Source organism: Mustela putorius, unplaced genomic scaffold, assembly GCF_011764305.1.
Source record: "Mustela putorius furo isolate JIRA1106 unplaced genomic scaffold, ASM1176430v1.1 tig00000868_pilon_pilon_pilon, whole genome shotgun sequence".
In the NCBI taxonomy this organism is placed as follows: Eukaryota; Metazoa; Chordata; class Mammalia; order Carnivora; family Mustelidae; genus Mustela; species Mustela putorius.
Window position 1 is genome coordinate 3,871,449 of NW_025421502.1, and position 72,089 is coordinate 3,943,537.

Below are 72,089 nucleotides of genomic sequence, written 5' to 3' on the forward strand. Positions count from 1 at the left end.
GGCAGAATCAGTTTTATAGTCTTTAGGATGTATTGCTTTAGTTGTCTAGCACCTCAATTTAGACATTATTCTTAGACTTTGGGGCCATTGATGAAACTTTAAGACAAAAGAGCCCCACTGTAATATCTGGCTATCTTACAGCCAAGTTGGATCAAGGAAAAATGCCACTTCTCCCATACTGGTGTTTAATAAATCTTAAAAATGATTGGTCAGGCTTGCCCAAGTCCAGAGGAAGAATTTTTAGGGGTATTTCAAAGCCAACAAAGGTTGCGTGGCATTTTGAGAGAAGTTGTGTGAAGTTGTGTGAAGAAACTTGTGAAGGGAACAGTCAGTGAGATTTCAAGAGCCCGGAGTTCTCTTTGTAATCCAAATCCTTGCCTTGTCTCCTCAAACCTACCCCTTACATTGTGGCGAATGGATGATTCTAAAATGAAATCCTAATTGCATAATTCCCTTTTAATATTTTCTATACCTCATTTAAAAGAAAAAGTCCAGGTTCTTTAGTTTGACATAGAGGATTCTTTAGGATCTAGTCCTTGCAACTTTTTAGTCCCTACTTCTTTCTCACCAATGCATTAGAGTAAAAAGGAAGCCAGGCATGGGACAGGAGGAGTGGATGAGCGGAAATTGCCCTCTCTTTCCCAAATCGTTGAGGCCAAATATGGCAGGTGCCAGGAGGGAAAGAAAACAATACAGAACTGGATTGAAATTGAAGTCTTAAAATTTGGATTAGGCTAGGTTAGACATTAAAACTGAATGTGACTGGAATTTCATGTTTGTACTGCACTAATTTTAGACCATTTGATAAATAATTTAAAGGACGTCGGCATCATGTAGCAGAGGGAGGGTTTACGGGAGATTGTGGAATATGACAGGTTGGAACACAGGCTTATTTACATAATTTTAATGGAAACTTAAATTTAAATTCACACTGTAAATTTTATGGCAGTATTTTTTTTGAATTGACTTTCTGGATTAAAAAAATTGAATTCAAAGAAGTTATATGAGGTTAAGTCCTTATGATAGGATTCTCCCCATTGTTCACTAAGTTCAACCATTTTCGACTTTCCCAGTTTTTTCATGTGGCAAGTTCTTCGTTGTCCTAGGGACTTTGCATGTGCTCTGCTTAGAACAGTCACACACAACCCTCCGCCCCCAAATCGTCACCTAGCTAATCCCCTGTGGAATACCACAGGTCTGAAATTACATATTCTGTTTTAGAGAGGTCTTTTCTGATCCCTTGGCATCAGTTGGGTGCCTCCTTGTTGAAATGACATATGCAATGACATATGCTTTCCTTTTTTTCTTTCTTCTTTTTTTTTCTCATTACAATTTGCAATTATACACACACACACACACACACACACACACATATATATATATATATTTTGTTTTGTTTTGTTTGTTTGTTTGCTTGTTTGTTTATTTGTCTCATATCTGATTCTTCCACTTACTGGTAAGTCTTATGAGGGTGATGTAGTAACTTTTATTTGTCACTATATAAGCAGCAACTAGCACAATGCCTGAGGTAGAGGGTCTTCAACTGGTATGTTTTTGAATCAATGAAGAGATCAAGGTGTTTGCTTGATTATGCTAAAACTTTCATAGTACTTCTGTGACTAGACTACTAATAGTGAGCGAGAGAATGAATAATTTAGAAAACAGATATCCAGGCAACTTCAATTTAGGTGTTATGTAGCACAAATTAAAGGATAGAAGCACAGGCTTGAGGCAAAGCATTTTTAAAAATTCTCCAACTAGTCCCAGTGAATATGAGCTGGATAAAAATTGTGGAACAGACTTCATTTCTTATGCTATTTGATTCTTCATCTCTGAGAGACCTTGAAGAATGTGTATGAAATGACTTATTCTTTTTAAGAAAGAGGAATGATATTGTGCAGATAGGGATTTTTCTATTTTGCTTGAAACAAATTGTTTATGGTGGAAAACCTGTAGAACTAAAATTATGGGAGATAACTCTATTCTTCACAATGATTTGAATCAAGTATTGACTAAGTGTGCTTTATAAATAATAGTATAGTAATTCACTGTGAAGTAAGAAGTGGTCTGTGAAAGGAAATAAAGGCCAAATTTTGACATTAAGGGGTTACTTATTATTTCAGTACAGAGCATGTTTCCACCATTATTGTTAAATTCTATCATGGAAAAAATATTCACCATCAACAGAATAATATGTGTCCTTGTTATTTAAGATCGTACCTCAAAAGTGCCACAGGGCTTACAGAAGGCAGTTATTTTATACATTTTTGGGAAGTGGGGATTAGGTAAAGAAGAGAGTTAGAATAACCCTACATATTTATATAGGGTTGCAGGGAGGAAGATTGATTGATTTCTTCTTTTTTATTTTACTTTATTTTTTTTATAATTTTATTTTATTTTATTTTCAGTGTCCCAAGATTCATTGTTTATGCATCACACCCAGTGCTCCATGCAATACGTGCCCTCCATAATGCCCACCACCAGGCTCACCCAGCCCCCCAACCATCTCCCCTCCCAAAACCTCAGTTTGTTTCTCAGAGTCCACAGTCTCTCATGGCTTGTCTCCCTCTCCGATTTCCCCCAACTCCCTTCTCTCCTCCCAATGTCCTCCGAGTTATTCCTTATGCTCCACAAGTAAGTGAAACCATATAATAATTGACTCTCTCTGCTTGACTTATTTCACTCAGCATAATCTCCTCTCGTCCTGCCCATGTTGTTACAAAAGTTGGGTTTTCATCCTTTCTGATGGAGGCATAATATTCCATTGTATATATGGACCATATATATCTTCTTTATCTGTTGAAGGGCATCTTGGCTCTTTCCACAGTTTGGCGACTGTGGCCCTTGTTGCTATGAACATTGGGGTACAGATGGCCCTTCATTTCACTATATCTGTATCTTTGGGGTAAATACCCAGTAGTGCAATTGCAGGGTCATAGGGTATCTCTATTTTTAATTTCTTAAGGAACGTCTACACTGTTTTCCAAAGTGGCTATACCAACTTGCATTCCCACCAACAGTGTAAGAGGGTTCCCCTTTTTCCACATCCTCTCCAACACTTGTTGTCTACTGTATTGTTAATTTTGGCCATTCTAACTGGTATAAGGTGGTGGAAGATTGATTTATTTCTGCCCACAAGTTGAGCCAATTCCTAGATGACCAATTGCTAGCCAGATTCCAGAGGAAATGGCTGCTGACCTTTATTTCTTGTTCACTGCTGTTGAACCTCTGTGATTCAAAAACAAATGTATAACTCCCAGGTTGTTTTTGGCTGAGGCACTAGGGGATGCTTTTCTGCCCCAACTCTTTCTATGTGGTACACGGGACCTCAGCAATCCTTAACAAACATATCTTGAAGTGTTATTCCTAGAATAACAAATAACTTTGAACTTATTCTGTGCTAGGTGCTATGAGCTAAGAGCTTTATATGAATGATATCACTGAATCCTTATTAGATATTTCTGATGTATTATTATCATCATCTCCATTTGATGGGTAACAAATAACTAATAAGCAGCAGAGACCAGGTCTGAAGCCAGGCAATTTGATTGTAAACTGTATTCTGCTACTCTTAATGGTTGGTGGTGAGGGAATTTGCTCTCCACGATGGCTGTAGTGCAAGCTTAATGGACAGAATGGAAGAGAAGTGCCAAATGCTGTGTGACATGCATTAGATTGACAGAAGTGAGAGTGGAGGTGCCATAGGTCAGGGTTGTTTGGAGATGCATGAACAATCCATATTGTTTCTTCTCCCTGTGTCGGTACTCGCTAGGAATCCTACACCCACCCAGTTTCCCCAGATCTCATGATCAGACTTGGGGGTTGGAACTGGAGGGCTGCCTCTAAATTGATTTTGTGGTGTTGTTCCCCTGGCCTCTCAAAGAGCAGACTCTGGTGGACAGACAATAGTCCTTCCTTTTCTACCTCTCACGGGGTAATATGGCAGGGAGAACGGGTAACAATCTCTCAGGAAAATAAGGGGATACTATGGGTTACTTTCACCACCGTTTCTTTGGGACCTTGTGCAAGACTAAAATCCCCTGAGAATCACTCCTCAATAAAAGGCTATACTCCTTCAAGTTGCTTTTTTTTTTTTTTGAATCATTTATATAGCAGGTTCTGGGAAGTCCTCCCCTATACAGGTACTTCTGTGCCAAAGGTTTTTAAGTTAAGTATAAATAATTATTTGTTTTGGAATTTGAATAAATTCCAACTTGATATTAGCTTGTTATTTTTAAAGCAGGAAATCCAGAAATCCACTATTTCCACTTCTAAGATTTTTTCTTCTTTGGATAGGTCTAACTTCTTGAAAAAGGTTATGGAGAGAATTAGTTATATAGATGAATACTTTTCCCCCCCATAATCTCTATGAAGTGTGAACATTAAAAGAAAATTAGGGTTAAAAAAAAGCAAATCATGCCATTCCAATTTGAATGAAGAATTTTTTTGTTTGCCCATACAGAAAGTTTTTGATGAGTTATTTTAACAGGTAAAATATGAAGGACAAATTGAAAACGAAAATAGTCTCCACCAAATTGTACTTGAAGTCTAACAGAAAATTGTGAGAGATTGGCTCAGTTAAAGGAAATTCCACAGCAAGGATGGTGGTCAAAGGCGCCAGTCCAGTAGGAGAGTGGCTCTATACTCCTGACTGTGATCCCTGCTCCTGGATACCCCATACTGCTTCACCGTGCTGTGTTGTTTCTCAGAATGTCTTAGAATGGCTCTCCTTGCTTCCCCGGGAATCCAGTTACTAGGCTCTTCTTTCCAGGTCTCTGACTCTTAAGATTTTGAATTATGTTTAAAGTTGCTATTATTGTGCAAGGTAGAACCTTACTGAAAACTGTAGACTCTTAAATATTACAGTCATAAACTTCCTTTTTCAGAATTAGATCCTGAGAAAAAGAACAGTACCTCTCTTCTGCTTTTCCATCCTTCGCCCCTTTACAAAAGAGAAACCTAGATCTCTCAAAATAATATTTTCTCATAAATTGGTTCTACTTCCTGTTGCAACTGCACATGACCCATGTCTTGTGTGCACACTGAGCCGTGCTTCCCTCAATAATGAATTCTTGAGAGTTTTAGATTCATTGCAATTGAAACTTATGCTCAACTAATGAATCAGCTAAGAAATTTTGTTTTTCTTATTTTTCCCTGATGGGAAGTAATTTAAAACATTTCTTGAAATACTTGAATGTAATTTTAAGATAACTCATAAAGCTTTAAAGGAATTTTATGTTTGCAGTGGTCAGTGTGGGCTACTTTGTTTTCTCACCTTTGTTCTCTCCCCCTGGTTTTACTCTCCAAGTTTCGTTTCTTAGGATAAATTAAAGTAGGCAGGGTGGACTTATCCATTAGGCATAACAGACACAGTGTATAGGACATCTGACACTTTTAGTGACCTACAAAAGTATTTTGTTTTAAATTTGGAGGAAAATGTGAGTATAATAATAATACTTAATAATTAATCCAGTTCGGGGGTGCCTGACTGGCTCAGTTGGTGGAGCATGCTACTTTTGATCACAGGGTCATGAGTTCAAGCCCCACGTTGGGTGTGGAGCCTACTTGAAAAAAATTATTAATCCAGTTTGGAACATATTTGTCTTTATTTTACAAATAATATAAATATAATGGAGGAAGGGGCCCATAAAAGTAAAAGTGCCTAAAGCCCACAAATGATAACACACACTGAAAGTAGCTAGCTGCTTTATAGCAAATACACGTTAAAAAAAATTTTTTTATTAACATATAATGTGCAGGGGTACAGGTGTGTGAATCACCAGGTTTACACTGCACAGCACCCACCATAGCACATACCTTCCCCAATGTCCATAACCCAACCACCCTCCCACTACCTACTGCCCCCAGCCCTTGGTTTGTTTTGTGAAATTAAGAGTCTGTTTTGGTTTGTCTCCCTCCCGATCCCATCTTGTTTCATTTATTCCTCTGCAAATACATATTTCTTAAGTGACATTTATTCCTTTGCAAATACTCATTTCTTAAGTGACAACTACTTTCAACATTCTTCAGAGTTTTTATGTTTGTGGCTTTCATTTTCTGTTTCAGTTCTGCTAGTTTATGCAATTTTTTGGTCATAAGTTAAAACTAGAGTAGTGTAAAAATCGGAGTAATATAAGTCTTGGACAAGAAAGAAGTCTTCGGATATCGATCTGGTTTTTCCTTATTTGGTTTTAGTCTTTCTTTAACACAACTTTTTCTTTTTTAAAACAAGGTATTGAATTTACAGTCATTGTTGTTACCGTTATTCTTTGCCAAAATTCTGGCACCATCTACTGGTAGTTTTAAGAACAGTTCTAGATAATTGAAGGGAAACTGAGTTGAATCTTAAGCCTATGTAATTTATAAAACTATCAGCAAGAGCACGCTACCTTTTTTCTTTTGAGGATTCAGTGTCTCTCTCTATTCTGTTGATTAAAAGTCAGGTTCCTATTGAATCAAAATCTCCACAAACTGCTATCCAGATTTTTTTTTTCTTAGATTTGTCTTTTTAACTTCTGATATGAACCATATATTTTTTCATCATCAGCTAAGGATGCTGTTAAACCATCTCTGCGGACAGTACCTTGTACAGTTCAGGAAGTTCACCTCTACTTCCTCTCTCATAGGACACTTATCTGTCTCACATTGTCTTTATTCTAGAAACTGCCTTCTGTGTCCACATCTTCTGCTTTTTTTTTTTTAGTCCAACTCATTTATCTAACTCTCCTCTTTATAATATAGCCTTTACTCTATGGAAATTTTTTGACTGCCTTATTTTTGGCTTTGGAACTTCTTCTTGACTATATTTTGCTTTGCTGGCTGGATGTTTCCTGATATCAGTTCTCAAATGCTATATTCTCTTAAGGACCTAGAGTCTCAGTTTGGACAAGCCTTTGGTTTACCAGTAGTTCCCATACTGTCTGCTGATCAGAGTGCCTGGGGGCCTTTCTTGTAAGTCCACATATCCAGATCTCTCCTCAAGGGTTTTGATCCAGTGGGTCTGCTGGAGGCCCTGGGAATCTACATTTTTATAAAAACATTAGGAGATTCCAGGTGCAGCTGTTGTGTTTGGGAACCACAAACCTGTGGGGTACACTTCTCCTCTGAGGACACCAGGCTCTGTATACAGAAGCCTAAGCTCATCTATAGTTTTATATTTTGCCATATCTACCTGCCATTTTTCTGCATATATTTTCCTTCTTCATCTTTGTGTTTCTCTTCTTGTCCCTTTCCAGTAAAATTTCTCCTCATCTTTTAAATCTCTAATCAAATATCATCTACTTTCGGAGAGTATTTCTCTTACCCACTTCCTGCCTTCCCTTTTCATTGAGCAAAATTTTACTGTGCCACTATATTTTATTATGTAGATAGTAAGTAAATAGATTCATACCCTAATCTAGATATTCATGACGTAAGAAAGATTTTCAAAACATGGTCCATGGAGCTCTTACCTCAGAGTTATCAAGGGTATGTGATCACTGAAAGATTCCCACACCAAATCTGTTGAATCCTAATCTCTGGGGGTACAGTCTGAAGCCAGTAAAACAAATACTGTAGATAAGTCTCTTCTGTCCTTTAAAAATGAGAACCATTGCTTTATCAGTTGCAGAAATTCCAGCCATTATCTAAAATGGCAATTTCTTCATGAACAGCGTTAATCCACAAGATATTTGCCAGAAGGTGAGAGCACTCATAGCTTTAGCAAGATCAAGGGGCTGGCTTCAGTTATTGGTGGTGTAGTTAATGGTAGTGGTACCAGAGCTTTCTTTTAACATTTAAAAAAAGATTTATTTATTTATTTGAGAGAGAAAGAGGGGGGAGGGGCAGAGGGAGTGAGAGAATGCTTACGCAGATTCCATGTTGAGTGTGGAGCCTGACACAGGACTTGATCCCAATACTCTGAGATCATGACCTGAGTTGAAATCAAGAGTCAGGCCCTTAACTAACTGAGCCGCCCAGGTGCCCCCAAAGCTTACTTTTTAAAAAATTGATCTTCTTTTAATCAGGTTTCTCAATTAGAAAAAAAAAAGCTAGGTAAAAGAAAATAACCTTGAGAAAGGCAACTTATTTATTTATTAAACGCTAGGTCTCTTCCAAAAACCTTAAATCTCCCTGGGTTTATGGTGTCAGAATCTTAAGTTTAAGAAAATGATCTATGGGGGCACCTGGGTGGCTCAGTGGGTTGAAGCCTCTGCCTTCGGCCCGGGTCATGATCCTGGGGTCCTGGGATCGAGCCCTGCATTGGGCTCTCTGCTCAGCAGGGAGTCTGCTTCTTCCTCTCTATCTGCCTGCCTCTCTGCCTACTTGTGATCTGTCTGACAAATAAATAAATCAAGTCTTTAAAAAGAGAGAAAATGATCTATGTAATAGTTATTACTGTCTTCATTTTCCCTTGTGCTTTTTTTGACAACAAGGACTGCCTCTTATCCCCCATCAGTCTTTTTAATGTGAAGTTTCCATGTATGTTGTAAAAGAACATTCTCATTTTTTATCTTGGTGAACTTTAGTAGAGAAATAGGATTAAATATCTCCTTATGGGAATTTTGTAAACAATACTGGGATCATTGTATATTCTCTCTCCTAGACCAGTGCCCTACTGAACTCATTTTCCCATTTACTTTTATAACCATGCAAACAATAAAACCTTGTCAAATAAACCTTGTCAAATATTTGAAGAAGATAAAAAATAATAAAACCAGCAAAACTGGATTTGACAATTCAATTAAAGCCTGTACTATTTTTTAAATACCTACTATGTGCCAAGAGAATCACAAAGACCAGCCATAGACCCTGTGTTTGAGAACTTGCAAACTACATGGTGAAAAACATATTCACATATAACCATTATACAAGTGGAGATGAAAAACTTCTTCGTGATACCTACTTTTAAGCCTACTACTATAGGATTAGAGCAGATACTGGTAGTTAGCTTTACTTCTTTCATCAATTCCCTCTTTAGTTTTATATAGTTCAGGTCCTTACTTCCTCTCAGTTTGACCAATATAATGGTCTCCTAACTAGTATTTTGGTACCCAATCTGTGTTGTAGTCTGTTGCCATTATTTTTTTAAAACATGGCTTTTATCATGTAATTCCCTGTTAAAAGCTGTGCTTCAGTTTCATCTCATTGCTTATTGTAAGGGCTAAGTTTCATTGTCCCTCATGGCATTTTGGGTCCTCTGAAGTCTGCTGACAACCTATTTTTTTGACATGGATTCAACTCTTCCTCTATGTGCATTTTATGCTCCAGATATATGACACATTTCCATCTTCCTCCTCATCCTTTAGGGTCCAGCAAGCCTAAGTCAGTACCACTCTCCTTACCCCTAACATCATATTGCTTTATACTTCTCTGCTTTAGCAACTTCATTTCCTTTTGTCTGGAAAGCCCTATGCTGCCATCTTCTCACAGCCAACTCCTAGTCCTGTTCCTTTCAGGGAGCAGTTCAGGTGTTGGCTTCTGACAATCTCCATGCCAGTCCCCATGGATAGAGGCTCTCTCCTGGACCCTCCTAGCTCACTGTGAGAATGGCTCTGCTGTTAAAACTGCCACTTCATATGGAGAGAGCCTTTTAGTGTTCACCTTCCCCCAGTCAATTAGAGTTAATAACTTGAGGGTAGAGAATTTGTGTTATTCATCATTGTGTTTAGCATGTAATAGTGATCATTCATTGATTGTGTTTTTAACTGATCCAAACTAAGATCTTCTCTAGGAAGTTCATTCCAGCCTGAACCTCCATCTCCAAACTCCCCAATCAATTATCTTGTGTTTTATTACTTAATATTCCTTTGCTAACTCCTGTGTATGGACTCTTTCTGTTGGAGGTGATTGAAAATCCAACTCATCTTAGTGTAAATAATAAAGGAAATATGTTGGATTATTAATCTAGAAGTCTAAATTGTAGAGTGATCTTCAGGAGTAACCGATTTTAGGAACTCACCTGATGTTAGCAGAACCTGGCTTTTATTCTTGATTTGGGCTGCCTTCCTCTTACAGACTTACAGGCTCATATCCTCCCCCGTTCAAGTCCAGTGGGAAAGAGCAGTGTTGTTTCCCTCTTCCCTATTTCCCTGCTCCTAGCTTGGGGATTAGCTCTTATTGGGCCATGTACCTCTTTGGCCTAATAAGGCAGAGAAATAAAACATTATCCTTATTAGTGGGGAAAGATAATTTAGAGGATTATTCTAGTACGATGGTAAAATGGGTTTGATAACTGAACTTGAAGGTGTTGCAGATTAACTATCAGGTCATGGCAATTGTAGAGTGGCCCAGACCTTTCCAGCAGCTGTTTTTTTCCACTGTAAGAGCTCACTCAACCTGTCCCTGTGGGAGCAAAGCAGATTCTATGTTCTCACAGAACTGTCTCTTCAGAGAATCCCTGAAGTTGTTGAGGTGAGCATGCGCTGTGTTCTTTTCTCAACTGTAACAATCCGATAAATCTCTGCATCTCTACTTAGGTGGAGTGAGGGAAGGGGAAAACGAGGACTGGTTACAATATTTGAATGTCCTCAAAACATAAGGGAAAGATCAAGAGTGAGGAAGAAGTTATTCCGTTCTATCCCTGAAGCATTCTCTGTGACCAGAAGATAGCAGAATGACCCATGTTGTGGCACTCAGACACCCCCCAAAGTAATGTGGAGTCCATACTACCTTCATTCCATGGATTAACAAGAAAAACTTGCTACAAAACAAAGTCTAGGCTAAACATCACTAGCAGGGAGAAATTGAGCCTGAGGGCAGAAACAACAATTTGTTGGTTACTTTCATAAGTTTAGTTTACTCATTTGTGAAATGAGCAGAATAATAATATCTACTCAAATGTTATGAGTATTCAGTGACATAATGTATGTACAAGCACTATAATGGTTCCATGGGGCATAGGTTGAGATGAGTCCTTTGATCCTAGTTCTTATAAAATTATAATGTATTGAGAAAAATGAAAAGAACACATTCTCTGGAAAACCCCACCCAAAACAGAAAACAAATCGGGAGATGTTAGGCTGGGTATTCTCAGTGAACATTGCTTCCCAGCTCAAACTTCCTCACTCAAGTGTGTGAGTTTTTGGCCATGTGCATCCAGGAGGTGGTCTGGCCAGGTTAGGGGAATAACAGAAGGACCCTACTAAGTCTCTTATATTCTGAACACAATCTTTTTCAAACCCTTGCATAATTGTTTTGGATGGTTGTAAACATTGCTTTTAGAAAGACATTTCACTGGACAGAGGACATGAACAGACATTTCTGCAAAGAAGGCATACAGATGGCCAAAAGATACATGAAAAAGTGCTCCGTATCACTCGGCATCAGGGAAATACAAATCAAACCCACAAAGAAATACCACCTCACACCAGTCAGAATGACTAAAATTAACAAGTCAGGAAATGACAAGATGCTGGTGAGGATGCGGAGAAAGGGGAACCCTCCTACACTGTTGGTGGGAATGCAAGCTGGTGCAACCACTCTGGAAAACAGCATGGAGGTTCTTCAAAAAGTTGAAAATAGAGCTACCTTAAGACCCAGCAATTGTACTACTGGGTATTGACCCTAAAGATACAAACGTAGTGATCCGAAGGGGCACGTGCACCCAAATGTTTATAGCAGCAATGTCCGCAATAGCCAAACTCTGGAAAGAACCTAGATGTCCATCAACAGATGAATGGATAAAGAAGATGTGGTATATATAGATATATCTCTATATATCTGTATATCTATATATACAATGGAATACTATGCAGCCATCATAAGAAATGAAATCTTGCCATTTGCGGCAATGTGGATGGAACTAGAGGGTATTATGCTTAGTGAAATAAGTCAGTCGGAGTAAGACAACTATCATATGATCTCCCTGATATGAGGAAGTGGAGATGCAATGGAGAGGGTTTGAGGGGGTAGGAAAAGAATAAATGAAACAAGATGGGATTGGGAGGTAACAAACCATAAGAGACTCTTAATGTAACAAAACAAACTGAGGGGGGCTGGAGAGAGGGGTGTAGGGAAAGGGTGATGGGGTTATGGACATTGGGGAGGGTATGTGCTATGGTGAGTGCTGTGAAGTGTGTAAACCTGGTGATTCACATACCTGTACCCCTGGGGCTAATAATATATTGCATGTTTATAAAAAAATTAAAAAAGTAAAAAAAAAGAAAGACATTTCACCTGAATTTGACATTGTATATTCTTTTTTTTCTCCGTCAGTTCTTTGAAAAGTTGTGCAAATAAAAAAAATATGAAAACAGTGTGTTATCAGTCTTTTTAAGTGAGTCTCATAACAATAGCACTTTTTGCCTTGAATTGATGGGAAAAGCCAGGCTAAATCCACTTGCTGAAACGTAGCATCTTGCAAGTAATATATTTTTCTCCTGTTTCTTCCTTTTCTTTCAACAGCCAAACAAACAAACAAAAAAGTTTCTTTTATAAATTTTGATAAATTAAAATATTTATGATTATTAAAATGATTTCTAGAGCCACATCACTCTTCAGGTATCCACCCCACATACTTGTCTAGGATGTATCTCCCATGGCTGTTATGTTGCTTCCTCCATAAGTAACTTCCTGCCTCTGGAGGGTGCTCTCTTCCAGAGCCGGGGCGACCGGGGCAGCTAATCCGCTGGCACTGCAGCCCTCAGACCACAGCTCCCCACAGTAGGTACTTGTCTGAGGGCACTGGCCAAAGAAACAGCTGTCTGTGCCTGTTGACTCAATTCATGCACGCTGATAAAGGGTCTGCACACTCTTCCGTGAAAGCATCTTACCTTTAGACAGTATTGGGTGAAAAATACTTGCCAATAATCATGTAACATAAGTGATACTACTGAAGCTGAATCACAGGAAGAAAAATAAACAGATTGCCGGTCAGCAGTGGCGGTTCAAGGAGCATGACAGTATGTTCCTGTGTCTTTGCTGGAGATGCACAGTTCCCTTGTTTTCCAGCACGTGGGTCATTTGGTGATGGAAGCTGAGGTGAAGGAACACTAGTGTCCTGTGTGGCTGCAACAGGAAGACTGTTTCTCAGTCTCTGTTGGTGTCCTTAGTGGTGAAGGCCTGCAGGCTTCCCATCTGGTTCAGGCCGTTCTGAATGTTTGAAATATGGATTTCTACATTATTCTGAAAGCAACTGATATTAGAAGCATCTATTGTATTCTTGATATCATTTAATGAATCTGTAAGTGATTTGAACTCAAAGGAATTCAGCTCTCCTTGTTCTGCCAGACACTTAATTTGTAATAAAACAGGAATGAGCTGCGGATTAAGTCTGTCAGATTTTCATTCTCAACACGGGGCCATCCAGTGGAGGCGCTGGCTGCCAGTCAAGCTCCTGGGCTTCCTCCTCACACCATCATCTCCTATCTCTGGGCTGGTCCACAGCCTGCCCACCCTGGTGTGAGAAGTATTGCTGCACTTCATGCAAAATGTTGTTGAGGTCCTTGTTGAGTTGCTCAAGCTCCAGAAGGATGGTTGCATATCTCTGATGAAATTCAGTGCTGGTGGGCATGGGATAGGATTTCAATTTTTCTGCTTCTGTGTTCATCGCTCTTAATTTTTTGATATGTTCCTTTTTAATCATGAGAATTTTTGACAACTTGGTCACTTGGATAAGGAGTTGTACTGGAAAACCAACTAACATTTCAGTGTTGGAGGTGACTGCTAGTACAGGATCATCATCCATAATTGGTGACTGGAGAGGAGGAGTATAATGTAACAGTGGTGGAGTCATAAAGAATCAGGAAGGTCCCTGTTTTTGTCCAAAGGCAGCAACTTGCATTGTCTCATGAGGCTCATTACTAAGAACTTCATAGTCAGGGATGGCATGGGTGCCAAGCCCTGCCCTATCAAAAGTTACTCTATACGTGGCATTAGAAGTATCCACAGCAACTATTTGTCCAGTGAAGAGACCGTCATGAACACCACATAATCAAGCTGTAACTTTGGTTCCAATAATCAGGGGCAAAGGAATTTCATCTGGGAGATCTTCCAACTGGGAAACATCTGCACTTTTGTTTGTTGTGAGAGTCTTATTTTCTGCCATTTCTGTTTTAATGCTGCTCTCTCTTCCTCAAAAAATGCACAAGAACATCTCTTTGGTTTTCCCATAACTCGCCTGATTTTTCTATTCTTGTTAACTTTCATGTTGTTAAATTAGGCAAGTACTCCTCCTGACAGACACAGAAGTCATCATCGCCTTCAAACAGGTACTTATCTATATTTGAGTAGAACCATTCATATATGCACCATTTATGTGCTTTGTGAAGCTTGGGTAGGTTATGTAATTGGAAACCAAGCTTCTGTGAGGCTTTCTTATCTGATGAGGATGTCGTTGCCATCAATTTCAGTGGGGCCATTGTATATTCTATGACATTCTATGTATTCATTCATTGTGTATTCTATGATAATTCTATGACATTGTATATTCTAATAACATTTATTTTTTTTCTAATAAAATTTCTTTTAACCCCTAGTGCTTATTCTAGAAGTAATAAATAATAATAAATAATGTTATTTATTATAAATACTTATGAAATATGTAATAAATAATAAATAATAAAAATAAGCACATGCTTATATGCTTTTAGGAAGTTAAGTGACTTGGATTTAACATCAGATATCCTGGTAAAATTTGTACTAAAATACTAATGCTTTGTCCATAGATTCTATGTAATACTAACTAGACATCCTATACAGTATATATTTTTTCCAACACTACCAAGCAATTAACTCGATTCTGATACTATTTGCCTGGAGATAGTATCAGACACCACAGGTTAAGAGCTCAGTCCTACAAGACTCCCTCTTCTCTGACCCTTCAGATGCCAGTCGCAATTCCAGGTTGTCACCTATGCTTCTGACTGACAAGCTGTAGATCAGAGGTTCCCATGATACTTTCCTTGGGTTCAATTAACTTGATAGAGAGGCTAAAGAAATAAAAGAAGCACTTAACTTGCTACAACCAGTTTGTTATAACACGATATGACTCAGGAACAGCTGGGTAGAAGAGATGCATGGGGCAAGGTATCTGAAAAGGGGTATGGAGGGGCGCCTGGGTGGCTCAGTGGGTTAAGCCGCTGCCTTCGGCTCGGGTCATGATCTCAGAGTCCTGGGATCGAGCCCCGCATTGGGCTCTCTGCTCAGCGAGGAGCCTGCTTCCCCCTCTCTCTCTGCCTGCCTCCCTGCCTACTTGTGATCTGTCTCTCCAATGAATAAATAAAATCTTTAAAAAAAAAAATGAAAAGGGGTAGGGAGATTCCATGCTCTCTGGGTGTGCAACTCTTTCAGAAGCCCCACCTGTTCACTAATTCAGAAGTTCTCTGAACCCTGTTCTTTTGGGTTTTTATGGAGGTTTTATTGCACAGTCATGACTGAGTAAATCAACAACCATTGGCAAGTGATTCAACTTCCCAGCTCTTCTCCCCTGTCTCCAGAGATCTGGAGGTATGACTAAAAGTTCCAACCCTCTAATCACATGGTTGGTTCCCCTGGCAACCAGCCCTCATCCTGATGTGCCTTCTAAAAGTCACCTCAGGTGACTTAATATAAACTCAGGTGTGGTTAAAAGGGGTTTGTTATGAATATCAACACCTGTGTAGCTCTTATCATTCAGGAAATTTCAAAGGTCTTAAAAGGAACTTTGTGCCAGAAACAGGGATGAAGATCAAATACATATTTATCATAAATCACAATATTACACATCTCATATGCTCAGTTGCATTCATGCAAGAATGTGAAGGTAGTCCAAAGATGTACACTGATGGGAAGAGAACTCTGATTGGCATCCAGGAGGTGCCATGCTATTATCTCAACATTGTTTTCCCTGAAGTATGACTATGATGACGAATGGGGAAGGTAATGCAGGACTTACATCTCTCCAGATGTAATGCTGAATAAATGCCAATTTAAATCATAGCTCCTGAGAATACATAGTGTTGGCTACTCTCTCATACTGCTAGTAGAAGCATAACTTGATTTAAGTATTCTGGAGGACAATTTTGCGATATATATCAAAATGTGTAACTATCATATCTTTGAGACAGAAATTCCACTTCTATGAACTTATTCTAAGGATGTGTAGACACATAGTTTGTGGTACTTCCCAGCCCATGTCCTCCTTCTCTAGACCCGGGGGGAAGACCCCCATGTTAGAATGTTATAGGTGGAGAGAAAGTCAATAGGTACAAGGAAGAGAAGCGTTAAGTGGGGGGACTTCCAGGCTATGATACATCTTCTCTGCATCAAAGATCAATGATAGATAATTTTTAAAGGAGATATCTGAAAGAACACGACTAACTCAAAAACAAGACAGACACCTTCATGGACCACAAAAAGAATAGAAAAACCAAAGTAGTGAAAAAGGATGAAGTCAAATGCTTGCTCGGTTCAAGATCCCAGTATGGCTACAAGGGTAGGAAAGGTGAAGGATTATAGAGAAGATACAGATCCCTGTCCCTTCTCCACCCCTTATACTCAAGAAGCTTCCTTTTGCAGACAGAATGTAGTAAGCATTCTCGAAGGATAGAGCACTCAAGTGAGAAAGATAGAGTGCATGCATGTATTAAGTAGCCATTTTTGTAATTTATAAACTTTGAATGAGTAGGACTGAAGGTGGTCCCAAAGTTAGTTTCCCATTGTAAACACATGGAATAAGAATATATGTGAGAAAAAGAGACCCAAAAAGTATAGGACATAGGACTTGTAAGGAAAGTAGCCTGGTCATTAGCTATAGGACATCTAGCAATTTCTTAGAAGGAATGGAGTAGAACCTGCTGTATATCTTTTGTAGTTTATGTAATATTAATATTAATAGTAAATTCTCTCATATGTGCATATAGAGATAGAGATATGTGACAATGGGTGTCCTTGGGAAGAAGCACTGAGATGCAGTTGCTGGTGATTTTACAGCTCCCCTGTTTCTCAGGCTGATTACACGAGGTTATGGTTTTGTGCAGTAATCCTGGATCCTTATGTTAAATTGCACTTCTTAACAGATTTGAGTGGATTTTTATTCATTACAAATGAACCTAAGCAGATTTGAGTGGATTTTTGTTCATTACAAGAAAAGCGGCCTTGACTAAGTCAGGAAATAATGGATTGGAACCCAAATTTTATGTAAGAGGATATTTACTGAAGAACTATGTGTAATAGTGGGGAACTGGAAACAATCTAAGCACACCAAATGGGGCAAAGTTAAGAAAATGGTGTGGTCATACACTGGAATGGCATTCAGCCATTAGAAAGCATATTTTTAGGGACATGAAAGATTGAGCAAATGTATATGACATGTTATGTAGGAGGGAAGAACCTTATGTTCCTCTGATGTCCTGCTTCCTCAGAGACTGTAATTTCTATTTCATCTTACATCTTGCCATTTCTGTTAATTTTCTTAAAATACAACTCAAATATGCATTCATGTAGGTGAGACTTTTTTAAACTTCCAGGGGTCTAACGGGGTTATATTCTGGGGTAGAAAGGGGTTTGCAGCCTAGGCTAGCAAGACACAACGGGGCAACAATGTAAGCGTGAATAGTAGACATTCTTGTTCTTCAGTGTGTCTTGGGAATTCCCAATGCTGGGAACTTCTCAGGGGTATTGCTGTTCCAGGTCCTGGTGTTATCCTATCCAGACGGAAACTTTCCCTTTCTCATCAGCCTCCTTTTATTCTCTCTTGCTCCTGGATCCTTCACTCCTCTCTTAAGCTGCTACATTGCCCAGGGAATCTCAGAATTCTTTTACTTATTATGCAAAGGAATAAAATTTTTCATTTTTCTGCTTTCCGTACTATAAACTGGGGGGTCATCACTTCACAGTGAAATAATCCATTAAGGAGCAAAAATAGTTCTCTTCTCTAAGAAAACCTCTACTTCCATCTTTCAAATAAGATCTCTGGTCTCTTTACTATATCCACACCTGTCATCCCCCTGGACCCCTCAGAAAAAAAACTGAAGATGTAAACAAAAATAAAATAGGGTTTATCTTTGAATGGTGAGGATTATTTCTCTTCTTTATTCCTTTTCTGTCTCTAAATTTCCATAGTGTGTGTGTGTGTGTGTGTGTGTATCTCTTTTAAAAATTCAGGAACAAAAGTATGAAAATTACAATTCTGAAAGTGCATCGAGTGGGCAAGTTGATGAACAAAAGCTTCAAATAAGAGTTTAAAGATATATAAAAGCATGTCTTGCTCTCACAGTGGTTCTACTTGGGTATATCTGGTCTCCTCCATGTGGTGACTTAGGAACCTATCTCGTGGCTCTGCCATTTTCTAGGGTCTTGGATTCCTGTACTGAATCTAGCCAGAAGAGAGGAGAAGTAAGTGGTAGAAAATTTTTAGGGACCAGGCCCTAAAGTGTCACATTTCACTTCTACTTACGTATTGTTGGGAAATGAAGTCTAGCTGTAGGGTCAAGAAGCTGAAAAAAAAAATGAGGTTTATTGAACAGATAAACAGCATATTGAAGGGGAATTATCTTAGGCTTTAGACACAGACCTAAGTCTGAGTCTCAGCTCCTTTAGTAAGGTAATAGATTACATTTTAGAGTTTGGAATTAAATAATCAACATTGAAGAAAAACTAACTGGGGAACTGTTAGTACATGACACTCACTGTTTTACGTGCAGTTAACACAGAGGTGAAAAAAATTTTCTCCCTGAAAGAAGAGTGGTGGTGTAGTAAGTAGAAGAGCACATATTTCTCTCCTCTGAATGTGAAAATATTGCAGTACAGTGGAGTAAGTGAACAATAGATGCCTGTGTCAAGACACATTGATACGTGTGACCAATCCGGTGAAAGAGGCACCTGGGTGGCTCAGATGATTAAGCGTCTGCCTTTGGCTCAGGTCATGATCTCCAGGTCCTGGGATTCAGCCCCATGTCGGGGTCCCAGCTCAGTGAGGGATCTGCTTCTCTCTCTCCCTCTGCTCCTCCTCATGCCTGCGCTTTCTCTGTCTCTTTCAAATGAATAAGTAAAATGTTAAAAAGGAAATCCAATGACCCTGAAAACTTCTCAGAGGAGGTTTCTTATTAACTTGGACTTGAAGGACACATGGGTGCTCATCAAGGAAGTGGTGTTTGAGGAAGAGCATTTCTTCCTAAGGAAAAGCATGTGAGTCATGGGAGGTGAAAAAGATTATGATCAGGAACCTCTGAATAAAACAAATCAAAGGAAGAGAAACAAAACATTCCATTGTATGTGTGAGCCAGCCAAATCTCAAATAATAAATACCCTGAAAAGTTCATCTTTGAGGGGATGAATCATTTCTCCTTTGGGGTCATGGGGATGATAAGCATTCAGGGAAGGAGGAAACAGTCACAAATGAGGTCAAGGATCACTGAAAGAGTGCACATTCCCTTTCTGGATAAGTTACTATTGTATTCTCTTATACCTTAAGAATGTTGGGGGCCTTACCAAGAAATGTCACCATGATATTTTGTTTGTTTTTGAGAGGGGTGGGTTTTTTTTAAGTAACAAATTACTTAGTCTTTCTCTGGGATATGAAATATAAAAAGGGGCATCTGGGTGGCTCAGTTGGTTAAGCGTCTGCCTTCAGCTCAGGTCATGATCTCAGGGTCCTGGGATGGAGCCCTGAATTGGACTCCCTGCTCAGTGGGGAGTTTGCTTCTCCCTCTGCCTCGCCTCACCGCCCCCCCCCCCGATAAATAAATAAAATCTTAAAAAAAGAGAGAGAGAAATGTGAATGGGATTATCCACACAACAAAAAACAGGTTGGGTGAGTTTGTGAGGTAAGTAATGCGGTGTGTTTACTTAAAAAACCTACACTCTTTTTTTGACCATGTGGGTAATAAAAACAATACTCTTTTTTTTTTTTAAAGATTTTATTTATTTATTTGACAGAGAGAGAGAGAGAGAGAGAGAACAAGCAGGGGGAGGAGCAGAGGGACAGGGAGAAGAAGACTCCCCACTGAGCAGGGAGCCAGATGCCGGACTTTATCCCAGGTCACTCAGCTGAGTGATTCAGGCACCCTAAAAACATATTCTTAATAAATCTCAACTTTGGTGCATTCATAGAGTGTGTATTTATATTTATTTAAAATTCAAGCCATGTTGAATTTCCAGGGCCCTGTCCTAGATCAAGTAGATTTTTCCTCTTGTTCCAGTGAGTCCACATGAGGTATTGAGTCAGGGCCATGGCTCATGTTTAGTGTGTCAATCAATTTCCCTTTCAACACCAAAGATTAACTTTGAAGCTTTTGAGAAACCATCTGATAATGAGTAATCAATATGTATAGGGAAAAAAGAGATGAAAACACAAAGCAGTAATAATCATGTTGGACTCAAATGTACATCATTTCTGGTACTCATATACCTACTAAAGCTCTGATGTCATTCTACTTATCCTCTCAACAACCTTTCTGTCTGCTAATTATTAAAGTGCTAAAGCCTTGTGTTGTCTGTATCTATTCAGCAAGATTCTAATTTTGAAACACATTGATTACCATGGATGTGGATAGATTTAGTTTGTTTAGGACTCAACTTTTTTTAAAAGATATATTTATTTATTTTAGAGAGTGAGAGAGCTTGGGCACATGCAAGTGTGGGAGGGGCAGAGGAAGAGAATCTCAAGTGGACTCTGTGCTGAGTGTAGAGTCTGTATGGGGCTTGATCTCTTGACCCTGAGATCATGACCTGAGCGGAAGTCAAGAGTCTGATGCTTAACCCACTGAACTACCCAGGTACTCTTCAATTACCTTTTTTGCAGGTAGGATAAAATATTCATGCAACAGATATTTTTTGTTAATGAATATTAGCTAAGAGTCAAGTTGTATTTTGAATTCTATGAAGTTGGAGGAAGCTCTTCAGATGTTCTGGGATTCTGTTTCTGTTTTTCATATGTAAAAGATGCATTTTAAGATCCATTTCAACTTGGTTTTGCTTAAACTGTTCTACTTTTTCCTTAAGGGGTGTGAATAGTCATGTCACATTCAGCATAATCGTTAATATTAGGGTCCCCCCCATAATGTTAACAGTACTTATATGAAATTGGTAAAATTATAAGAACTTTTTGCTTATCTGAATTTTCTAAGTGGTATATGCCTAACATCTATTTTATGAGATTTAAAAAATGGCAAAATATATACAACATACAATTTACCATTTAATCATTTTTCAGTGTACTATTCAGTGACATTAAGTACACTCATATTGTTGTGCAACCATCACCATCATCCATCCCCAGAACTTTCTTATCTTCCAAATTGAAACTTTGTATCCATTAAACAACAGCTCCTTCTCCTCTCCCCTTCCCTAGCATCTGTTATTCTATTCCCTGTTTCTGTGAATCTGCCTACTCTAGATACCTCATATAAATGGAATCATTTATCTTTGTCCCTTTGCAACCAACTTATTTCACTTACCACTTCTTTAAATTTCATCCATGTTGTAGCATGTCTCATAATTTCATTCCTTTTTAAGGGGGAATGATATTCCATTGAATGAATGTGTCCCTTTTTTAAAATCTATGCATTTGTTGATGGGTATTTGGGTCTTTCTATCTTTCAGCTATTGTGAATAATGTCATTTGAGTAATGCTGTACATTGGTGTGTAAATATCTTTGAGTTTTTGTTTTCAATTATTTTCTATATACCCAATTTTAGAATTGGAATTCCTGAACTATATGGTAATTTTATGTTTAACTTATTTTTGAGGAATCACCATACAGTATTAGTTTTGCACATCAACATATACTGTCTGGTTTCACTCTTCAAAGAAGACTCTTGTTTGACATAAGCTAGGAGTTTCAAGGCAAGTTGAGGTGGTACCTTTGTTAGTAAGTTAATGGTCTATAGCTATCACTAGAAGGGGTGTGCTCCAGTGCTCTGAGCTTATTTTGATGTTGGCTTCACCACAATGTGTCTTTAAAGACACATCCATGCATACACCATAATTTAAATCCACATTTTGGGCTTATGTGCTAACTATGAGAAACATTAATAGTTCCTACTTCATTTTCCTTTCCTTGGCTATGCATCCCTTTGTGTTAATAACCACTTACAAACTCTTTAATTCCCTAAATGTTTATAAGCCAAATATTTTGCTGAGGTATGTCTCTTTCTTACAGTTAGCATTGTTGCTAAATATCATCAGGAAGCCTTAGTAAATATCAGTCCTTTGGACACAAAACTTAACAAGAATTTAACACAATGAGGACTTAACCTATGAGGACTTAAAAAGAGGACTCTATTTTGCTTAGTAGCATTACTTTTAATATAGTAACACATAATTGAACTCTTTATCTATAGGCCAGCTACATATGTTTAGCTAAATGTTTTCCTTAGGGTTTATATTATTATTAGTTTAGACATCTGTCTACGTGATCATGTCTGTAGAACTAGAAATACCAGCTAAAACTTATCTCAGGAATTTAACTTAAATTTATTCTATGGTAGAACTCTTGGAGGACCAACTAAGCCTACTACTTTGTATTCATGTAAGAAAATAAATAAATAATAAAGAGAGGACGAGGAATACATTTTCTCTGATAGCAGTTTTATTTTGGTAAATTCATAATACAACATTTTTAAAGATTATTTTTTCATCCTTTATTTTAGACAAATCCAAGGCAGATACTTTGATGGTCATTGCATTATAGGAATAGAAGAGTATTGAAAAAGACAAAATTTAAACCTCTATGGGAAAGAACCAAAATCATATCTTCTGGAAAAAAAGCACATGTAAAATCAATGAAAAATTAATTATTTATAGATTATTAAAATTTCTCACTAAAAATAGACAATCTATTATCATATTTTTATACCACATTCTTCACCTTTTCATTAGGGGACTTAAATGGTATCAAAGTCCTAACTTTAATGTGAAATTGAAGTTGGGCTGGCTAATCTTCCTTCTGTCAAAGAAAACTTTTTCTCTGGCATATTGAAGTAGTCATATTCAGGAATGAAGATCACTGTGGATGTATGATCTATTACACAGTATATTGCCTTGAAACAAATCAGTAGGCCAAATTAACATTTGTCACATAGGCATTTAATAAATGGGAGAGATTTCAAAATATTTGTAGATATATAAAACAAAAAACAAATTTTAAGATTTTATTTTATTTATTTGATAGAGAGAGACACAGTGAGAGAGGGAATATAAGCAGTGGGAGTGGGAGAGGGAGAAACAGGCTTCCTGCTGAGCAGGGAGCCCAGTTTGGGACTTGATCCCTGGACCTGGATCTTCAGGGATCATGACCTGAGCTGAAGGCAAACACTTAACGACTGAGCCACCCAGGCGCCCAAAGCAAAAATTTTCAAAGTTTTCCTTTAGAAATAGTCAATTAATGACTTTAGTGGGCAATAATATGAAAGTGAAATGGTTCAGAGGAAGAAAGAAACTTCAAAAACTTCATTTCCCACAATGGCAGAGAATTGGCTTACCATTTCCCAAGCCAATGACTTTTTTTTTCTCTACATATGCTCTGTCTTTTTTAGCATTGCCAATATGAAGAAAAAACTAGGTGTTTTGTTTTAACTGAAAGACTCATATTAGTTTTTCTGGATTAAGGAGCTATGATATGCTTTTAAAAGAGGGATGTATGAGAAATAGTCAATGAACTTATCCATTCCTTTATAAACATTTATTGAACGCCAAATACATTCTAGGTTCTATGTAATATATTGGAGGGACAATGTTTATCAAAATTATGAATGATGGAATACTACATCAAAAACTGATGATGTACTGTATAGTGACTAATATATAAAAAAAGAAAAACAAAAAAATAAATTTTTACTGGAAACAAAAATATTATAATGTAAAAATAATAAATTCTTATGTAGAAAAAGACAAACAAAAAAACAGACACATGCCTGTTCTCCCAAAGTTTTGAGAGTGGTAAGGAGGAAAATTTATAAATGAATCATGCTAAATTATATATAATTATGAATTGTGTGAAGGGAACACAGTTTATTGAAAGTGTTTGACAAAGGAAATGATCAGTCTTGGGCAGCAAGAATGATTTCTCTTAAGAAATTTATACATGCACTGTAATTTGGATTTAATGAGGTGAAGATAAGTAAGATGCATTAGGTAGGAAAAAGTGTCATGACTATGGGATCAGGAGAAGACGTTTTTTGTTGAATTGTTTAAGAAAATGGCTGAAAGTTGGGCATACTATAATCTGAAAAAAAAAAAAAAAAAGACCTAGTAGAGAGAAAGAGGATGAACATTCAGGAGAGATACATAGAAATAGTTGGAGCAAGGTCTACAAAGAAGTGGAAATTTGGGGAGGCAGGAGGTGATGATTAGGGTAGAGAATTAACCATGCCCTTTCTCTGAGCATGAAGCAAAGGAGGAAGATGATTCAGACTTAACTTATGCAGTGGCATATAAGGCAAGACCATCTGTGGAAAATGAGGAGGTTAGGGTGAGAGTAGAAGCACAGGTGAATGTTAAGTATATACATGAAGGAGAAAACAAAGGACTAGTAAAAAATTTATAAATTGTGTTGAAGTTCTTATGAAATTAGACACAAAATCTAGGGAGTTAAACTAGGTGGAGAGAAATGGTCATCAAGAGATAAACCACAGGGTTCAATTTAGATAGGGAAGGATATGAGGCCAGCAGGGTCAATGGACAAGTCAAGGGCACGTAGTCTAAGACTAAAAGTGGGGGAGCAATGAGAGAGCTGGTATGATAGAAACCTGTAGTCAGAGGTATTTTGGAGTTAAGCATTAGCATTGGTTGAAGACAAATTTCAATGTGGGGCCATGGAAGAGGTTTGTTCAAGTGTGTGGAAGCCTCTGGAATCGAGGAGGTCAGAATTACTAAAGTATACTAAAGTATACTGAAGCCCTGAAGACCTATCAAAGCTCTTTGAAGCTAGGATTTGAAAGGAATTTTCCCCCCCAAAATAGCAAAGAAACAGTGGCAGAGAGTCACATAATCATATACTAATTAGATTAAGCATATTGATAAGATAATCCTCCAAAGTAGTAGACAGCAAAATTTTCCCTTTTATGTTCATTTAATGTTAGTTTTCTTATTATTGGAATAGTCACAAAACCATTTGTGTATTGTAAACATTCAGATATTAAAATTAAAGCCATTGACATTATGGAAGGGAATTTTAAAATAATAAACAGACCATGAAATAAAATTGAATGTTTTCACAATGATTTATTTCTTATAAAATTAATATACTTTTTTGTTTCTCTAGTATCCTTATTGCTACAACCTGAGCCAGTGACCAACACATGCTATAGCCTGATACATAAGTATCAGAATACCATAGAAAATACCATAGAAACCATAATAACCTCAATTTTGACATTACAAAATAAATAGAGCATTAAATTCAAATCATATGAATCAAGGTCATAGTCAGATACGCTTCCTATTAAACATACTAAAATAATGTTGTGGAGAAAAGAGAAAATGTGGTGAAGTTCAGAGATATTTGAAATGTAATGTGTATAGATGGAAAGAGAAAAGAGGTGAGACGAAGAAAGAAAAAGAATTCTCTCTGCTCCTTACCAGCCCTTGTTTAATTAAGAAGTAAAGCTGAGCCTCTTCATTAAGCTGTAGGTTGTTTATTTTAAGATTTTTTAATTAATTATTTTTATTAACATATAATGTATTATTTGCCCCATGGGTACATGTCTGTCCCAACACTCACCATAGCACATACCCTCCCCAATGTCCATAACCCAATTAATATTTGTTTTTTGATGATCATCAGAAAACTTTGACCAATATGACTTGATAACTTATAATAAAACATACTATATCATGATTCTGGTCACCAATTACAGTGTGGGATGGTTGGCTGGGTGTGGGATTTCCTACACCACCAAGCAGCTGGATGTCCAACAGAACTCAGTTCTGACACCGTCTGTCCAGAGATTTGATCAGATCCCACAGATTAGTGGCTCAATTCCACAAGACTGTCCTCTACCTCAGATGCCAATTACAAGCCCAGATTGTTACCCTATAAATCAGGGATTCCCATTACCTTCTCCTGGGGTTTGATTAACTTGCTAGAGTGACTCACAGAACTCAGGAAACCAGTTTACTTGCTAGATTACTAGTTTATTACATAGGGTGGCAAAGGACATGAATTAATAGCCAGGTAAAGAGATAAATAGGGTGAGGTTCTAAACAAAGGAACTTCTGTTTTCATGGAGTTTGGGACCTAGCAAGGTGGCATGTGGAAAGTCCGTTTCTTTAACCTGGAAGTGCTTTGAACCTTGTCCTTCTGGGTTTTTATGGAGGCTTCATTACATAGGCACAATTGACTAAATCATTGGCCATTGGTATTTAACTCAATCTCCAGCTTTCCTTCCCTTCCCAGAGATCTGGGGATAGAACTGAAAGTTTCAAGCTCTAATCACATGGTTGGTTCTCTCCACAGTCAGCCCCCAGCCTTAGGCCCTTTCCAAAGGTCACTTCATTAACATGTACTCAGGTGTGGTGGGAAAGGGTTTGTTATGAATACTGAGACAACTTTATCATTGTTATCATGTAGAAAATTCCAAGGACTTAAGGCACCCTCTGGGGGGCAGGGAGATGGAATGTGGAGGACCGTTTTCTCTTCTCACACTTGAAAAAAATATGCATTTATATTCTCTTTTCTACCAAATTCAGTTAAAAGTGAAGAGCAGTAATCACATCCGAATGAATACAAATGTGCTTGTGAAATCCTTGCTTTTATTGAGATACCATTGAAGTGGCTGTTGTCTATGTGTTTAGCATTATTGTTGCTATTTTAGCCTACTAATGATTTAATTGCTTTCCTCAAAAAGTTTCAATTTCTTAGAGCATATGCTTTTCCTAACTACAGTGCTTGGTGATACAGAACTTATTGTTGTTGTTGTTTTTATTATTATTATTCTGTTTTTGGTAAAAAGCTGGCAGCTACCTCTATGGCTAGGTGGATAGAGGAAATCACCTTCCTTGAAACAGATTTTCCTAGAGACATGAGTACCTCTGTACACTACTAGTTTATGATACATAAAGAGTAGGCTCCCATGGCCCTAGAGGGAAAGTGTAACAAACTTTTTGTGGCTTGACAAAGATACTTCTCTTCAAATTCCATGGTCTGCTGGCAGAGAGCTGGCTTCACCGGTGTGGGAACAGTGCAATCATACATCTCCTGCTCAGAAGTGCCCCACATTTGGGGCCTGATGCTCTGTAGCTATTATGAAATTCTTAATAATTTTCTCTTAGAATTTGTATTTTGTACATGAGTATGATGGCACAAAGGCGTATGTGTTGGGGAACTGGAGTCCCAGCTTACTCCTGGTCCCTTCTATCCCTTCCCCAGCTTGGGTTCATAGCTATGGGCTCCCCAGTCCTTGACACCCTGGCCACGCTCAGCCTTCTGCCCCTGTCTGCATTTCCTGACAGCTGTAGCCCTCTGCAAGGTGGCAACCAGCTTGGCTTGGCGAAGAGGAGGTTGGGGGGATGCTGTAGGTAGCATTCTATTGTCCCTTTTTGGCCTCAGTAGTGGCATTTGAGCAAACATGGGAACTTCATGGTCAGCTTATGCCTCATACCATCTGGAAGCAGGACAAAGTGGTAGACCTCCTTTCCCTGGGCTGGCAACTCCATGGTATATTTGGTGGGTGAACTGCTGGGGGAGAGTCTTTTGCCCAGTTCATCCAAGTACCAAATGCATTATGGCATGGATGTTATAGGTCCCTGATGGTTGCCTATCCACCACGGACTGGGACAGCAGGGCCACGAGAAGGGGAGATGTCTTCCATGCCCAAGGCTGTGGCAGGCACCTGGCAGCTACAGGGAGAGGAATCCTGTTGTTGGTGGGCCATATGCAGAGAATCACAGGTGGGATCCTTGGATACCAATGAGGGTCTGCACTTGTACTGTAAGTATTCCCATGTCTGAGGGAACATGCCAGTAAATAGCACATAAAAGCCACCATGGCACTGTGAGAGAAGGACAGTAGAACAAAAGAAAATGTTTTATAGTGTAGTATTTTTATTGTCATTTTCCCCCCCTGCCTTTTGAACAAGAGGTCCCGCATTTTCCTTCTGCACTGAGCTTTAGCAAATTATTTAGCTGGCCTTGTCTTCAGTTTGCTGCTGGATGTTTGAGTGGGGGAGTCAATGAGTCTTGTGGGAGGAAGAGCCTTGGAGACTTCTCTGATGGGAAAATGTGGCACTGACTGACATTGATAATACTATCCATCTTGGATAAACACCAGGGCCTAAAACAGGCATCATAAATTCAGTGGCAGGTAACAGCCAGTATCAAAGAATGAATTTGGAGTGGATAAGACTGTAGTGAAGTGTGTGCCTTGTGTAATCTGGCATGGAGGAGTTGGAAAGCGGTACCTGCAACTCATCTCTAGAAAGTTGCCCCTGTGTCAGGTAAGAGCTCAATATTGCAATATTATTAAAGAGACACTGGAAATCCTGCTCTCTTTTTTCTTTCTTTCTTTCTTTCTTTCTTTCTTTCTTTCTTTCTTTCTTTCTTTCTTTCTTTTTTCTTCCTTCCTTCCTTCCTTCCTTCCTTCCTTCCTTCCTTCCTTCCTTCCTTCCTTCCTTCCTTCTTTCTTTCTTCTTATTTAAAAAAAAAATATTTATTTATTTGAGAGAGAGAGAGAGAGAGGGAGCACAAGCAGGGGGAGGACGGAGGGAGAGGGAGAAGCAGGCTTCCTGCTGAGCTGGGAGCCCGATGTGGAGCTCGATTCCAGGACCCCAGGAACATGACCTGAGCTGAAGGTAGAGGCCTAACCGACTGAACCACCCAGGCCCCCCACATCCTGCTCATTTGTGTGAAAAACCTTCTGTGATTTTTCAAAGAATGTGGATTAACAAAACGTATCCAGGAGACGTATTTTAACTGGAGGCACCTGATTTGCCGGTCACAAGCTGGCTAGTTGTGACATTGTATGTAGTTGAGACTGTAAATCCCTTAGACTCAGCCACTCTGGCTTCACTGTCATAACTTGGGGGGAAAAATCGAGCACCTGAATAGGATATTAAAGAGCTGTGAATTTATATTCAAGTGTGGATTTATTCAGGGACTAGGATTGTAAGGGTTTTGTGACAGGTTAGAGAAGACATGTATCCCTCAGATTGGGAAGACCTGGTTTTCAACAGTGACATCTTGTGGCAGTGACAGAAACAACAGGTGTGTTGGGTTAAGGAAGCTTGTTTTCTGCGGGCATTTAGAATGAGTAAGCCTCTGGCAAAGTGGGAAAGGTAGCTCTCAAGAGAGAGTTAATTGGCCTTCAATTAATGAAGGCAGGTGGTGGGAAAGCTATTCAGTGGAAAATACAAGATGTGACCAAATATAACATTCCAAGCCAGTGATATGGGCCATAATGGTTTCATTGCTATAGAATTTTTATTAAATGGCACAGATATTAAAACAGAGAACTTACTTTTAAATTTTCTTCTTATTTATGGAAATTCAGTATTTCAGGAGAGATTAAGAATAGTTTCAACTTACAGTAAATGTTTCACGACCGTATGGCCAACTATTGACTCATAATAATATTGTTCAATATTTATTAAGCAATAAATATTTATGGAGTCTGACACTGTCCTGGGCTAACTATGTATGTCAGCTGTCTTATTTGGCATCTACATTCATCATAAAATTTCTTAAGTTTTAACTTAAGGGAATAAATACATAAAACTCCACTCATTCCTTCCTTCATTTATTATGTACCATGTACCAGGCTAGATGCTGGGATACAGTAGCAAATCAGACATTAATGCTTGTTGTTTTCATGGTGCTTACAGTTTAGTAGATGCAAGAAGTATTAGATAAACACTTGCACAGATAGTCAACTTCAATTTTGCTAAGTGCTATGAAGGAGAAGCATAGAGTGCTGTGAGACAATAATGTGAAGCTATAAGGGAAGGGTAAGAGGCATGCAAGAAAGAATAGGGGATAGAAAGGGACAGGGTGGAAAATACTTCTGACAGGGGAACGGTCTGCTGATGGTTGAATACAAAGAACTGGAAGCATGTTGGGAGCGAAGCCTCAGTGATCAAAGGGCACAAGGTGGTCAGCATTGAGGCCAGAAAGGAGGTTCCTCAACAATGCACATCTACTAAGAGACCTATTTGAAGTATATGAATATATAATGATACTGATACATATAGTATGTATAAAAATTCAGTTTTAAATATATATTCCTTTATATAACTTCCAAAGAAATAAAATTCTATGTTAATTTTGTTACTTTAATTTCTTTTTGGAAATAATACCACAGAGATATTATTTAATGTCTCCTACTTTCTCTTAAAAAATTCTATTGTGAATTATGGCATACATTCAGAATTATACATAAAACAAATGCATGGCTTAATAAACTATCTTAAAGCAAACATGATGACCACCACCCAAATCAAGAAAGAAAACACAGCCAGATCCCTCAAACCCCCTGTGTGCCCCTTTTCAATTACTATCCTCACCAGAGTTGCTTAGTGGCTGCTTGACTTTTTAAAATAACGTTTAAAAAATTGAGATTTATTTCATACAGCATAGAGTTCACCACTTTAAAGCATACACTTTGGTTGTCTTTAGTGTATTTACTATGCTTTGCAACCATCAACATGATCTATTTCTGGAACTTCTCTATCCCCCTCCCCTAAATCCGGTATTTAGTAGCCGTTAGTTCCAATTCCTTCTTTTTAACTTTTTCTGGAAACTGCTAATCTATTATCTGTCCCTATGGATTTTCCTATTCTGTACATTTCATACAAATGTTATCAAACAACATTTGGTCTTCTATGTTTGGCTTCTTTCACCTAGCATAATGTTTTTAAGATTCATCTATGTTGTGTAGCTTATGTCAACACATTCCTTTTTATGGCTGAATAAGTATTTTATCGCATGAAGTAGTTTAGCAATTCAACCCATTTTGTTTGGCCATTCATTAGATGATGGTCATTTGGGTTCTTTCCACTTTTTGGCTGTTATGAACAATAACACTATGAACAAATTTTTATATAAGTGTATGTTTTTTATTCTCTCAGCAATTGCTGGGCTTCCCCCCCACCCCATTTCCACTGTGGTTAGTAGAGTCTGGGACATAGGAGGTATCAATAAATGTTTCAAATGAATTAAAGTAGGTGCTGTCATGAGCTCGGCTAGGTTTGGAGGAAGTCATCAAGAGGCTGTGACTACCAGCTGACCCACAAGCAGGACCCAGGCAATCAGAGGCATCTTACTCCCTCCCTTGTCCTTGGAATGTATGTTCTATCTACGATTCCCATACTAGCTCAAAGGATGCATCCTTGAGAGAGTAATGTATTGTTAAACCATCTGGACTATATTTTTGCCTGAACCCTGTTAAGCCTTCTAATAATATAAGCTTTTAAGATTCTGGCACACTGGTGCAGAGGGCTGTTCCCTTGCTGCAACTTGCCATCCACCAAACTGGAGTGCCCCGCCTCTTTCTTTAATCTCTCCCTGCCTTCTGTATATGGGGGCCAGTTTTAAATTTCACCTAAGCAACCCCCAGGGTTGAGAACCAGTACCAGCTCTGCTCACAGAAACACTCTGTGAGAGAATAATTGGAAGATTCTTATATTCTACAACAAAAGTACAGGTGTGAAAATGTTGCAGAACCTAGGGCACCGGAAAGGGAGGTTGTACAACTACTGGTGCAGGAAAGATTTCAGGGCCCAGAGCCTGGTACTCTCTTGGTTTCAAGGCATTTTGAGCAACAGAATTATTGCCTTGTGGGGAAGTGTCTGGGCACGGACTTGACCTTCGCCAAGATGGGGGTAAAATCCCAGGAGTGCATTCTTTAGGGTCCTTGGATCTGGTGAATCTCATTCTTCTCAGGCTGTAGATTATTCAGATCATTTTGGACACATCCCAGTGAAGAATGTGTGTGTGTGTGTGTGTGTGTGTGTGTGTTTCAGTGGGGTGGGGGACAAACATAGAATGAATGTTCTATAAATCTATCAGATTAATCTTTTTTTCTCTGTTCCATTTTTTTGGTGTTCAGTATGACTTTCAAATAGAACCAGTTTTTCTCCATTAATATTTTTAAAGATTTATGTATTCGTTTGAGTGAGCGAGAGAGAGGTGGAGGTAGAGGGAGAGAGAAACTTTAGCATTTTCCGTGCTCTATACAGAACCAGACTCTGGGCTCCATCTCACAACTCTGAGATCACGATCTGAGTTGAAACCAAGAGCCGGTCGCTTAACTACTATGCTACACAGGCACCCCAATTTCCCCATTAATTTTAATTTCATCACCAGCAAGTCCAGCAAGTCCAGCTCTTCTCAGACCAGGATCTGAGACAATTAATCATTGAAGCAATGCAGGCAAAAATAATGCATTCAATAGATCATCTCAATTTCCCAATTATGAAGTTGATCTTAAAGTTCTTTTTAGAGCAGAGCTTCTTAAACTTTGGCCCATAAACATGAGTGACAGCGTCCAAGAAACCCTTGAAACTGTATGCACAATTATATATGCATATTTTGGGAGGGAGAGTTTATTGCTTTTATCAGACTCTCAAAGGTTTTTATGAACATAAAAAGTAAATGACCACATCTCTAAAGTATCTTTAGAAGAATCACATTTCTTCATTAATTCAATAAATATGTATTCAAAATATAATGAGAGACAGGCACTGTTTTGAGGCTGGGATACAGCTGTGACCTGGCAGATAAATTTTTTTACATTGAAGTTACATACCAAATAGCAAAACATTTCACAAGAAATGTCGTGGAAATCAGAGAAAACAGTGAAAGAAAAAATGCTTAGTTAGATTCTAATCTCAGAAATACATATGTTACTCAGGAATAGAGTGGAGAAGTCAGCCTCAGGGTTCTTATGCAGTCAAATATTTGGACAGTTAACCTAATTTTTCACTTTCCACTGGATTCTTTACACATTGTAGACATAACTGTGATGTCTTGAACGATTTAATTTCCTCATTTTAGGTGTTCTTGAGGCTTTGAGACTCTGAATACTGTGAAATAATTCATGTTGGTACAAGGCTGTCCTAGTGTGATTGGGACCTGATGATTTGCAGAACACTCATTTCCACCGAGAATATCTTTCTTCTCTTGCTCTAGTATTTGGCTGTAATCCTCATGGCCCAGGTTAGCATTAACTGCCACTGGATGGAGCTATAGCACCAGACAAGTAATCTCTCCATAGAATTTTTGGAGTAATTTCCTTGACTTTAGCCATCAATCTCTTTAGTTATTATAGGCAAAGATTGTTGATTTCCTGCAATTTTGAGTGGCAATATCTCATTATTTACTTTGTTATATTCCCTGAGTTCTTTTGGAAAGTCTTAAGGCTTATTTAAAAAAATCAAAGATGATAATTTTGTTTGGATAATTTTATGACACTCTTCAAGATAAGTAGAGAAACCCTGAAGTGTTGCAAACCAAGACCAGTAATTACTTTTGTAGGTGTATTATATGCTGCTGACCTGTGCTTTATACAACTTAATAAGTAATGGCATGACTTAAACTGTCTTTATACTGGAGACCATTCAGTGGTTTCCTGTTGCCTTGAGATAAATAGCAGAAATTGTATATTGAAGTATTTTTCAACTTTCATCATACTGGAAATTATGTCCAGGAAAATTAGTGTTATTTTCAGTACCATATCATAAAGCTTTCAATTTATCTGAATATCTATCTATCATCATCATCTATCTCTATCCATAATCTATTTATCTAACTTCTAGTACTCTGTAATCACTCTCTACCAATGGAAGAAATTTTTCATGAAAAATATTATCCCCAAAATCACCTTAAGTGTTAATTCATTAATAATTCATTCGTTACTAATGTTGGACTTAGAATCAGACTCTTAATCAAAGGCTAATATAAGACTAACAGGATCTATAAATGGTGGGTTACAATAGTACTCTATTTATATCATTATTAATATGAAATATGGCCCTATATTAACCTATAACTTAAATTAACCCTTCCCCTCCTGAATTCTTTTTTTCTGTAGCTTTGTTGTGCTATAATTTTAAGAATGGGGGACACCTGGATGGCTCAGTTGGTTAAGTGTCTGCTTTGGCTCAGGTCATGATCCCAGAGTCCTGGGATGGAGCCCCACATTGGGCTCCTTCCTCAGCAGAGAACCTGCTCCTCCCTCTGCCTGCTACTCCTGATGCTTGTGTGTGCTCTCTCTCTTATAAATAAATAAAATCTTTTTAAAAAATTGTAAGAATGGTGTCTCATAAAATATAGAGTTAAGGGTTGGCCAGCCAATAGTAAGGGATATTTTTATATTCACCTGATTGAACTGAACTGGAAATTCTGTGGTTTTAGATTAGAAATGATTGGTCTCTAAAGACCCTTTTAAAATACTGCTTTTAGGCTTTCAGCCTTCTCCTTTAATGAGTTAGTGGTGAATTTTCAATAAAACAGTTAAATCAAAACACTTGAACATTTATATATCCTGCTTATCTCTTCATGACTTAAAGACTTCTATAAAATACCAAAATCAATGTCCTGAAACAGGTTAGAGAAGTATACTGCTTAGCTGTTGTTGATTTATTTAGTCATTTGTGGAATTTATAGGAGATAGAAAAAAATATGGCTTCTTAATGTTAAAAGATGTTTATTGTCAGCTTTGCGCAGTGGCAGTATCGTAGCCAATGAGGTTTATCCGAGGCGCGATTATTGCTAATTGAAAAGATGTTTATTGTTTATTGCCGTGACACCTTCACAATGCTCTTCTCATTTGAAGAGGATGTTCAAAAAAAATTTTTTTTGCATGTTTATAAAATTTTAAAGATATATCTTGTGATTATAATATCAGTTATCTGGATTTTAGATTAAAAGAAAGATATATGTGCTGAACTCACTAATTCTTTTTTGACTGATTCACGCATTGGATGTCACAGGTAACTTATGTCAGAAGGACAGGGAGATATGGACAGAACACATTTTTTTTTTTTTTTTTTGGTTCCTGGATAGAACTCTAATTTTAGCTCTTACTTAATAAGCCTAATGATAGACAAGAAGGATCTGGAAAATCGGATTATCACTCCAAGAAATTTGTGCTTAACAGAAAATGCCTTAATAGTCATCACTGATGGATCCTTGAGAGAAGTTATGTGATTGAAATACATTTCTGTTCTCACTCCTCCAGGGTTCAAAGTGGAAGCATTTGATTGGCTGGGCATAAGTTATGTGCCCACATGTCTGCTGCCATTGGGCAGAGAAACAGGTAATTTCTCCCCTTCTGCTCTTGTAATAAAAGGTGAGGACTCTGCATCCTGCCAATAATACATATCTTGGGAACTCCCCCCAAAGATGAAGAAGGTTTGGATGCTGGGCACTAGAATGGTGAATTAGTTTCTACATCTTTGGGTTCAGTTTCTACGGCTGATTCATTTTTATATCTGCCACTTTTTTTCGTCATACAGTGATCATTCATGTGCATTTATTCATTCATTAATAATGGATAGCTCACTCTGAGGGGCTAGGCCAATGCTCTTAGGGAGATTAATTCCATTTGGAGGAAACTGATGATAAGCAGATAAACATAAAAAGTAAATATAATAATTTTAGAGAGAAGAACTAAGAAAACAATGGAAAAGGTAGAGACAGAGGTTGGGAGGCAGTCAAAGAACGCCTTTCTGAAGTGTGACTTCAGCTAAAAAAACAATCGATGGGCTGGAGGGTTGACTGTAGAGGACAGTCAGGTAATTGCAGTAATCTAGCTGAGGCATTCTGGGGCTTTGAGCTTTCTGAGTATAGCGTGCTATTATTTCTCTACCCCTGGAAATCTATTCTCTGCCCTTTGGAGTCCTGTGGACTGTATCATTTTGGCTTCTGTGCCTCTGGCTTCCAAGTGAGTGTGGCCAGCTGGAGATAAGAGCAGGAGACTGAAAGGTGAAAGGAGAAAAAAGCCTGAATACTTCTTCTTTACTGCATATCCTTAGTGCACATCTGTACCTCTGGGCTATGGTGTTGGCAACTGCTGCCTTCCTTCCCTTTGCAACCACGTTTCTTGTCAGGTGGCCCCTCTCTCAGAAGCACACAGAAGTTTGGTAGCAAAACTCCTCTTGTTCCTTCAGGTCTTGAGGTGATACTGGCTTCCAGCTATTCTAAGTCTTCACCATCCCTTAGGGCTCTATAAGTAGTTCCTTCCTTCAACTCTCTTCTGTTAATCCTCTAGGTATGTGCAGGTAATTTTGAGGAGGAAACTCTGACTGAAAGAAGGGATGGACGGATGTTGGAGACACTGGGGAGTTGTCTCCAGGGTTTGGCGGTTGGCTGGGTGTGGTGAGAGAGATGGAGAAAGAATAATGCAAGGAAAGGTAAAGCAGGCTGTCCCTCCAGAAAACTGTGGACCCTGAAAAGTATAGCTTCAGTGGGGTAGGAAGGATAGAAACTAAATAGCCTCTCTTTTAATCTTTCTTCTAACTGCTGCTACTTAAACAGATTCTCACTTTTCTGAGCACCTATAATTTAGAGCCAGTGTTAGGTTAACACTCGCTGTTCTCTTTTTGTTTGCGTGTGTGTAATTTTGAAGAAAAAAGCTAGGGGTTTTAAAATCTTTAAATCTTAATCTTCAACAGTGTTTACTGGGCAAAGAAATAAAGATGGAGAGGTTACCATGCAATTATTTCCTCTTCCAGTTGGCTATAAATATTATTGAACAACCATCAAACTGAATACAAACCCAGAGAGAGTTATGTTTTTCCTTCCACTGACTATTAATTTGGTAATTAAGAGATAAATTTTGAAAATTTTGGTCGGTAATATATAATTACTATATGGAAGTGCATAATTGATTCTAAACTTTAATCTGAAAGAGGCCATTTAGGAGTTAGTTATGGAATGCTTTCCATTTAAGGATGCTCCTCCATAAAGATTCAAAGGATTAAGATTTAAAGATTTAAAACTGCTAGCTAAGTTACACAGGACTCATATTCTGAAATGTTTTCCATTAGGGAGAAATCGATCTTATAGGACTTGAAATTCTCTTCTAGGTTGCTTTTTTATGCTTTCAAAAACTGTTAGGACTTTATTTTTTCATGTGTAACTTTGTGCTAATGAACTTAAAAATTTATCCATACTATTATAAATGGCTAATATTCACTAAAGTGACACTTTCAAACAAAGAAAAATGAGAAATAATTGCTTCTCAGTTCCTGCTGGTCCCAAATAGTGAAAAAAGGATTAGGTATGAGTCCTGGAAAGGCTTAAGCAGAAAAAAAATGCAGCCTCAACAAAACCAGAAGAAATAGAAAAAGAAAGGTTGATATCTTCATTTAGAAGAAACTGCAGTCCTGTACCTCCACTGATCTCTAATGCCGTCAGCCAGGTGGAAGCTGTCCTGTACTGGGGCTTGAGAAAATGCAGTTGAAATAGACTGGTGGTATTAATGCCTGCAGGCACAGAGCTTTGTGACTTTGGTCTAAAAAGATAGGAATTGACTAATCAATTTGGTATGGTAATTAGGTTTTAACTCAGTTGTACTGAATGTGTCTATTTTAACTGCAGATATGTGAAAATTAAATTTTCTCCCTCCATTTTTAAAAAAATAATTCTCATGGAGAGTTTTTATTTATTTATTTATTTATTTATTTATTTTTTAAATAACTGGGTTAGAGAAAGCTTTGCTGCTTTTTTGGAAATGGTCTTCCCCTCAACGTTTCTATATTTAATCCCTTCATAGCATGCAGTTTATCTTTAACTTTGCTTGTAAGAAGTCACTTATATTTTTCTTAAGATACTGAGACTTACCAGATCATAAAGATTCATAGAAAGCTGTTTGTCAGCTTTTAAAGTCCTGGCTTTGCTTTTGGGAACTCTGTTTTTTTTCTATTTCTCATTAACAGACTGATAAGGCAGATATCTTGTGATAACCATGGTGGGAAAATTTCTTCTTCTTCTTCTTTTTCCTTTTTTTTCCAGTTATTTGAAATTGCACCAATAATCTTGTAAAAATTTTAATTACCTAGCGCCATCTTGTGGACCAATTATCTATTTGTATGGGTCAAACCTATTAAATGTGATAAATGATACAGATTTTTCTGTCTTTTTTGTTATGATAAAGACCTTAAAGTTCTTTCAATAAAATGTTATATTTTATTCTTGTTGTCTACTGTATTACTCAAAAATTCTAAATATTCCGTAGTTATTTTTAGGAGGCAATCCAAAGGTTAACCTGATAAATCTGAGATTATTGTAATAAATAATCCAAACCAAGACCAGCCAGTAGAAACAGATGGTGCTTCTGGAGGAACTTGAAAATTTTCCGCTCTTAAATGGACATAAACCTTCTGCCTGGAGCTGTGTAACTACATGGACTTATGAGCATGCCTGTAAATCTATGTGGTTACTTTTTTTTTTTTTTTTTTTTTTTTTTTTTTTTTTTTTTTGTGGTCTCCAGTCACTCCAGTCACATTCTTTTAATTTGATGCTTCTCAAGGTATGGAAAGCAGAGGCTAACTCAAAACACAAGAGAACAAGTTCTGGTTATTCTCAGTTTGTACTGCTATCTTTCCTCTTCCTATGATTGCTTCCTGCTTCTCTGTTTTGCATGTGAGACTGTGTATTCCAGTAAAAGGACAAAAGATAATTTAGCAAGCTTTTATTATATCTAAGCCTGGGTTTAACTCCCTCAATAACTGAATAGGTGTATAATCCCATGGATTTCTTAAGGTAGTGAGTTCAGTGTAGGTGGATTGAATAACTTTTTTTTTTTCCTGCATCTTTTCAAATGATTAGCAACACTTCTGTGGACAATTGTAACAATTGGCTGAGATGAATAATCTGAAGGGAAAATAAATATCCCCTCAAAAAAAAAAAGGAAAAGAAAATAAAGTGAATGCATATGATAATATTCTGTCTTTAGCCATCTATTCAGACTGATAGGTTGATTTCTTTTGACTGCATTTTGGCATGCAGATATAGATATAGATATATATGTATATGAATTTTGTATATATATAAAAAACTGTGAACTTAAAATGCGGTTGGTGAAGATGGCGAAGTCCGAATGATTTTTTACAGGGGATAAATCATTGGTTCATAAAAATTATATTAAAGAACCATGTGAAGTAATACTGGACATGTAGTTGTCACCTAATTTATTGGTTTCATTCTTAATTTTTTGTAACTTGCAATTTTTTATTTCTTTATATTTGAACAAATCATTTTATAATGAAATGGAATTACTTACATAGATGGATTTTGTGAATATTTTTGTCCTGGCAACATGCTGACATTAAAAAATATAATGGGGTTCACCAAATTCTGATCAAGATGTGCAGGAACTGGATTACTCACACATGGCAGGTGGGAATATAAAATGGTACAGTCATTTTGTAAAAGAGTTTGCCCGTTTCCAAAAAAACTAAGTATCCCACTATAATATGACTTAGCAATTATGTAACTGGGCATTTATCCTAGAGAAATAAAAACTTATGTTTACACAAGAACTTGCACATGAATCTTTATAGCAACTTTATGTGTCATAGCCCAAAACTAGCAAAAACCCAGATGTCCTTCAACAGGTGAATGGTTAAATATACTGTGGTATAGCCAGACTGTGGGTTATTACTTAACAATAAAAAGAACAAACTACATGCAATAGCTAGCTGAGTCTTTAGAGAATTATTCTGAGTAAAAGAAGCCAGTGCCAAAAGGTTACATACAGGATGACTCCATTTATATGCATTATTGAAATGACAAAATTATAGAAATAAACAGATTAGTAGTTGTCAGGGATTTAGCATGAGAGAAAAACAGAAAAGTGGGTGTGGTTATAAAAAGCAACATGAGAAATCTTTCTTGTAATAGAAATGGCCTGTATATTGACTGTATTAATGTCACTCTCCTGGTTGTGATATTGTACTTAGTTTTGCAAGAAGTTACCACTGGGACACAGGCAGTGAGCAGTATATGAGATCTTTCTATTATTTCTTACAACTTCATATGATATAGAATTATCTCAATATAATAGTTTAATTGAAAACATATAGTAGGGTTTACAAAAGAAAACTCAGAGCTGAATTGATGAATGCACACAGGATTGTATCCTAAACTTTCCTATTTAAATTAAGTCTGTTAACAAATTAAAAATTTGGATCATACTATATAGCATCCTGATTGTGAAAGAGATACGATTAACAAAAGAGAGAAAGAATTAAAATTTAATAACTTACTAGAATTAATTTTTTTACTATATCATTGTAATATTTCTATTGTGAAATGGCTATATTTCTCTTTGTGAGGACAATAACTTAATTCACTCAGAAAACAGATATTGGTAAAATAATTTTATCTTGTGTGTGTTTTCAACACCATAGCGTAATATTACTTTCAACTTTTCAATAAATCCAGATACAATAGAACTGTTGTCTAGTGAACTTCTAGTCGCAGTTAGCAGAGCAACATTTTTATATGTTGATAGTATCTATTATCATGCATTTTCAAGTGATGTTACTATGCGGAAGGCCCCCACTGATCATTTTTTGATCAGAGTTAGAGGAGGAACAGTTTTCTATATCTGTAGTTTTTTTTTTTTAAATATATTGAGAGAGCCAAGGAGTTCAAACAGGCAGTGTATTTATACCAAACACACATATAGAATTGAAAAGTGAAATAATCAACCAATTCTGAGTGAGTCGATCATGCCCTTCTGTGTTTAAGGAAGCTGATTTTACCAAATAGTAGACTGGATATTTAAGTTGTCACAAACCAAAACACAATTCTAAGTGAGATTTCAATCTCAGAATTTAAAATGGATCAAAGTCTCTTCCTAGCAACTCAGAGGCTCTACGGCATTTACATATTTACTGGTGCATTTCTTAGTGGAATACATAATTTCAGCTCTGAAGCAGTGATGACTACTTCTTATTATGACCCTACAAACTCAGTTTAATTTCATTTGGGATGTTAGTTGATTTAAGAAAACATTATTTCAACATTATATTGGGGTCTTAAAAATAAAAAAGAGGTACATGCTATATGCAAATATTGAGGTAGAATCTAATGCCAGAGATATTCTAAAATGGGTGGATTAATTCGATAATCTAGATTAAAAAATTTCACTTAATTCACTCATTTATTTACAATGCTTCCCAGCTGGCTCCACCCTTAGCTGATGGATGGATCTGATCCCTTTAAAATATTTAATCTCTTCTTGATTTATAGGCATCAACTCCTTGACAAGTGTTTTTGTTTATTGTGACCTTCTGAAAGTCAGAAGGATTCATCCCTGCAAGGAATGGTAGCTATTTTATCCTGAGCTGTTTTTCTTGTGTCATGTATTTCTTCACAAATAATATCCTTATGATTCAGATTCGAAGAGAGGGTATACATTCAGGTATTTCTGTTTTGTATGTCTTACAGGACTTGTAAGATTGAATTACTTCATATACATGAAATGCTTAGGATTTTAGTGCCTAACACGGAGTAAGTGCTATGTGTCTTAGCCATTATTAATATTTTATTGTTATTGTCATTATTATTTACTTGGCTTAATTGTTGGTGAATATTCTCTGCAATGTCCATTATTTTTTACTCACTTTCAAGCACATCATAGCAGTATCAAAATAATACTTTGAATTTTAATTTTAGTCCTAATGCAGGAGGTAATTTTCAAAAAATACTTTTAAATTGTGAAATGTAACACACGTACAGAATAGTGCACATGATAAAAATAGAGCTTAGTGATTTATTGCAAAATGAACACCCATCTAACCTATTGAGGTCAATAAATATTATGTTGTCAATTCCAAAGACACCACCTGCTACAACCCCTCCCCTCTCAATCCATGCTCCCTCTATTCCTCCTAAAATTAATACCCTGACTAATATTATAATCATTTGCTTTTCCTTATAGATGAACTCAACTGCCTTTTGATAATCCTCATAATTTAGTTTTGTCTCTTTGAAAAACTTTATGTAAATTAAGTTGACATAAATTTCTTTGCTTCTGATTTCATCTCGATAGATTTGTTTGTAAGAATCACTCATGTTATTGTCCGAATGTAGTTAGTTTATTTTCATTGCTGCATAGAATTCCATTGCATGGTATACTATAATTTGTCATTTCCCATTATTTGGCATTTGTGCTGCTTCCAGGTTTTTGATTTGAGCAGTGTTGCCACAAACATTCTTGAACATATCTCCTGAAGCACATATACATATATTATTGTTGGCTGTATATCTAGGAGTGGAAATTGTGGGTCCCAGGATCTATACATCTTTAGATTTAAAAGATAGTTTTAAAATGTCTTCTATGTTATTTTTACTAATATTAATCCTGCCATCAGTGTTAGAATTCCCACTGTTCCACATACTTTCAAATACAGGTATTATGGGACGTTTTCATTCTGGTGGGGTCATGTGGTATCTCACCATGGCTCTAATTTCCATTCCTCTTCTTACTTATGAACACCTTTCATATTTATGGGGTATTTAGATATCCTCTTCTGTGAAGAAGTTGTTTAAGCCTCCTGCCCATGACTATTTTGTTGACTTTTTTTCATTGATTTGTGGTGGATCTGCATCTGTAGCTGGTTATAAGTATTGTAGCTATCTTCCCCAGTTTGTGCCTTGCTTTTTCACTCTCTTCATGGTGTCTTGAAAAATAGAAGTTTTGAACTTTTAATGCAGTCCAATTTATGAATCCTTTCTTTCATAATTTTTTATGATGGGGCTAGATTTAATATAGTCTAATTTATTGATTTTTCTATTCGATCACAGAAGTATTTCTCTATCCAAGATCATAAATATAGTCTTTAATATTATCTTCCAGAAGTTAGTAAAATTTGCTCCTTGTATTTTTGTATATAGTTTGAGGTCAAGGTCAATTTTTATTTTTTTCTCCATGTGAGCATCCAATTGTCTCAGCACAAGCTGTTGAAAATATCATCCTTTCCTTGCTGCTTTGGAGTGCCATCTTTGTTATAAATTAACTGTACAGGGACGCCTGGGTGGCTCAGTTGGTTGAGCAGCTGCCTTCGGCTCAGGTCATGATCCCAGCGTCCTGGGATCGAGTCCCACATCGGGCTCCTTGCTCCGCAGGGAGCCTGCTTCTCCCTCTGACTCTGCCCTCCACTCTGTCTGCCTGTGCTCGATCTCGCTTGCTTTCTCTCTGATGAATAAATAAATAAAATCTTAAAAAAAAAAATAAATTAACTGTACATAAATGAGTGGGTGTTTCTTGGCTCTGTTCTGGTCCATGGGTCTTTTTATTTATCCTTGTGTAGTAGCGTCTGGGTGGCTCAGTGGTTAAAGCCTCTGCTTTTGGCTCAGGTCATGATCTCAGGGTCCTGGTATGGAGCCCCAGCATCAGGCTCTCTGCTCAGTGGGGAGCCTGCTTCCCCCTCTCTCTCTGCCTGCCTCTCTGCCTACTTGTGATCTCTGTCTGTCAAATAAATAAATAAATAATCTTAAAAAAATATATTTATCCTTGTGTCACTACAACTTTGTTTGAATTAGTGTAGTTCTACACAAATCTTGATATTAGGATAATTTTTGCCTTCATTACTTTTATAAACCTTTAGAATCAGCTTGTCAAATGCTACAAAACTGAATAAAACCAAATAAAGCAAAAGCCTGTTAAGATTTTTATCAGGGTTGCAGTGAATCTTTAAACACTTTTAGGGTGTACTGATTAATGTTTCACATAGGGAGGTTTTCTAAAAATGTTTAAAATGTATTTTACCTTAATTAGTCAGAAACCACACTGTACATTTCAGCCTGTTAAAATTTATTGAAATTTGCTTTATGGCTCAGAAGAAGGTCAGTTTTTATGAATGAATTATATGTGCTTAGAAAGGATGCCTACTTTGCACTTACTGATTTCAGTGTTCTGTATCTGTTAATGAGATCAAACTTATAAACTACATTGTTCAGTTTTTCTAAGTTCTTAATGATATTTTGTCTGTTTATTCTAGTATTTACTAAGAGATATTTTAGAATCTTTATTTGTGGCTGCACATTTGTCTAGTTCTCCTTGTAGTACTGTCAATTTTGATTTTATATAGCATGAAGCTGTGCTGTAATATGTATACAAATTTCAAATTATTTTATTTTTCTAGCATATTTAAATTTTGGAAAACACCAGGGGAAACTCATTTAGACATAGGTTTCATTATTCATTATTGTAAAGTGTGCTACTTTATCTTTAGTAATACTTTTTATCTTCAAATCTATGGTATTTTGTATTAACACAGTTACTCTGTGTTTTTTGGTTAGAGTTGCATGCACATAATTCTTTTACTCTTAACTTTCTGTATCTTCTAGCTTTAGGTGTGTCTATTGTAGCACATAATTAAAAATTCAACCTGACAAAATTTTTCTCTTAATTGGAATTGAGTTCCCTTTCTTCCTTTCTCTCTCCCTCCTCTCTCCCTTCCTTCCTTCCTTTATTTTTTAAGATTTTATTTATTTATTTGGGAGAGAGAGAATGCGCACAAGCAGGGGGAGGGGCAGGCAGGAGGGCGAAGCAGGGAGCCCAATTTAGGGCTCAATTTCATGACCCTGGGATCATGAACTGAGCTGAAGGCAGATGCTTAACTGAGCCACCAAGGAGCCCAAAATTATTTTTCATTTAATGTAAATACTCATCTATTTGAGCTTAAATCCACATATCCTATGCAAGCATTAACCCAAAGAAAGCCCTTTCCTTCTAGCTCTGCAAAACTGTTGGAAGTACTGTTCAGCTTCTTAGTTACTGAATTGCCCCTTCTGAATTTGAAGGGAAATAAATAGTTTCAAATACCAAATAAGAAAATAAATAGTTTCAAATACCAAGCTCACCTCCTTGGTCTCCAATCCTCCCCAGATCCTGGCCTGGTGATTCTTCACTATCTTTTGGTCTTCTGATGCCTTGGAGAGTATTTTTTTTTTTTTAAAGATTTTATTTATTTATTTGACAGACAGAGATCACAAGTAGGCAGAGAGGCAGGCAGAGAGAGAGGGGGAAGCAGGCTCCCCACTGAGCAGAGAGCCCTGTGCGGGCCTTGATCCCAGGACCTTGGGATCATGACCTGAGCCGAAAGTAGAGGTTTTAACCCACTGAGCCACCCAGGTGCCCACCTTGAAGAGTATTTTTAAAAAATATTTTGTTCAGGTTTTCTAGCAAGTGCTTGTCTAAATTACCTACTTTGTCATTCCTGGGTTGCTACAACTGTGTTTTAAAAAGTCTTATATAGAATGTATTTAATTTGGTCATTAGAAACTCTCTGAATGTCAGAGGGAAAATGATACTAAATTGGGATTGTTTTTTAGAGTTTCAGTAATAATAAATTGGCAATATTTTTGTCATGATTCTTTTGTAATTTAAGTGCTATAGTAGCCCTACTCAAAGATCTGAGATAGTCTATACTGGGTCAGCAATATATTTTAAGGTTACAGTTTAATGACAGATACAGAAATCAATGTCATAATATAATCTCAGGAGCCTACTGAAAATCCGAAGTGCATTGTATTTATTCTCAGGATATAACCAACTAATCCCTTATAAATAAAATGTACACTGAGATGTCACATGTTTCACTGTGTGAATTATTACAAATGGCTATTTTGTGAGAAGGAGTTCTGTAATTTGAAGCCCCATCTACCTCTCCTGATTATTCCTTTAAAATTTACATTATGAAATATCCCCGAGCATTTAATTTGTATACATATTTACTGTTACTTGAGTAAGAGACCAATAATTGAATTGGATTTACCAGTTCTGTTTTCCCCTGGTGTTTAGCAAAATTTAAATAGATGTTTTTTTGCCAGGGGGCACCTGGCTGGCTCAGTTGGGAAAGCATGCAGCTCTTGAGCTCAGCTTTTGAGTTCAAGTCCCACATTAGGTGTGGAGATTACTTAAAAAGAAGCAAAAAAAAAAAAAAAAGAAAAAAAGATTTTTTTTTCTCCCCCTTCTAGGATATGTCTTTTTAAATATATAGCTTTAAATGAAGTATTAACATATCTCACTCACTTATGTTTGGGTTCTCCCAAAATACAAAGAATTGTTCAAAATATTTAGAGTAACAAAAATGTAGGCTGAGTGTATATATTTTACATTTTCTTAAAACGCCCAACAGTAATAGGTGCATTTATCAAAACACTTCAGAGTGAAAAACCTTTTGCAATAATCCTGCTTTACTCTGGTTGGGTACTTGTGCTATCATTTTTATCTTATGGGCTCTAGTGAAGATAACTGTTCCATTGGTGGGATAAGTCAAAGTTGTTCTTTTAGCATGGATTTTGGAGTTAGACCAATCTATCTTTCAATCCAGACTTTGCCATTTGCCAGCTTGATTTTGGGTTCCTTAGCAAAATTTGTTTCCTTATTTGTTAAAATGGAGAAATCTTTGTGTGGCGGGTCCAGAGAACAAAAACATCAAGTCAGAACAACCTTCATGAATTCCAGAATATCAGTTTGAGACTACCTGAGGTTTATGCGTTCTCTCTGTTATAGAGTTGAAATACAGATATGTGTAAAAGGGCTTTGGATTTACCCTGCATTTTACTTGGATTAAAGGATTAAAGATTTATACATGTTACATATATATATAGTATACAGTATATAAAATAGTATATATATACTATTTTATAGTGTGTATATATATATACACACACACATTTTACAGAAATACTTTTTTCAGAGTTTTCTCACTAACTTAATTTTAAATGGGGCAATATAGTAGGGGGTTGGATCAGAAAAATCTCAAGTAGTTACTAGTTTAGATTAGAGGTCAGCAGATTATATCTTGTAGGCCAGATTTGGCCCTCAACCTGTATTTGTAGTAAAGGTTTATTGAAACCAAACACACCCACTTGTTTAGTATTATCTTGGGCTGCTTTTGTGCTGCTGTGGCGGAGGTGAGTAGTTATGACAGAGACTGAATAGCCTGTGGAGTTTTAAATATTTACTCTCAGGGCGCCTGGGTGGCTCAGTGGGTAGCCTCTGCCTTTGGCTCAGGTCATGATCTCAGGGTCCTGGGATAGAGTCCTGCATCGGGCTCTCTGCTCAGCAGGGAGCCTGCTTCCCTCTCTCTCTCTGCCTGCTTGTGATCTCTTTCTCTCTTTCTGTCAATAAATAAATAAAAAATCTTAAAAAAAGAATAAAATATTCACTCTCTGACCCTTTACAGAAGATGTTTGCCAAGCCTGGTTTAGAAGATAAGAATTGAAGAAATAGAGCTAGGACTGGTTCTACACTCTTTTACTGGATCCCCTACTAATTTATTCCTTTCAGTGTCTGCCCTTTCTTTTTCCTCTCTCAAGCACAAGTATTAAACAAGAATGAACTCTTCTGCCCTGTGCGCCTCCATTTTCCAAGAAAAAAAAGAATCTGATCAGTCACTAATACCTTACGTGAATTAGTTTATGTGTAATGAACTACTCTTAGAAGGAATTTTATTTTTAAAAAATTGCTGGAAGTTTATTCAATAAGATGAATCTTTCAATATTGGAGCATTGTACTTCTTGGCATCTGGGTGGGAACAATTTTTAAGATCTCAAGATCTTCTTGGTACACTCAGGTAGGCAAACTACCATTTCACTTAAGTGATCCAGTGTGTTTCAAATCGTTGCCATAATTTTTTTTGTGTGTATGTACCTAATGTGTATATATCTCTATCTCTATCTCTGTAAGCATATAGTATTTATCTATTTATCTATCCATCTATCTCTTTATTTCACTTCATAGGCTTACTTATGCTTTCCTCAATATTTATTTCCACGTGTCTGGAAACTGATCTATGTCTTTTGTTATGGAGATTTAGCTAATAACCAAAGACTATGCAGTATAGTAGTCAATAATATATTAATTTGGTTTTGGTAACTCTGCATTATGTTTACATGTTTATACAGTGTTTATTCAGATCCTAATAATCAGCAATTTTTAACAAAAGTGTACATTGTTTTAGGCAATATAAATGATACTTCACTTAACTTGTTTAGTACTTAATATGGGCCAGTATTTGCTGTTTTAGATACTTTTATATGTATATACCTATTCATTTTAACTCTCCCAATAACCCTGGAGGTGAATACTGCTTTGATCAGCCTTTTATTTTACAAATGAGGAAATCGAGTTATAGAGAAGTTAAGTAACTTGCTGTAGACAACATGGCTAAGTGGAGGAATCAGAATTAAATTCTAGAAGTCTGACTCTGAAGTCCCTGCTCTTAGGCATTGCGCTATATTGCCTACAGATATGTATGTTCAAGATGAATATTTGCTAAAAAATTGCATCAAAGTATTCCTTTGAGTATTCCTCCAAAAATAAAAATAAAATTTAATTTATATAAATTACGTAAAATGTGTCAGACATAATTTGTTTAATAAAGAATATTGCATTTGTGAAATAATTATTGGTCTCCTTTACCCATCCAGTTTTCCTTTCTTTCTTTCTTTCTTTCTTTTTTTTTTTTTTGATTTATACATGCACCATCTTTTAATGAAATCCAGAAAGGGAAACTAACCCAAAAGTCAGTACACCTTTGACACGGTTAAGATGAATGGCTTTGGGGTGTTTTCTGTTGAATGGCACTTAGGGATTTATTGCTGCTCTCCTGGCTGCTTCTTTATCTCTCAATGAATGTCCTAAGTTAGAAATGCAAATAGGTACCCTAGAGTCATCTGTTGAGTCATATGCTGAGCTTTCTCAATATTGTTCTTTATCTGAAAATAATATTGAGTGTTGTGTAAGGATGCAACATGGTGTAGAAGAAAAAAATTGGATTTGACATCCCCAAACCTGGGTTCAGAATCGGATTCCATCAATTACTAGCTTTCTAACTTTGGGAAACTTATTCAACATTTAAGTTTCAGTCAACATACTGGGAAATGGGGATTAAAAAAATGATATCTATATCATATGATTATTTCTGAGGATTAAGTGAGATAGCAAGTCAAAGTGTATCCTAGATATTAATTAAACTTTAAATTATATTTTATTCTGCTTTTAAGATCTTGATGAGGAGGACACATACATATCAAATGGATTTGTGTTTGTGAATTACCAACTATATAGCTCCTCATTATTTTTGCATTACTTTATTTAAATATATATTTTACTTACATTTATATAGTTATATATGGTTATATATAGTTATATATGGCAGTATCATGCCACACCTGTCAAAAAATGACCACAATGAGAAAAACCTAACCACTTACAAGATGAGTTTTGTTCAGAGTAATACTTGGACCTCAGGTTCTGTAATATCCAGATGGAAGCCTGTTACACATATTTTTTCCTTTACTTCTCATTGACAATGAAGAAACCTGTCACTGCATCAAGACAGTCATGTGTAGTGTTGTCTTTATCTCCTATGAAACTTGTGTGACACAAATGGAATCTATTTTAGATATATCATGGGCTTGGTACTTTTGTATCCAAAGAGATAAGGATCATTTATAGACTTGTAAGTGCTTAATTTTAATCAGAAAAGATATTCTTTGTTGTAATTAAATTAATAAATGAAAGTGGCAAATCTATAAGAAAACATTCTAGATGACTACACTACTTGCTTTCTGTGTTGTGTGTGTTCAAGGGTATTTGGCTTAGTGAGTAGCAGGAGGTTAGGAATGATTTCATTTTGAACTGTGGTTGTGAAAATATGGAAAGAAGATCAATGTCTAATGACCACAGATTTACAGACCAAAGACTTGATGTAAAATATTCTGAAGTGATATTCTTATAACTGCTAACTCTGACATGACTAATGAGGTCATGGAAATGTCTCTCTCTGCCTCTCTGTCTCTCTGTCTCGTTTTTCTGTATGATAAGCAGAGAGTAAATAGAAGCTATAGCTACTCACTCAGAAAAGAGCCTTTCTAGAATCTGCCATATAGTCCCTTTGGAGTTCTGACACTCTGCAGAGCTTCTGCTGTTGTTAATTCATGAGGTTGCCCTGGAAAAAAAAATAATGCCTGGTTATTGATGCAATAGTGCAACTTGACCTCAGGGAATTTTTGTTGTTTGACAGAAACAGGGCATTTGTCACTAATAATTTTTGTAATGGCTTAACATGCCAGTTGCAAGGTGTTAAAAGCTAAACGGGCCATAGATAGTTCCCTTGCAGGAGGGCTATGATTGTGTCTATGGCTAAAATCTCTTCAAGAAACAGGTACATCCCAGAGAGGCTAAAACATTAACCTTATCATCTTTTGCTGGGAGCTATGGTAATTTGTAAAATTATCTTTTTCAGAAATTTGTTTGCATCCAGAAATGGGGAAAGGGCTATGTGCTGTTGAACCCCAATCAGTCATTAAATTCCTTGTAATCAGAAGATGAAGAAGTCTGAAATGCCTCCTCTTAGAATTAGCCAAAATAATGAAAGTCTAATAGATAAAGTTCAGAGCTGTAATCTTTGCCTTAAGGATGGCTCCACATAAAAATGAGATCATCTTGGCTCATGTTAGATAGTAATTCAATTCCCAGCCTTGGATATTTGAGATATTCCATGTGTATTCTCTATTTTTAAAGTTCTAAAGTGTTTTTCTTTTTCTTTCTCTCTCTCTCTCTTTTTTTAAAAATGATGTATATTGTTTTTGCAGGTATTCCAGCCAGGCAATTCTTTGGCTTTCCATAAATTTAAAGGGACCATATAACAGCTTAACACATTTAATAAACAGACTTTACATGGAAATAATTTTATGATTTGCAGCAACTTAAAGTTTATCTTAAAAAGTTCTGTTTTAGGTTTGCAAAGCAAATGAATCATTAGATGATTTAAGACCCCATGGTAATGACGATTTAAATAAAAACTTTAATGTAAACCTTCTGCTCCAATATTCATTCACTTTTCCTTCAAGCTAAGAGGGAAATATGGATTATGTATTGGGGACAGTGTTTAATAAGACAAAACATTTTTTTATAAAATTATTTTGCTTACATTTGTAAAAGTGACAACTTAAGAGGATTCTCCTGTAACTGACAAAAGAATAGAGCGGCTAGTCAAACAGCTTTTAATGGGCTGTGCCTTCCTGAGTTTGCATTTATATCTTACAGGTTCGCGTTTGTTTGGGTCCAGGTTTTTGTATATCTTCTTCTTAAGTTTATTTATATAATGTGTTCCTCCTGGTGCCCTGGGTCATTTATTACACCTATTAACTTCTCTCTCCCAGAATTCCTTAACAACTGTCCTCCAGTCTGTTTCTTCTCTCTTTAAATTTAAGATCAAGGAGTTGCTGGCACAGTGTGTTTTGAGGCTGCTTTGTTGTTGACCTAATTCTTTTTCTGTGCAAAAATAGAAGTACTTGAAATTCACCAAACTGGTACATTTGTGTGTGTGTGTGTTGAAACACCTTTCAGAAATACAAAACTCTCAAGAACTAATTTTTTAAGCCTTATATTCAATGCTATTTGAAACAGACTTTCAGTATTAAATTCAGATACTTCATTGATTTCTCTTCTTTTTTCTTTTTTTAAGATTATTTATTTATTTATTTATTTGTCAGAGAGAGAGCGAGCGAGAGCGAGCACAGGCAGACAGAGTGGAAGGCAGAGTCAGAGGGAGAAGCAGGCTCCCCGCAGGGCAAGGAGCCCGATGTGGGACTCGATCCCAGGACGCTGGGATCATGACCTGAGCCGAAGGCAGCTGCTTAACCAACTGAGCCACCCAGGCATCCCTGATTTCTCTTCTAAGTATAGTCTTTCATTTTATATACTTTATATTTTGCTCATGGGTTGAAATGAACATTTATTTATTTATTTTTTTAAAGATTTTATTTATTTATTTGACAGACAGAGATCACACATAGGCAGAGAGGCAGGCAGAGAGGCAGGCAGAGAGACAGGAGGAAGCAGACTCCCTGCGGAGCAGAAAGCCCTATGTGGGGCTCAATCCCAGGACTCTGATATCTTGACCTGAGCCGAAGGCAGAGGCTTTAACCCACTGTGCCACCCAGGCGCCCTAAAATGAACTTTCTTGTACTATCATAGTTTTGCTTTTCTTGAGAAAACGTAGACTAGGAAATCTTCACTTTAACCCTTCTTTGGCAGTGAGGATGTACAGCTTATTTATTAGAATCCCCGTTTGTTCAAACCTCTTTTGTTCCTAATACAATCTCAAAATTATTATTTAATCACATTCATTAGGATCATTTCATTAAATTGTAATTTAGAACACAATAGGACTATACAGTCGACTGTGAAATGTTGGAGGCAATTTAAAAATTACAGCTCTGTGACGCCAAATTAACTTGTTGGAAAAGGAAGCACTTTTTAACAATTTAAAATTATTTCACTAAATTTAATTAATGCTGTTTTAAGAAAGTTATGTCAAGTCATTTAAAATGAAATGGCCAAGCCAATATGAATTTTTATAGACTCAGCCACATTTTAAAACTTTTAAGTATTAAAATTATAATTTGTTGGTCTTTAACACAGTACCCTGAAAGGATGCTGTTTAAAAGGGCAACAGACATACTTTGTTTTGTCTCTAGGACAGTCTGTGTGCATAATTTATTTGAGGGAATTTAATAAAAATCAACACTCCAATGGTCGAACTTAGTAAAGCAGCTATATGCTAAATAGAACTGGAACTTTTTCAGCCAGGTATTCTGTGTAATTGGGGATGGTTTGTGTTGGATCTTCTTTTTTAGTGTTCAGTTATCAGTGTAATCTGTTCTTTTAATAAGTATTCCCTGCAAATTTTCATTGATGTGTAAAAGTTAATGACTAAAGACGATACACTTATAGAGATGTACTGTAGCAGTATATTTTATATGCAACTTTAGATTCTCTTATGTAAGGGGTACTTCTTGATGTCCTGGGTGTTGGTTCACATATCTCATCCAAGGAATATACTATGGGTTTCTTCTAACTTAGAATTTCATGGATACAACAAAGCAATTTATTGAGGAAAAACTGAACTTGCACTGTGGATTGTATACCACATACATAAAGACTGTAGGAATCATGTACATACATTAAGTGTACTCTTCTCCAGACTTCTAGCTTTCGGTGGGGGGTGGGGGGCGGGTGTTGGCTGCAATAATGGGCATGTGAAAAAAGATGCAAAACTGAAAATAAAAGACTACTAGTTTATAGAAACTGTTGATTATCCACCAAAATTTGTTCTTTCTTTCTTTAATAATGGAATTATAGCTAAGGTAAACTAAGGACTACACAACACTAGCTAAATTAAATACTGTATCTTTTTTTTTTTTTTTCCTCAGAGCTAGAAGTGTCCATGTGTTTAAATTCTTATGTCTTTGAGAGGTTAGGTGTGACACTTCTGAGCTTGGGTCTTAGAGCAATTCTAGTGAGCTGAAAGACAGATGTGTCTGCAGCCCAGCTTCATTCCCAGGCAAAAGGGGAAAATGCTATAGGGCATCGTGGGGTAGCAAGGTGGAAGAAACTTGGTTCATAGACCATGTGAATTAGAGACCTGACATACTGTAATTATAGACCTAGTTATTTCATCAGCATAAGCTTCACTCTAACCTTTGGCTCTGAGGACCAGCAGCTTAATTATTAGAATCTCTATTTGTTCAAGTCTTTCTCTTTCCTAAGCAGATCTTGGGGTGGCTCACAAACTCTCCTCAGGAGCTGTTGTAATTCTCCTCTGCAGCTTCCTGAGCCAATCTTTTTGCACTGGCTTTAGTTCTGATGTCCTGCCAGGTCTCCCATTTATAGGACCTTCATATAGCCTTGAAGCCTGGGGATAGAGCAGTGATATCTCTCCTGTAAACCAGAGGAGTCCTCATTCCTGTTCCAACCATCATAATTTCTGTGTTTGCTAAATAGGCTTCTTTCCCAACATGGTTCCAATGATTTTAATAGGCATTCCCACTCACATCTCTCCCTCAAGATTCAGACTTGTTAGAAATCTTGTATTGGACTCATAGATTCTATTTTATAGTTAAGTTGGAACCTGTTGCCTGGGGAAAAGTGATGGTCCCATGTCCCTCCTTACTGTCAACTAATGCCCCAATGTGAGGCTTCAGCAGAGTAGCTTCTCTACTATCCTCAGGATTTATGTAGATGAATAAACCCATAGTGGTGGGTTTGTTTTGTTTTATTTTTACTACATTAGTAGTAAAACTCAAAGGCAACATCTTTCTCTGTAATGAATAATATACCCAATGTACTAATACTATTTTTTTTTCTTGAAGAAATTATATGTTGTGATCTTATATATTTTAAAATTAAATAAATGACTCTTTCTCAGCCACCTGAATGATAAACTTCTCTTTGTAGTGTCTTGGAGGAATCATGATGCAGCTAAAAGAAAATCAAACTTCAAAGTTAAGATGTAGGGACTAGTTCCAGTCCTTCCATTCACTTACTGTTTGACTTTAAGCAAGTCTGTTAATATTTATTAGTCTTGGTCTTCACCTCTCAAATTGCTATTAATAATATGTATTACCCAGAATAGATTCACATCATGAGATCACAACCTAAATTCTGACTTGGATACTTGGATTTAGAATTAGATCTCTTCAGCCACATGTCTATTTCTTTCTTTCTTTCTTTCTTTCTTTCTTTCTTTTTTTAAGATTTAATTTTTTAAAAGTAATCTCTATACCCAATGTAGGGGGCAAACCCATAGCCCCAAGACCAAGAGTTGCACCCTCCACTGACTGAGCCAGCCAGGTGCTCTCACACATCTTTTTCTAGATCATTTGGCTTAAAGACTAAGTCATTTTTTTTTTTAATGTGTAGAATAAAATTATGTTTAGTAAATAGTTATTGTATTGCCATTGAATTTTTGTCTAAATGAGGGTCATTAGTAAATGACTTACTAAACCCTGTTGAATTATATATGGCTCCCAGAAAAGGAAATTGTTCTAATTTTAGGATTTTTTACTTCCACATTTATTTGCCATTTTCTGTGCTTAATCAACTGAGCCACTCAAGCACCCCTTGCCAATTTAATTTCTCTCTGTCTCTCCCCCATTCCCATCTCTTTCTGTGTATGTATATGTGTATTTAATGCATATTTCCACAGAAAAAAAATGTTGATTTTTGAGATTCTGCTCTGGATTTTCATTGGGTTTATTGTAGTATGTTTTTGTGTAGCTCTGTTTTTATAGCTCTGTTTTTATATGACACATGATTTCTGATTCCTAATCCTACATCAGGAGCTTTACAGGTTCTGTTAGGTTCATTAGAAATGGGGGGGGGGGATGATTCAAGGTACAGGATTTCCCATTTTGCAATGTAGACTTTTTTCTTTTTCAGAAGCCATGTAGCTGAGCTACTGACCAAGATGTGTTCATTTAGCTTTCTTAACTTGAATCTACTCTGCTGTTCTCTTGGGAGGATAAGTCCTAAGAACATATTATACTAAGAAGTTTAGCAGGGAGGGAGTTGGCATTAAACACTTCTGTGAAGATCACATTGGAATCAATGATCTAATCCTGGTGGAAGTGAGTTATTGACTTCTTAATGTGTAAGGGAGGCATCAGTTCCTGAAGTTTGGTGCACTTTGCTTTTCCTCCAGGGAGCAAGGATCTGCTAAAGCCTTAAGGAATGTAAGGAGTTACCTCTTGTGGGAGGAGGAAGTTGGCTCTTTGAAAGTCACAAAGCAGTTCAACATTCCTTCCTTCTGTGTTTTCAGTAGTCAACCTTAATATTTACGGTGTCATTCATAAAGGAAGCCTTCATTTTATATGTATTGGCCTTTATTTGAAGGCTAACAAGTAACCCAGTAGATGAAAGAAGAGAAATCTGGTCATAAGTTGTCTATAAACTTAGATGCCCTGTGGGGAAACAAAGCTTGTTTGTCTTCCTCAGCTTAACAATAACATATCAAAACCATTAATTATTTTTCCAGGTGAAAAATGACTTTCTTTTCTAATTTGTTAGAGAATATTCAATTACATAGAAAATTCAAACAACTCACTCAGTTTTTTTGGGCAAACAGGCACAAAAGTGATATAATTGTATGTATAAATAAATATATGTGTATCTTTATCTATATGCTCACACTATACATCAGTGGTTCATAATTGGGGACTATGCTCCTTTTATCTAACCAATTGAGAATTGTTGACTCAGTGAGCCACTTTTAATTGTGGATTGTGTAAAATCTCTCATGATATGTGACAGCAAAATATTGAAAAGCATTTTCTATATCCTGCTTTGTTATTAGAATTTGTACTCAGTGTTCTTCAGAACTCTCCATGTCAGTGAATAGATCACCCTTTTAAGGCCGTATATTTGTTGATTATATGGCTATCCTTTAATTTATTTAACTACTGTTCCACTGAACATTGTGGTTATTTCCATTTCCTTCTTCCTCTTTTTATTAGTAATGCCTTGAAGAACATTTTTGTTTATACATCTGTTTGATTCCTTATTTCTTGGGATATACTATTAGAGGAAGGGTGTCAGGGACACAGAACATTTAACATCAATGTATAGAGTTAGAGTGTGTTCCAGAAAGGTATCTATTGACACTCCTATCACCAATTTATGAATGTCCAGAGGGCTGAAAATCTTTAAGATCATTTTCAGCAGACTAGGTGGAAAGTAGTAAATCATTGTTTACTTTTACATTTTGTACTAATAATGAAGGTGTGCAGTTGGTTAGGATTCCAGCTTCTGGAGTCTGACTATGAGAGTTCAAATCCTAGCTTCATAGCTTACCCGCTTTTTGACCTGTGCCAGTTATTTAATCTTTCAATGTCTTGGGTGACTCATCTGAAAAATGGTGGTAATAATACTACTAACCTTGTAGGATGTTTTAAGGATTAAATGAATTAATAGACCAAAAGTTCTTACAACATTTCTTCGTAAACTTACTCTCAATAAATGTTAGTTATTGGTATATTTTCATGTTACCTGATATTATACTTTTCCATTCTTTAATTTATATTCAAGTTACTTGGTATACTCTGTTATGATGTTCATCTTTTGTTTCTTGATTTGATAGAGCTTTATTTATTTATTTTTTGATTTAATTTTATTTTTAAAAAGATTTTATTTATTTATTTGACAGAGAGATTACAAGAAGGCAGAGAGGCAGGCAGAGAGAGAGAGAGAAAGAAGTAGGCTCCCTGCTGAGCAGAAAGCCAGATGCGGGAGTGGATCCTAGGACCCTGAGATCATGAACTGAGCTGAAGGCAGAGGCTTAACCCACTAGCCGCCCAGGTGCCCGATAGAGCTTTTTTTTTTTTTTTTTTTTTAATATTGCAGATATTAACTATTTGTCTGTCATATCTGCTACAAATATTTTGTTTTTTTTTGTTTGGCAAGAAAATTTACTCATCTTTTAAGATTTCTGGCTGAAAAAGCCTTCCTCATCCTAAAGATTATTAAAAAAAAAATCACCTATGTTGTCTTCAAGGAATTTAGTGGTTTTATTAATTTTTACATTTAAGTCTCTGACTTAGCTTGAATGGAATTTGATAGCAGTAATGAAGAAAAGTATGTAACCATAGCTTAAATTTTTCAGGATGATAAAGTAATCGGTTTGAGCACTAGAAGGACACACAAAATACCAATCTTCCTTTGTCAAGCAAAATCTAAATTTACTTTTGGGAGATCTTTTTCATTATTTGAAGGAGAACTTTAATTTTCTTTTGTTCTCACTCTCATTTTATGTTTCTCTTCTTTCTGGAAAACTTCTGCTCTTGGGACTTCTATGAAGGCTTAACAGAATTTTTCCCCCCCGAGTCAGTTATTCCCACCATATCAGGACTTCACATTGAGAAAATTGATTTTAAATGTATATTTTTTATAAGATTAAAATATTTTCACAAAACAATTCCTACTATAAACATTATTTTGACTAACACTGAAAATAATTGCCAATGAAGATGAATGTTAATTCAAGATCTCTTTGTAATTTGACTCCTGCTGTGCCTTGGCAAGAGTGATGATTACATCAATTAATCAACATATTTAATAATGTCCATAAATTATAAAAGTATCCATATCAATGAATCTGAATGACCTACTTATTATGAACATAACACAGATATTGTATATAAATGCATTGGACATCCCTTGTGTGCCACTCTAGGTCTATGTAGCCTCATCTTTCATTCCAGTCATGGTTGCAGACTTTGCCGTGCTTTGTATATTTGTAACCAGTAGTGCCTTGCCTCAACCCACATGTACCTTCTCTGATGCTTACATCCTGGGGTGCTTGAACACACATGAGCAACCTGGAAGTGTGGAAGTTTGTGACTTATAGGGTAAATCTTGACCGATGTGGGATGTATATTGACAGAAAAATGCTTCACTCTTTCATTCTTCCAGCAGATGCTTTGGAGGTACAGTACATTCCATAAGTCTTTTCAGAAGGTCCCAGAGATCTAGCACCTGCTTATACCCAGTAGTGTCTGAACCCTTGTTGCAACTCTGTATTGACTATCCCTAATTTCTATGCACTTTTGTCCATTCTTGCCTTTTTTGTTCCTCACTTCTGCTCCTGGGACTGTAATCTCTAATAAACCACTCATTCATCAGATTTCTCTCAGACTCTGCTTTTGGCATTTCTTAGGAGGAGAAATTACATTAGAAAGAATATTAAAAAAAAATTACTTCTAATCATTTGCATTATGGTGGTTTCCATGAATTATTTTAGTTTAGCTGAAACTGCAGAAAACTTAATTACTAGTGAATATGACTTTGAAATGTAAAAATCTGCAGAAAATAACCACAGGCTATTCATTTTTAGTTGTTTTCTTTTAAAAACAGTATCTGGACTTCTTCCTATAGTGGCATTAAATATATTTTAATTAGACAAAAATCACCCTTCAATGAACTGAGCAAAAGACATAGAAAATTGACTGGTATGCTAATCATTTAATTTATTTGAGACAATACAAATGCATTACTTGTTTAGTTAGACTCTCATTTAAAATTTAAGCTTGATTTAATCATTGCTATTTAATCTAAAGAGTTATTGCTCTTGTGGAAGTAAAAACACAAAGAATCAAATCCTAGGATTCATTCCTGTACACAGAATAAACCATGGCTTTAGTATAATAATTATTATAAATATTTTAAAAATTTAAATATAGGAAAGACATTGCATTCAAGTCCACAAACCAGTAATCAATATAACAGTGAATTGAAAATTATAAAGCATTGTATTAATTTAAAATTTTACCAGGTATGTAATACTGTAAATGTGTTTCTAAATTAGAACTACATGTTTTATGGGTTAAGAATAGCTCCCCTAATCTTTGGCCACTAGATGTCATGGCAGCTCCATATAAGAAGCCCAGGGTGGGGGAGGGGTTGACAACTGATTTATCCATCTTAAGGGCAGCGGATCTGTTGCTCTGTTGTCATTCTTTATCTTATAAAACCAGACATTTTACAAAATGCAGGATCATATTCAGCCAATATAAAAATCCAGCCAGTTTTAGATCTTTTTATGTGCATGTTGATAAGGAAAATGATTGAAATTCAATCATTTAAAAGAAATTCTGCTTTTAGATAGTTGTCATTATTCTGTACTTACTCTAACTCCATTAAAAGAGAAACAAAACAGCACTGCGAGCACTGAAAAAGGAAAGCAAAAGGAAGTTTCTAAAAACCAGTTGTTTACAGCTAGACATGCTGGCTATGACATGGGGTAAAACTGGGCATAGCTCTTGGGCAGTACATGTATGATTGCAAAGGCAAATACAGCAAGAGATGCTAGTTCAAAACACGGGTTTTGGAGTCCCCAAAGTCTGGTTTTGAAATGGATCTTCCCTTTAATATTAGTGTGATGTTTTATCTCCTCATCTACAGAAGGAGGGTTGATAATTGTTGCCTCAAAAGGTTGTTTTAAGGGTGCCTGGGTGGCTCAGTGGGTTGAGCCGCTGCCTTTGGCTCAGGTCATGATCTCAAGGTCCTGGGATAGAGTCCTGTGTCGGGCTCTCTGCTCAGCGGGGAGCCTGCTTCCTCCTCTCTCTCTCTGCCTGCCTCTCTGCCTACTTGTGATCTCTCTCTGTCAAATAAATAAATAAAATCTTAAAAAAAAAAAAAAGGTTGTTTTAAGTTTCACATGGGATTGTGATTATAAAGTTTTTAGCAGTGTCCTACACATTGTAAACATTCAATAAATGGCTCCTCTCATTATGAAGATGGAATTTCATACCTAATATTTTAAAATGAAAAGCCCGGTACTTCAAATGCAAAGAGAGGATAAACTTCAGTCAGTTTTCTAGGCAAGGGATAGCCCTTAAATGGAGTATAATATAAACAACTCCTCCTAAAGTAAAGCTCTCATGGATGTGAAATAGAATCTGCCATGACTGTGGCCATGGAAAGGAGTTTCTCCTTGGAGTGACCTTACTAATATTTGCAGCCACAAGTCCCCCCCCCCCCTTTTTAAATGATGTTTTCTCATAGCAATGACAAAGGTTCTTGCTTTTCCATCTCCTTACATTCCACCTGGGGCCTGGCAGTCTGAGTTAGATGCTCTTCTTTGTGCGGGTTCCACCTGTTTCCACTCATCCTGACATTGGAGCGTTTAATGTGGAAAGGGCAGCAGGGCATAATCCCAAAACCAAGCCTTACATTCCAGAGGATCTGAACCAGCGATGATCCCATGACACCTTTTTAATATGCATGGAATAATGTGCTATTGTGGGTGTCAGGGCAAAAGAAATCTGTCTTGAAATGGGGCTCTTCCAAAGGCTGATGTATATGATACCTGGAAAATAACACATTAATTTGTGCTTATTTGGATAATGATCAGAAATAAAGACTTCAATATTCTGAAAGAGTTTCAGCACATAATATTAACAGGGCAGTATTTCAGAGGGATGAAAGGGAAAAACAAGAGGACTGGTGTGGTGTGATTCTGGTAGGAAGAGCAAGATCAAGAAAAAGTGTGGGGAGAGAGGCTTCACTATCCATTTGTATGGCTTTGCTGGCTTCAGTAGGACTTAATGGTTTGTTCTTCTACTTGCTACAGCTTTCAGCAAACTTTGGTGTAAAATCTGAACAAAGGGACTGAAGATGAGATTAAAAAAAAAAAAAAAAAAGGAAAGTCTAGTGAATAAAAGGATTTACTTCAATAACTCCCCAAATCCTACCACAAGTGAAACGATCATTTCAAATACTATAAGGCAGAAAATGAATCAGTCATAGTACTAACGATTACAGTATGAGACAATGATTCATATGAAAGGCAGCATAATTACTGTGAATATCAGATTGGATTTCAAAATGAGGAAAGAAGATTTTAGTACTTTCTTGGCTAAGGATAAACACAATTGATTTATGAATAATATGAAGGTCCTGCTTATCTGGCAAATATATTGTATTTCAAGTAGAAATGAGCTTAAAGGCATTTTTTGCATTTCTATGTGAAACCCAATATTCACGTGCCAAGGAAGTGAGGAGGAATAGTGGCAGGAGCCTCGGATAGTTGAAGAACCTCAGCCTCAGGCATGCCAGAGCGCAGCCCATCTGCTGCGTGGCGGTGGCAAGATCAATGGTGCACCCCAGCTTGAAACAATGGTTGGCAATGGTTTATTTATTCACTTATCTAGTTATTTACAATAAAAATTTGATGTAGGAGAAAGAATGAGCACACTCCCGCCCCAGGCTATTCTGAGAAAATTTCTTCAGGAAAATTGCTTCACAGGGAACCAGTACGCTCTAGTTCAGAGCATGCCGCAGACACCCTTCTAAAGTCACTGTCGGCACTAGGAGCTTCCTGCCAATAAATGAGCATAGAGGGTGGAAAAAATCACGTTTAGAAACATTTTATAAGGGCTCCTGAGTGGCTTATATCGTTAAGCGGCTGCCGTCAGCTCATGTTGGGATCCCAGCGTCCTGGGGATCAGAGTCCGGAGGATCCAGCCCAGCTTCAGACTCTCTACTCAGCGGGGAGTCGGCTTCTCCCTCTCCCTCTGTGCTCTCTCTCTCTCTTTCACTCTCACTCTGGCTTAAGTAAATAAATAAAATCTTAAAAAAAAAAAAAAAAGAAGAAGAAAACATTTTATAAATCAAATGGACAGGTCCTGTTAGATTTTTGAGTAGTTGGCACTTCAGTAGCTATGGTCTCTTGGTTCAGGAGAATTTATTTACTGCTCTGTTTATTTGAAGTAGGGTGGGGTAGGGTTCAGATCACAGACCTCCTTAGACTTTCTGGGTTTGAATTCAGTTTCTGACAAATACAAGTTGTGTGACTTTGGGCAAATTATTTAACCTCTCTATACCTCCATTTCCTTATCTGTAAAATGGTTAGCACCTACCTAATAAGTTTGTTATGTTGATTAAATTAATATTTGCATAGTGGCTGGGAGAGTGCTTTATATTTGCTAAACGATTATACATTTGATCTTTTCAATAACCTTGTGATGAAAGAAAAACATACAGGATAAGAGAAGTTTTTGCAGTTGCAAAGGATCTTAGAGATCTTATAGTTCAAATCCCTTGTCTTAAAGGTTTTTAAAAAAGTGCCTAAAGTTTTATTTCTTAATAAATTAATATAACTAGTATCTAAATATAGGATTCTTAATTTCCTGGCTGATTTCCCCCCACCACTTCATCACTTCATTTTTTCCTACAAAGAAATGTAAGGAGGAAGAGTTCTTAAATAATGTTTAAGTTTAAGAAAATACTTACTGTGACAAATGCAGTAGAAATATTAGGAATTAGAGTTGCATAAATTATACAAAGGGATATTGATTTTATAAAGTATCTGCTACAATTAGATCTAACCGCACATAACAGCAAACGCCAAATTTCTTAAGTAGGATAGAGATTATTTGCTCTCCATATAAAAATAAAACAGAGAAAAGAGTGGAGGGCTTTTATGGTGGTTCTATGGTCTTTAGAGACCAGGGCTCTTTCTGCCATCCTATTCCACTGTCCAGTGGATGGTTTTTGTTCTCAAAGTCACCTCTTGGTCCATGATGGCTGTTGGAACTCCTGCCCTCATGACCACTGCCCAGAATGCAGGAAGGAGGAAGGGAGAAAGGACAAGAGAGTATTTTCTAAGTGAGTTAATCTTCTTTTTGCAGTCTTCTAGGAAGTTCCACACCATCTTCCACTTGTATCTCACATCCAGAACTTTTTGTCACGTGACATGCCTAGCTACAAGGGAGACTGCAAAAGTGCTTTCAAGTAATTACCAATTAAAATGTGTGTTTCTTTGTTCACGTATAACACCCAGTGCTCCATGAAATATGTACCTTCCTTAATACCCATGTAAACAAGGAATCTTGGAACACAACATCAAAAACTAATCATGTACTGTATGGCGACTAACAGAACATAATAAAAAAAAATGTGTTTCTTATTGAGGGAAGTAATGCACATGGGGTGATAATTAAACATCTCCGCTACAGTTTGGGGTAGTTTTTCCTATCCCCTTTCTTCTTCACATTTCCTTTTCCCCTGCTTTGAATCCAAAAGGGCAGCCTTGGACTAAGACAAACCACATATCCATGTAGGAGGAAATAAAATTTCTCCCTCCAAAAGGATATTCCATATGTGTATTAGGTTCTTATTGTTGCAAGGAACAAATCATTTTACTCTGAACTGAAAGGAAGATGGAAATCTATTAGAAATTACTATGGTGTTTCATGGAACTCAAGGTAAGAATGAAAGAATCCTGAAGAAAGCCAGTGACTGAGAAAATGTTGACAGTACAGTGTTTTCGTTCAATTTCCTGTCATTGTTTCTTTCTGCATATCCCTCTCTATGGAGGTCTGTTTTCTCTGTGCCCATGGTCACTTTGCCAGTAAGAAACCTGGGATTTGCGTCCAGATCTTCTAATTCACACTTTATTTTAACAATTATTTAAAAACTCTTTCTCCTCTAACATAACACCAACCCAACAGAATCTTTTTCTTACTGATTCACTGTCAGTTACCAATTATGCTGACTTTTGATATGTTTGAATACAACAACTACCTATGTGGACCAGAACCTTGAAATCTGACTTCCAGAAATGATTTACAGTGTCTCTAATACTACTTGGCACACTGCATACTAAGCAACCTTCCACTCTCAGATATCTTCTCTTCTCAAGAGAAGAGAAGATACCTGATTGATATTTTCATTGATTGATAGCAAATGTTTCAACTACCGTATCATGCTGATGACTCCCAAATATACATTTTCAGTTCAGATCTCCTCTTTGAGCTCCAGATCCTTATTTTTTTTAAAATGAATATCTATCACTTTAACTTAGATGCTTCTTAACATCTATAGTAACTTCAAACTCGATATATCACAATCTCATTTTGAATTCTCTATCTTAAGCTGCACCCACCCAGGCATCCAATAATCTTCTTGCCTCTTCACTTCTACTCCCAGTTAATTGCCAAGTTGTACAGAATCCATCACTTAAACTCTTATTTCTATGGGTACTGCCATAAATTACACCCTCGTAATCTTATTTTTGTACAATTGTAGCTGTCTCCTAAATCTTATTCCCATTCTTCAAGCTCATTTATTCTCTGCATTGTCTCAAGAACAGTCTTTTAAATATACAAATATGATTTGTCATTTCTTTACTTAAAATTCATCAGCATTTCCTTTTTACCTGCAGAACAATGGCCAAAATCCTTCTTGGCGATAGGAGACTGTTTATTATCTGATTTCTTTATATCTAACCATTCTTACCTTCATTGATTCCTCCTTATGCTTTAACCTCATATAATTATTTGCAATTCTCTAAATGTAACTGCAAAGTTCATACTTCTGTGATGTTGCATATGTTCCTATTTTCCTTCACTCTAAATGCCTTTACTCTGCTTAGTCTTCTTAGTGAATTTCTACTTACCTTCTAATTACCTGAACTAGGTTCAAGCGTCAGTTCTTTTCTTTTCTTTTTTTTTTTTTCTTTCAATATAATTTTTTATTTTTTATAAACATATATTTTTATCCCCAGGGGTACAGGTCTGTGAATCACCAGGTTTACACACTTCACAGCACTCACCAAAACACATACCCTCCCCAATGTCCATAATACCACCCCTTCTCTCAAACCCCCTCCCCCCAACAACCCTCAGTTTGTTTTGTGAGATTAAGAGTCACTTATGGTTTGTCTCCCTCCCAATCCCATCTTCTTTCATTTATTCTTCTCGTACCCACTTAAGCCCCCATGTTGCATCACCACTTCCTCATATCAGGGAGATCATATGACAGTTGTCTTTCTCCGCTTGACTTATTTCGCTAAGCATGATACGCTCTAGTTCCATCCATGTTGTCGCAAATGGCAAGATTTCATTTCTTTTGATGGCTGCATAGTATTCCATTGTGTATATATACCACATCTTCTTGATCCATTCATCTGTTGATGGACATCTAGGTTCTTTCCAGCGTCAGTTCTTTTCTGAAGACCTCCCACTTTGTTAAGCATGCTGTTCCCTCCCTCTGTATTTTCTCTCTTTTATCTGAGAAGTTAGTGTATTTCCCTTATTGGATCACATATCAGGTATATTTGAGAAGTCAGAGAGGCAGACTAAAGTAAATGCTACAGTTGTCTCCTGATGTCTGGTCTGTCCACATGTAGTACAAGGACTTAATTAGGTATGTGGCTGCCCATGAGAACATTTCCCAGACTTTCTTTCAGTATGTGTGGTCATGTGACTGAGCTCTTTGCCAATGCTTTGTGCATAAAATGACATCGGTAACTTCTGAGATGTGCTCTTTATATTTTATTTTATTTTAAAAAATATTTTTATTTATTTATTTGGCAGAGAGAGAGAGAGACAGTGAGAGAGGGAATACAAACAGGGAGTGGGAGAGGGAGAAGCAGGCTTCCTGCTGAGCAGGGATTTCCCCATGCAGCCTCTATCCCAGGACGCTGGGATCGTGACCTCAACTGAAGGCAGACGCTTAACAACTGAGACACCCAGGTGCTCTGCGATGTGCTCTTTAAAGACTCTTTCCTTACCCCTTTTATCTTCCTCACCTACTGGAATCTGGGTATGGTGTGTCACTTTTGGCTATGCAGATATGGACAACACTTCAGGTTGGTGGAGCAACAAGGCAGAAGAGACCTGTGTCCCTGATACTATGGAGCTACCATATCTAATCTGAACTGCTTACAGTGAGACCCTGGTGTGATCAAGATAAACTTCTTTATTGTTTATGCCCCTGTTAAAGAATATTTAACACATAGTTAAATTCTATATTTTGGCTTCCGTAGGGATGTCACTCATTTCTACTGGTCTTGGATGTTGGCCTCTGTCCTGAATACTAAATACACACCTCATCATGGCTTCCAGTTCTTATTCCCACTGCAAGGACTTTTTTGGTCTTTTCACTCTCAGTCTTGTCTGAACTCTGCTAAGGTTGCTAGGGAACTCTTGGCTGCTGCATCCATACCTTTCTAGAATGCTTAAAATCTTAGGGGGATGCTCGCAAGCCTATCCATCCAGGCACTCACTAAGGCCACCACTACTTCAAGTGTCACTTTGGATGGGGGACATCTTACCAGCTCCTGGATTGTATTCTTGATAGCCAGGCGATGATCCTTCTGTTCTGGGATCTCTTCTCTTTTTTTTTTTTTTTTTTAATTTTTAAAAACATATATTTTTATCCCCAGGGATACAGGCCTGTGAATTGCCCGGCTTACACACTTCACAGCACTCACCAAAGTTGGGTCCATAACCCCAACTCCCTTCTCGCAACCCCCCTCCCCCCAGCAACCCTCAGTTTGTTTTGTGAGATTAAGAGTCACTTATGGTTTGTCTCCCTCCCAGTCCCATCTTGGGATCTCTTCACTCTTATCTCAGATTTCTGTCAGTATATCCAGAGATGCCTCCTTCACTTCTATCATTCTTCCCAACTGTTGTTTACCAAAGGAGGTGGAGTATAGATCTTTTCTCAAGTAGCTACCAACATTTAGACTCTAGTAAGTCACCTTCGTTTCTTCCTTTCCTATCCACTGGGTGACATAACCTCCTTTCTGAGTTGATGTAACTTCTCTTTCTTCATGATTAAATTTCCCATATTCTAAGGCTATGGCACAAACTCCATATTGGTCCTCTAGGCTGTGATTCTTTATATGCAAAACCAAACTTTTTAATTCAAGATACCTTTTTCACTCTTAGAGTTCTCTCTAGGTTCTCAAGGAAACTGGATCTGAAACAAATTGAAAAAATAAATGGGTTCAGAACCTCAGTTGACTTCTTCATTCTGATCTCTTTTCCTATGAAAAAAATGTCAGTGCCAAAATAAGTGTTGCTAAAGAAAACTTTTGTTATTATCTCAGAATGCCCCTTATCCCTGTAATATGGTCATAGCAGATTCACTCATATGAAGAGTTCTGTTTTGTATAGAAAATAACCCAATATTCTACTTGTATATGAAATTATCTATCTATCATCTATCTGTCTAAACTTCCTACCTTCTGCTTCCCAGTCTCCCACAGTAGTTGGAACAGGGTGGAGAAGCAAAAGACCAGAGACTTTACAATGATATTACTAAACTGTTTAATTTTTCTCCTGGACACACAGAAAGACATGTATTTCCCAGCTGTCCTTGGAGTCTGGGTGAATTGTGTCACTGAACTCTTTGAATAGACAGTGAGTGGAAGTGATGCATGCCAGTTCCAAGCCTGACCATAAAAAATTGCCATGCAATCTTTTTTGCTCTTCCCCCCTGTTCCCCCCCCCCCCTCCCCGACCATCAACACAGCAGGAAGGGAAAGATTTTGATATGGTAGAACACACAATGGAAAGAGCCTGAAACCTGAAACCTGACTATTTGGAAGAGCTGCCCAGGAGATCTCCTGGCCAGGAACTTCAGCTCTGTATTTTATATGAACAAAAGTTTTGAATTAAACCACTATAGTATTGGGATTTGGAGTTGTTTATTACAAGTTAATATTGAATAATGCATTTAGAAGAATTAGTAACAGGAATCCAAAGATTACGAGCTGCAATTAGAGGAAAGCAATTGAGAAGAGGACGGAAGGGAGATTGGAGCCAAGTAACCCGGTCTTCTAATGAGCCCCACGGAACAGATGAAGAAGTTGGATGGACAATGGAGAAGTTCCTGGAAGTGTTAATAGTTATTGGAATTTAAAGAACTAAGGCGGCTAATATTTAGTTAAAATGTTTTTAAGCTGTAATATTTGACACATGTGAAATAATCTATAATTATATTTAATTTTTGAACATAATCATTAAACAAACACTTGTGAACTCACCACCCAGCCTAAGAATGAGAACATTATCATTACTGTTGAAGCAGCAACTATATGGATAAATTTTAGAAGCATGATGAAAAGCAAGTCTTAAAAGATTTTATACTAAATGGTAACATTTTTAAATAAAGCTCAAAAAGAACCCCACAAATAATATTTAGAGACTCATCCATGTTAAGTTTAAGTTTTGAAGTTCCTATATAGTGTTCTTTTGCCTTAAAGCTTTAGTAAAACTTTGACTTGGCATCCTACGATTGGTAGTGGTGTAGTCTCAAAAGAGCAGCAGAATAGGGAAAAGTTACAACATGCCTTAAAGTTAGGGAATTATGACAGAGCAGTAAGTGGGAGCCAGAGGTTGTTTAGAATCTACCTGATCTAGCCCCTTGGCCTGAATTTCTGAAGAAACAGAGGGCTGAACTCTGGATGTTCCACTATAAATATAAAAAAGATTCAGACAAAGGGCTGGTTGACCTAATATGTTAGAAGACTCGTGGAAGAGCTGGCATCTGGATTATATGCGAATGAACTTTAGTTCTTTTTAGTTTCATGTTGTAGTCACAATTAAAACACAGGGGTTTTTGTTATTGTTGTTGTTGTTTTGGTTTTGATCTCTATTCCCAAGAACCCCATCTGGATTTCTAGGGATGAAAGAAGAATAGTGTTGTAAAAGCAGCTTTCAAAAAACCCATATTTGACAAAGTTGATAATTATTTAACTAATTAACATAATATTCATTGTGTACTGGATTGCAGTGATTGTGAAAATATTTTATGTCTTTCTTCTCTTCATTCTTACCTTAGATTTAAGGTCTTGACAAACTATAATTTTTCATTTTTATTTATTTTTAATTTTTTGTACGATTTTATTTATTTATCTGAGCAAGAGAGTGAGAGAGAGGGGGAGATATCATGAAGGAGAAGCTAACTCCCCATGGGGGAGGGAGCCTGATGCAGGACTCTGTCCCTGGGATTCTGACCTGAGCTGAAGGCAGGCACTTAATCAACTGAGCCACCCAGAAGTTCAGTCTTTCTTTTTTAGGTTGACAGTGTGCTGATGAGGTGCTGGGGTAATGTGCACTACCATAGCGAGGTCTTTGTCAGAATCTTTAGAACAGAGGGCAGGCTTTCTTCCCAAGGCAGAGGGGCTTGGCACAGAGCAGCCTGGGTGCTGACAACCTTTCCAGAAAATTGGTGGCCTTAGTATAGCTCAAGTTTGCTTGGCTCGCCTTGCCCTCACCTGTAAAGGGATGATTTTATAATCCAAGAGAAAAAGGTACAGCCTGGCCTGAGACATTATAGGTGGTTTTTATCATATGGGTACCCAAAGTGATGCCATGTACATGAAATTGCGATTAATGGAACAAAATAGTTGGTGACTCCACTTCTGTCTGTGTTATCTTGGCCACATCACTTCGCTTTTTTGGAATCTGTTTTTCCTTCTGTTGAATTAAAGGTACTAATACGGATCATAGTGTATTTTGTCAAGAATGCAATAAAATATAGCTATATAATAATAAACCTTGTCAATTCTAAAGTGCTCTACACATTAGAAAATTGCAGGAACATTAAACTGAGTGAAACATGAACTAAATTACATGAACTTTGAAATTACTCCTAGTTCTAATTTTTTGTTCATTCACTAAACTAGTATTTGTTGAATATTCCAAATTTTGCTCTAGGCACTTGAAATACATCTGTTAAAAAAAAAAAAAAAGCAACCACAGATCAGTTTCTTCTTCTTTTTTTAAAGTTTAATTTAATTTAATTTAATTTATTTGAGAGAAAGTGAGCACAAGCAGAGGGAGTTGCAGGCAGAGGGAGAAGCAGTCTCCCCACAGAGCAAGGAGCGTGAATCAGGACTCCATCCCAGGACCCTGGGAGCATGACCCAAGCCAAAGACAGATGCTTAACTGACTGAACCACCAAAGCGTCCCCACAGATCAATTTCTATGAGTCTTCTCAATATAATCTTTGCATAGTTTTAATTCTAGAAAATGGCCTAAATTTGTTTTCCTCATATTAATGTAGTCTTTCCAAAGTGTTCTAGTGTGAAAATTTCCAAATCTCTTCTCTTATCAAGGAAGTTAAAGAAAAGTTGACTAGGTTCAGTTGCCCCATTGGGATATATATTTAGTGTATGTCTTTCTAAGGATGAATGATAGATGACTCTGATGCACAAGCTTGAGATATACCAAAGGAAACAAATATTGGAACTTGATACCTAGTTCCACTAGGTATATACCTAGTTCCATTTTTGGATAATATTTTAGCCAAAACAATCTCTTTGTCTTCCTGCTTAATTTACTTGACAGATTTCCTGATTGAGAATTTAGAATTATGTGTGGAGTTTGACTTGATGACATATTAGGGACAGTTTCTCCACTTTGTTTTTTCCTCTGAATTTCCCTCAGATCTTCTCTCATCAGATGTCTTAGCCTTTGACTTTGACCCAGACTTTCACTGAACCCTGTTTTCTGCAGTTATGGAGAATCATGGTCCTCTGCTTTGGACAATTTTTTTTGGAAGAGGATATCTGCAGTTATGTCTCTGTGAGGCACTGAAGTTATATGCTACAGTTTGCCCTAAATCAATTAGTCTTTTCCAAACCCAGTGGTGTTGGTAAGTAGAATTCATGGAATTTTCCATTTCCAGTCTCCTGGAAAGCAAAGTCAGATTAGTCTGCCTAATTTTGGCCATATATTTGATATATGTGCTAAAAAAATTTCCTTTCTTGTCCTAACACTACTTACTGATAAAGCTGTTTAACTATATTACAATATGTGTGCACTTTTTACTAATGTGTGTGCAGATTTTTCAAATGTCTGGAACCAACTTGAAAGTCTTCTTGACTTCATATAATCTAAGCATCCTTTCACTGATACAGTAATTTTAGCAGATTGGGAGAGAGACTTATGGCTCCCATGACCCCTGTTCCCTGGTAGTCATGCCTTTGTATAATCCTTTCCCCTTGAGTGTTTGGTAGGACCAGTGACTTGTTTCTAGATATGTAGACTATGGCAAAAGTGATAGTATGTACATGATTTTTGTGTGTGCGATTATGTGGCATAAGATTATAATGTCTGTCTGGCAAGGAGACACTCTCTCCTTTGTTGGCTTTGATGAAGCAAGCTGCCGTGTTGTTAGCTGTCTATGTAAGAAGGTCATATGGCAGGAAACCAGGGTGGCTGTTGGCTTAAAGCCAGCAGGAAATAGGTGTTCTTGGTCCAACAACCTGCAGGAAACTGAAAACTGAAAGCTGACATTAACCATGTGATCTAAGAAACAGATTCTTTTATAATATTTGCCTAGAAGTGATTTAACCAGGAGGATATTTATAAATCAATGTGGAAAACTTAGGAAACTATATAAAACTATATATGTTTTTTTAAACTATTAAATTTTTATAAACTATACAAAAGTTTCCTTAATGTAATTGCCTCATAAGGTTGAATGGCAGTCCATGTGATAAGCATAGGAGAGAATTTTCACTATTTCTTGTGGCATTAGGGCAGGCGTGGAAGCAGGCAGAATTTTACCAGGCCTCAAACGATGGTTAGAAATTACGGAAATGTTCGCCAGTGGGAGGAAAGTTATTTCAGGTAAGGTAAATAGCATAAACAAAGGTGACAGAGGTAGCATTGTTTAGAATTTATTTGAGGGAAAATGATTATGTTTGGATGATCCAGAAGTTTCAGGAATGGAGACGGTGTGAGGGAGATAGTGGCTAAAGAGTACAGAGGTTATTTAGTGGAACACCTTCAATGCAAGGCAAGAAGACGAAACATTATTCTTGGAAACCATGAATCTTTTGCTCTCCCTTCTCTTCCTTAACCCAAATAACTTTGCCTTCATCTGTTTTGTGTATTGGGCTTTTTCAAATATTTTCTTTAAACAAAGGGCTCCATAACTAAAAAAATAATATGTGAACTTTCTTTAGAAAAGTGAAGCTTAGTGCTTTTTTTCCCCAATAAAGCTATTAAATTTCTATTCTATAACTCATCTGGCTCCAGCTTTCAGGTGGAGTTAGAGAGGAATAATTTGAAAGCATAAGGACCAGTTAAAAGGTTGTTTTAGTTATTTACTCTGTAAATGGATTCATTGATGTAGGCA

At 36.9% G+C, this 72,089-nt stretch overlaps 1 non-coding gene and 1 pseudogene across 1 annotated transcript; one reads left to right on the forward strand and one right to left on the reverse strand.

Moving 5' to 3' along the window:
* Nucleotides 1–13,008: 13,008 nt before the first annotated feature.
* On the reverse strand, nt 13,009–14,339 carry LOC101691198 (annotated as a pseudogene).
* Nucleotides 14,340–34,546: 20,207 nt separating this feature from the next.
* On the forward strand, nt 34,547–34,692 carry LOC123393497. The gene has a single exon (XR_006608277.1). It is a non-coding gene; the product is annotated as a U4 spliceosomal RNA (small nuclear RNA).
* Nucleotides 34,693–72,089: the final 37,397 nt, after the last annotated feature.